This window comes from Mirounga angustirostris, unplaced genomic scaffold (genome assembly GCF_029215605.1).
Source record: "Mirounga angustirostris isolate CCGP_5_RB_7025 unplaced genomic scaffold, mMirAng1.0.hap1 SCAF_11, whole genome shotgun sequence".
NCBI lineage: Eukaryota > Metazoa > Chordata > Mammalia > Carnivora > Phocidae > Mirounga > Mirounga angustirostris.
The window spans coordinates 23,144,836-23,216,924 of NW_026991719.1; the positions used below are offsets into that span (position 1 = coordinate 23,144,836).

Consider the following 72,089-nt stretch of genomic DNA (forward strand, 5'->3'; position numbering starts at 1 on the left):
GTTTAGAGTATTGCTCCAAATATCCATGATTTAACTAAATTTTGGCTAGTTATTCTGTTTATTTTTTTTTAGGATTTTATTTATTTATTTGTCAGAGAGAGAGAGAGAGCACAAGCAGGGGGAGGGGCAGACAGAGGGAGAAGCAGGCTTCCCGAGGAACAGGGAGCCAAATGATGGAAATATGTCCACTGGATTAAATAATCTTTTTTTTTTTTAGATTTTATTTTTATTTATTTGACAGGGAGACAGCGAGAGAGGGAACACAAGCAGGAGGAGTGGGAGAGGGAGAAGCAGGCTTCCCACTCAGCAGGGAGCCCGATGTGGGGCTCGATCTCAGGACCCTAGGATCATGACCTGAGCTGAATGCAGACGCTTAACCGACTGAGCCACCCAGGCTTCCCTCTGTTTATGTTTCTGTATTGAGAAAAGGTGTTAAAATATCCTTCCATGAATCTAGAAGTATCTTTTCTTCCCTAATCCTCTCAACTTCTATTTTGATGCCCTGTAATTAGGCATATACATGTTAATAATTTTTATGTCTTCCTGATAAATTGACCATTTTATCTTTATAAAATGTCCTTTTTTAATTTCTAGAAAAAGCTGTGTCTCATATTTATCTAGTATAAATAGTACAGTTCCAGCCATCTTAGATTTACTCTTTGTATGATATATCTGTTCCTTTTTACTTATTTTTTTAAATTTTTTATTATTATGTTCAGTTAGCCAATATATAGTACATCATTAGTTTTTGATGTAGTGTTCTGGTTTCTCTTCATATCGAATAAATCTTTTGCCTCTTTATTTATTTTAAATCTGTTTCTTTATATTTAAGGTACATCTCTTACAGACAGTACATAGCTGGGTCTTGCTTTTTATCCGATCTAATAGTATGTGCTTTTATTTGGATTATTTAATCCAATGGACATATTTCCATCATTTGGCTTATCTCAGGGTTGGCATCTGTTCATTGCTTTTTCCTTTGAAACTGGGCCTAAGTTTCCTGGCTCTTTGTGTGTCAAATAATTGGATTGTATCATGGCCATTGTAAATATCAGATTGTGGACATTCTGGATTCTGTTATATTGCTCTAAAAAGTAGTGATGTGCTTTTTAATTTTAGTGGTAGTTAATTTGATTATACCCAAACTGAAAAGTGTCCTGACTAAAGGGTTAAGTGGCTTAGACTTCAATTTTATTCTTTTAGCCTCAGCTGGAACCTGTTTCCTGTTTGCCCTACACATGCATGCTTTACAGGTTTGGGATGAGTTTAAGCACAAAATTTAAGATTTCCCTTTTCTGGATCTCTCCTTTGCAGGGCTCCCAGCTTGCTATCCTACCAGAAAAACTTCAGATTTGCTGTAAGAGTTTTAGCTGCCCCTATGCTGCCATGACTGCTGTAAAAAAAAAACAGGGAATTCACTCTGCGCTGTTCACTTGGTCCAAGTTTTGATTCCCCTTTATAAATATGTTTGTATTTGTGAAGTCCCCAGAGCTCCAGGTATTTTGGCTTATTTGCTTGCTTTTGTCTAAAGTTCTTAGCTAGTATTTGAACTGGTATTCATATTAGGCCCTTACTCCTCCATACTGGAAGCAGAAACCCTTAGTGGAAGCTTTAAAATAGATAATCATCTGTTTCTAAAGAGGCAGACTGCATTTCCTTGGAATTTAGCAAAAGCATGAGCCTCAGCAAAGCAGATCCTTCAAAAATGTGCATAAAGAGTTCTGTCTTGGGCAAATTAACAGTAAGATGCCTATTTATGATCCAAGTAGATCCAAGTAATAGCTGAGGCAGTTAGACAGGTGTCTGGAATCTGAGGAAGAAGTCCTGAGTTAGAAATACAGTTTTGGGAATCACCAGTGTATAGAATATATGGTAATTCAACTAATGATACTGGATAAAATTATGAAGGCGATAATTATAATAGAAGTCTGAGGACTGAATCTTGGACTACTTCAGAATTCAGGAGCCATAAAAATAAGGAGGAACCAGGAAAAGTGACTGAGAGGAGAAAAACTGGTGTGTAAGGTATTAGAAGAATCAAATAAATGTTCCCCAAAAATTGGGTGAAAAATGTCAAATGCTGCATGAGTAAGATGGGGACTGAAAATTGGCCAGTGAAATTGGAATCACGTATGTTACTGATGACCTTAAAAAAAGCAGTTTTATAAAATGGTTGAAATAAACTCTTCACTGGATTCAAGTAAAAAATGGATAAGGAAAGGTGGGAAAGCTAGGATATATACAGGCTTTTTGAGGATATTTTCTATAAAGGGGAATAGAGAAACGGGACAGTCAATGAAGGAGGAAAGCAGCAAGTTAGGACAGATAATATAATCACTTTTAATGAGAAATATTACAAAATGTTTATTTGTTAATGGGAATAATCTAACCAAGAAAAAAAATATTGAGGATGTTGGACATCAGTTTGCAAACATTTTCTCTAAATAGCCAGATACTAAATATTTTATACTTTCTGGGCCATGTGGTCTTTGTCACAGCTACTAAGCTCGTCACTGTAGCACAAAAGCAGCCATAGATAACATGTAAGTGAACAGGCATAGCTGTATTCCAATAAAACTTTATTTACTAATAGATGAAAGGCAGAATTTGGATTGTGGGCCATAGTTTACTGGCCCCAGATGTAGAAAAAAAAGACAGAATAATATAAACAATTAAGTTCTTGAGTAGGCAAGCCTTGATAGGATCCAGTTCATAAGTATATAGATTATCATTTGATAAAAACAGAAAATTCATCCAATTTAATCAAATGTAAAGAGGAATATGGGTTCTGATGAAAACAGAATGGAAGATCATGGTTGTAAAAGCATGTAGAACTTTTCTGATTGCTTGTATTTTCCCATCTTAAGGTAATATTAGGTCATCCACCTGACCTTAATTATCCAATCCATCTCTGGATTGAACATCTTCAGCTTTACCTCCCTCAATTCCATACACTGCTACCAGTAACATAATCACTACTTTCTCCTTAAAAATGTCTTTTCTCTACCTATAAAGCTGTTAATCATGAGTATGGCTTTATCAAAATGATAAATGAATACATTTTTCTGTACATCTAATTCTAATTTCCTCTGTATTAGTTTCAATATTAGGCAGGGAATAAATAGTGGCAAACATGGCCACTGGCAAGTAGATCTGACTTATAACATTGTTAAAGGAAGTGCTTTTAAAAATTAATGCCTTTTTCCTTCTACCTCAAAAATAAGTTCAGAATGGAGTAAGTGGTTTGTCTTGTGGCATGGTGATCGAATACGCATATTTCTCACTTGGGTCCTGCGACCCATCTGTAATTTTTTAACTGATATTAATTGATTTTTTTTCAGTACGTGCTTCACACATTGCTAGTTCTGCAGTTTATAATTAATGTATATGCTAATTTTAATTGATTAAGAGAATTTACAGTTGTGTACTTTGATATTGACACTTACTTGTATTTCAATAAAATGACAGTTAATTGGCCATTTCTGGCCTGGAAACCTATTATGTGCCTGAGTAGTCAAGGGGAAACATTGATGGTGATCCAGTGATGGTATTTAATGCAATGAAAATGTGAAAACTACACTTTTCAGTTTGTTACCTCCTAGAAAGCAAATCCACTTTATATCAGGGGAAAGAGAAGAAAATGCAAAATAATGCCTTTCCATGGGTTCTCCTATAACCCCAATTCTACTTTTTATTGATTAAATACTTAAAAAGATAGATTGGTCTAAGAAATCAAGCTGTTAGAATTATTTTGAACCCTTAATTGTACCAAACCAGATTCTAAATATATACTAATCCATTGTTTTTTCTCCACTTGAGATTGTTCTAACAGTGTGCTTACCACTTCTTTTTCCTAGGTTTGTATAGCCTAAGAGGACAAAGAAGCCTGCTCAGCAATTCGTTTCCTAGCCATTTGTTTTCAACTCCAAAGAACTCTTCTCTATGTATGCTTAGTTTAGTAGAGAAATATTTATTTCTATTGTATAAAATGACTGTGTTTCGACATCACTAAGATTTAGAAAGCATTTGATTTTGGTAAAGGAGTACCTTTTTGACAGCCAACATCGTTACAGAAGGTGCTGTAAACTATGGAGATTGCAAAAGTAATAGCAGTGAGGATACAGATATTTGAGAAAATCATGTTTTCTGAGAGATTGAATATATTGACAAGTGATTTCCAACCTGCCCATCTCCCCTATTCCTCCAAATTTTGAAGTAATTGCAAATGTTGGTGCCCTGGATTCTATTGGGTTTGAGGCTGTATTACCTTAGTCTTACCGGTAAAAAGCCTTCAACTACTTTATAAAGCATGTTTAAAGTAGAAAAATATAGATAAAAAAACTTCAAAAGCATATATTTCTGGGTACAGACAGAATTTTCTGAAAATATCTCCTCACCAGCATGCTGAGGACTTAAAATGTTTTTATCATGGCACCAATATTTTTCCCCCTCCATAAGGTATGATGCTTCATATTTGCTAAGGAAAATAACATATGGGGGGAAATGGGAGTCCTAAGTAACTAATATCAGATCTGTTCTTGGTGAAATATGGAAAAAGTAATAAAACATCAGGGTACATTAACTCAAAGGTTTAAGAGTACAGATGGAGACTCACAAGCTTGGGAAAGTTACTTAATGTCTCTGGCTTCTCATGTCTGAAGCAGAGACATCAATAATACCCACTCCATCAGGTTATTACAAGGAGTTATGTTTTAGTATTTGTCAATAACTTAGAACACAGTGTCCGTTAAACAAAAAATAATAATGCGTGAGGGGAAGTTAGCGATACAGAAGGAAGTGGCAGAGGAAGAGAATTTGAGAGCATCACTGCCTCAAGCTATGTCATAAGAATAAAGAGAAGGAAACTCACAATTTATTTTTGTTCCCAGGTTGTTTGTGCCTCACTAAAGTGAGAATAACCAGACTTTCTAAGGTGTCTAATGCTAGATTAATTATATCCCTTTCTCCAGGATGGATACAAATATTTTTGCTTTTCTATCACAGAGCTTTTACTTTATTATTACTGAACATTTTTAAATCACATATTGCATAATCTTAAATGTTATGTTAAATGTGTTATGTTCCTTCTTTATTGGTATCAGATAAGCTGTAATGCCAATAACTCAGTTATTTCTTATCTTTATTAAGAAATCTGATCAGACTTGCACTGAAACAATTTATTTTATCCTGTTAGTAAGTTGCACTATTAGAGAGGTCCATTAACTCTTTCATGATGTTGTGGAATCAGTGGGGAAATCTCTAATTGCTACAGGCACAGGTGAGTGCCATAAGTACCAAATTATGCACGGCAGCAGCAATTTCCTAAAAGACCCATGATTTCTTAGTGGTTAAAAGCTTTAATATGCCTCCAGTGCCCAAGTCATTAAGAGAGAATGATTCAGGCACAGGGAGAATCTAACCAAAATGTGAAACTGTGAGGCCATTACAAATAATAGTATACCCAATATAAGTGCTTGAATAGTAGTGTCAGATGCAAACATTTTTCCCATTAATTCTGATGTCATGAAAGATACAAAGCAACTGAAAAGCACAAAGAGAAATCTTGTCATAAAAATGGGACAAGAATAATCAGAAATAAATCAAAAAATCTTTTCCTTATATATTAGCATCTTCCTCACATTTATAAAATCTTCACTTTGAAAGAATTTCAAATAACCATAGTCTCTATATTATTTACTTTCCACCCCTTACTATAAGCTCCTTTGGGAAATGTGTCATTCAGTTTTTAAAGTGGGGGAAACTGAGACTAGATGTATTTCTGTGGCTGTGGGACTTGCGATATCCAATTATGTTATTTTTCTTAGACTGCATTTATTCTTACAAAAAGGTAAATAATTTTTTATTTCCTTAAAACAACTATTTCTAAATATCCATGTTCTCCTTTTAGTGTCTATTGAAATGTGATTTTTTAAAATAGTTTCAGTCATAGCATACCAACCATGTATGATTCAAAATACATTTTCAATTCCATCCTTTTTGTGAGAGCATAATATTTCATTCAATTGAAATGTCATAACTTCATCATTTCTCTATTATGAAATATTCTATTTTTAGTCTCATAAATAATGCTGTAATTAACATCTTTTTCTCAAGCTTTACTGGGGAAATTTACATACAATAAAACCAATCTATATTAAGTGTACAGTTTGATAAATTTTGGCAATTGTATGTATTTGTGTAGCCATCTCCATGAACATGATATAGAACTTCTAAATCAACTCCCCAAATTCCCTAGTGACTCTGTATTAATTCCCCTCATCCTTTGTCCCAAGCAACCACAGCTTTGCTTTATGTCACCATAACTTAACCTTCTCTAAAATTTTATATAAACAGGATCATATATTATGTAGTCTTCTGTGTTTCACTTTCTAACTTAGCATCATGTTTTTGAGAGTCATCTATGTTATTGTGTATTTCAGTATTTTTTTCCTTTTTATTACTGAGTAGTATTCCATAATATGGGTATACCACAATTTGTTTACTCATTCACCAGTTATGGGACACTTGGGTTTTTCTTCCAATTTGGGGCTAATATAAATAATGCTACTTTGGAAATGTGTATATAACTCTGTGGTAGTTAATTTTATGTGTCACCTTGACTGGGCCATGGGGTGGCCAGATATTTGGTGAAACATTATCCTGGGTGTGTCTGTGAAGGTAGTTTTAGATGAGATTAACATTTGAATCAGTAGACTGAGTAAGGCAGTTTGGCCTCCCTAACGTGGGTAGCCCTCATGCAATCATTTGAAGGCCTAATATTACAAAAACCCTGACCCTTTTTCAAATAAGAGGGAACTCTGCCTGCTTGGCTGGAACATAGACTTTTTCCAGCCTTCAAATTCAGACTGAAACATCAGCTTTTCTTGGGTCTCAAGCCTGCCAACTTTCTTACTGAAACACACACCATCGGCTTTCCTGGGTCTCTAGCTTGCTGACTGAAGATCTGGGAGGTTTTCAGCCCCTATAATCATATGAGCCAATTCCTTATAATATCTTTATACACACGCACACCCCCTAATGGGTCAGTTTCTCTGGAGAACCCTGATTAATACAAAGCCTTTGTATGGACCTATTTTTAAATATTTTATTTATTTATTTGACAGAGAGAGACACAGCGAGAGAGGGAACACAAGCAGGGGGAGTGGGAGAGGGAGAAGCAGACTTCCTGCTGAGCAGGAAGCCCGATGTGGGGCTCGATCCCAGGACCCTGGGATCATGACCTGAGCCGAAGGCACACTCTTAACGACTGATGTTTAAGTGACAAAATGCTTTTTCAAAATGGCTGCACCATTTGCATCTCCACCAGCAATGTGTAAGAAATGCAGTTGCTTCATATCTTTGTCAAAACTTAGTATTTCAGGAATTTTTCTTAGGTTTTATCAATTCTAGTGTGTGTATGATTGTGGTTTTAATTTGAATTTCTCTGATGACTAGTGATGTTGAGCATCTTTTCATGTGATTATTGTCTATACATATACCTTCTTTGGTTAAATATCTCTTCAAATCTTTTGCCCAGCTAAAAAAATTGATTTGTTTTCTTAATATTGAGTTAAACTTGTTATTTATATTTTCTAGATACATGACCTTTGTCAAATGGAAGACTTGCAAATATCTTCTCCCATTTTGTGGCTGGCAATTTCATTTTCTTAACCATGTCTATCAAAGAACAAGAGTACATTTTGTCTTTTATTTTATTTTATGGATAATGTTTTTTTGTCCTGTTTTAGAAACTGTCAAAGCCAATATGACAAATATTTTATCCTAGGTTTTCTTCAAGCAGTTTTATATCTTCATCTAATAGTTAGGTCTATAATTCTCTTGATGCTAAATTTTGTGAGTTGATATAAATCAATATAAATTTAATTTAAAGAGTCAGTTATAATTTTTTTTACCATACAGATGACCAATCTACTGTTGTAGATTCTTTTTATTTTCATATAGTTGTTGTAATCAACCTATCAACTTGACTAGGATTTTATTGAATCTATAGATCAAACTCAGCAGATCAATTAAACTCAGCAATGAATGTTTTATAATTTTTTGGTATTCAGACCTTGCATATCTTTATTAAATATATTTCTAAATAGTTTACATTTTTACATGGTTTAAAATGGAGTTTAAATATTATTTCTTAAATATGCATTTCCATTTCATAGAAATAAAATTAAATTTTGTGTACTAGCCTTGTAAACTGCAACTTTGCTAAATGTATTCATTAATTAAAGGAACTTTTTTTTTAGTTTTCCACACATATAATCAGATCATCTGCAAATACAGTTTTACTTATTTATTTCCCAGCAAAAGTTATGCCTTTTATTTTTCATCCAATCATTTAGCTTCATGTTTTTGCACTGTCTGGGTCTTCCAGTATAATGATGAACATAATGGTGATAAATATTATAAAAAGTAATACTATTGAACAATTTGGACATGAGAGGAGAGGGAAAAGAAGGAGAATTTAAAAGCTAATTAATTTCACTGTTGCTCATAATGAGGTACCAACAGATAACATTTAAAGAAAAAAAAAAACTAAGGATATTATATAAATATATACATTTAATGGTAACCACTAGAACAAAGATTTTTTTTTTTAATTCCAAGTACTGAGAGGGACTGCAAAACACCAAACATATGTAAATATATACAAGAGGGTATACCTCATCTATTTTTTTTAAGTTGCAGATTGAATTAAAGAGCAAAAAATCAGTAAAAGAAACCATTAGCATCCTTAGTAAAGACAAAATAAAGATTAAAACACAAAATAAGAAGTAATATGGATAAATAATCAAAGTCACTAAGGGAATTTTAAAAGTCGTTTACAAACTAGGTAGTGCTATGCAAAAAAAAAAAAAAAATCTAAATGAGATAGATAATTATCTAGAAAAATAAAATCTACCAGAAGCATTACCAGAAGAGAAAGTGGAAAAGATAAATTTCCCTAAAGAACTAGAGAAATTTGTAAATGATATAATACCCCCTTTCTCTGCAAATACCACTAAGCTCAAATAGTTTAACATGAAATTCTACCAAATCCATAAAGAACATATCATTCCGATGGTAATTCACCTATTCAAGAGTACATAAAAGAAGGAATTCTTTTTTTTTTTTTAAGATTTTATTATTTATTTATTTATTTGACAGAGAGAGAGACAGCGAGAGCAGGAACACAAGCAGGGGGAGTGGGAGAGGGAGAAGCAGGCTTCCTGCCGAGCAGGGAGCCCGATGTGGGACTCGATCCCAGGACCCTGGGATCATGACCTGAGCCGAAGGCAGATGCTTAACGACTGGGCCACCCAGGCGCCCAAGAAGGAATTCTTTAAAATAATTTTCATAAAGTGTAAGTAATATTTTATCCATAAGTGGAAAAAAAGGACAAAAAATGAAAACTATGGAGTAAATTCTCACTTATTTCTCACTAATGCATCTCAATGATGCAACTCAATGCAAATCATATGATTGATTTCTAAAAATGTTGAAAGGGCATTTTGACTTGATTTAAACCTATTTCTTTTAAAACAAAACAAAAACACCTTGATAAAATAGGATTCAACAGATATTTCATTAAAACGAACACACAGATATAAATATATTATCTTTTTGCACCATCTGGGTCCTCCAGTATAATGTTGAATATATGAAACATTTTATATATATAATATTTTATTTAATTATGATACATTTCAGTTAAAATCAGGAAGAGAAGAAAATGCTCACCCCCACCACTGCTATTTAACATTATATAAGATGCTTCAGCCAGTGAAATTAACAAGAGAAAGAAATTAGAGGTATGACTATGTAAAATGAAAATATAAATGTATTTAAGATGACAGAAGGTAAGAAAGTGTTCCTGTAGTTCCAGGAGAATGATGTGAAAATCTATTAGAAACAATAAGTTATTGGGATATAAAATTAGTATTGAGAAATCAATAGATACATTCTGCACAAACAAAACCCATTTAATTTTAAAAAGATTCTGTTCTTTAAAGGAGCAACAAAAAAGAGAATATATCTAGAAATAAATCTGAAATGAAACCTGTAAGTTTTCTGAAGGACCTACATAGAGTTGAACAAATAGAAAACTACACTATGCTTTAGCTAGGGAGATTCAATAATAAAAAGATGTCTATTCCTCCTAAAGTAAATGTATATATTATAAAATCTATGAATAGCAAATTAATCCCTAGTATCAATAGTGTGGTTGTTGCTGTTATTTTTTTGTTCTCTAAAGTTAAGCAAATATGGTTGAAAGTTTATATGGGAAAAGAACCAGTCAAATGTAGACAGTAAAACATTGTTTTAAAAAAATCAACTAAGGGGAACTAGCCAGATAAAATTTAAAGTATATCATAAGATTTTAAGAGTTAAAATGATGTTATATTTGTATATAAATAGGGAAAAGAATGGAATAAGATGGAAAGTTCAAAAATAGACTGGAATAAATATGAAAATTAGTATATGATAAAGGTGGCATCTTTGTTAAATGTTGGTAAAACTGAATTTTTTAAAATAAATCTTGTTTGGACAACTAGGAGCCATTTAGGAGAAAAAAGATAATTTTTAGATCTCTCACAGTATACACCAGGGTTAATTCCAATTGGATTAAAGATTAAAAAAAAAAAAAGAAACCCCACAATATTTAGACGTAAATATGGGTGTAGTTTTAAAAGTCTGTGGTTGGGCAGTACTTGCTAAGAAAAGAGTCAAAATTCAGAGAGCTTAAATGAAAAGAGTAATAAATTTTACTAAATTAATTTTTAAATCACAAGCAAAGTAAAAGACAAATGAAAAACAGTGAAACATCTTTATAGTTTGTACCACAGACAAAAGACTAGCCTCCTCAAGATATGAAGAGCTTCTAGAAATAAAGAATAATACGATCACAAATTCAATAGAAAAATTAGCAAGGAATATGAACCTGCAATTCTCAGAAAGACAAATACAAATGGTCTTTTTTTTTTTTTTTTTAAGGGAGGTTGTGGGTAGGGACAGAGGGAGAGGAAGAGAGAGAATCTTAAGCAGGCTCCATGCCAAGCACGGAGCCCAAGATGGAACTTGATCTCACGACCCTGAGATCATGACCTGAGCTGAAATCAAGAGTCGGACGCTTAACTCAGTGAGCCACCATGGTGCCCCACAAATGGTCTTTAAAGACAGAAAATAATTTTCTGATTTTTCACTTATAATAAGAGAAATGGAAACACACTACAGAGATGACTTTTCTCACCTATCATGCTCTAAATTTTTTTTTAAAAGGCATAGTTGATTAGGCTGTGGGAAAACAGCATTCCCATATATTGCTGGTGAGAATGATAAATGGTATAATTCCTATTCAGGGAAATCTGCCATTATACACCAAAATACAAATACAATTATCCTTTGACCTATGATACCCACTTCTGTGTATTTGTCCTATAAAAATGCATTCTGCATGCATTCTAAATGATATATGAGTGAGGCTACTCATCAAGGCAGTGTAATAGTAAACAACTGGAAACAAACCATGTGTATATCAATAGAAAATTGATTAAATAACTCAGGCTACATCTACACAATAGAATATTATGAATTTGTGAAAAGAATGAGTATAGTCTTTATGTACCAAAATAGAGTGATCTCCAATAAAATTTTATTTTTCCCAATTAAATTTTAAAGTAAAAAAAGAGATGAAATACTATATATGCTACCAATTTTCTAAGAAATAAGGCCTGTGAATATATTTTCATATTTGTATATATTTACAGAAAATACTGAGGAGATAAGAAAAAATCTATTAAAAATATTTATCAGTATAGTGGAGTAGAATGGGTTGGAGAGTGGGATGGTAATAAGACATCTGAGCATGTATTTTATATTATTTTGATTTTTGAAACATGTACATGCATTACGTAGTCAAAAATTTTAAGTGGTAAAAAATAATCAATAGGTGTATATCCCTGCTCTCTACATTTGAAGTACATTTTAAATAATAGTTTACATGGATTTTTCTACTTGATTTTAAGTCATATGGTTACATGTGGAAAGAAGTTACTGATAAATTTGATATTAGAGGATTTACATATCTCCCAAATATAAGCAAGGGTGTTCTATTAATGATCGTGTCTACCTTTTTGTGAGGAACAATGTCCCTTGTATATCTTGCTGGGATAAACTATTGGGAAACTGAGTTTGTAACAGGTTGGAATATAGAAATTATTTAATTTTCTGCTAGGAAAAACAAGGAAAAAAAAGTTTTTACTCCAGCTGTAATTGCAGTATAAATGAGTAGGTTACCTGCCTACTAACTGCAAGAATGTATTAAGTTAATCAGGAAACAGACAAGCAGGTTATAAAAATTCATTTCGTCAGTTCATTTTTAAAAAACACAGAACATGTAAGCATGTTTAATTCTTCACAGCAAAAGAATGGATTCTGTAAATACAGAACTATACTCACATTTATTAACAACATGATAGATTGTTGCCTAATTTTAACTAAATACAGTTGATCTGCTTGCATATTCTAGATACATTTTCATTTTAAATTAACCCATCTCACATATACTATAAAATGGGAGAAAACAAGTAATGGTTTAGCCAAAAGGAACCATCTTAGAAATAAGCGCATATACTCTGTTTCTGAGAAAATGGAGTAACACCTTGTATATTTAAACATATTTAACACTAAGTAATTATTAAGGGAAACAAAATATTAATGTCATTATAGGATTCAGACCAAATACTGCATTCAGATTCCATGTTTGAAACTCCATATGTACAATGGAATATTACTCAGCCATCAGAAAGGATGAATACCCAACTTTTGCATCAACATGGATGGAACTGGAGGAGATTATGCTAAGTGAAATAAGTCAAGCAGAGAAAGTCAACTATCATATGGTTTCACTTATTTGTGGAACATAAGGAATAGCATGGAGGACATTAGGAGAAGGAAGGGAAAAATGAAGCGGGGGATAAGAGGGGGAGACAAACCATGAGAGACTATGGACTCTAGGAAACAAACTGAGGGTTTTAGAGGGGAGGGGGGTAGGGGGATGGGCTAGCCTGGTGATGGGTATTAAGGAGGGCACGTATCGTATGGAGCACTGGGTGTTATACACAAACAATGAATCATGGAACACTACATCAAACTAATGAAGTACTGTATGGTGACTAACATAATAAAAAAAAATCAAAAAAAGAAACTCCGTATTTTTATTATTTTATTTTTTTAAAGATTTTATTTATTTATTCATGAGAGATAGAGAGAGAGAGAGGCAGAGGGAGAAGCAGGCTCCCAAGGAGCAGGGAGCCCGATGCGGGACTCGATCCCAGGACCCTGGGATCATGACCTGAGCCGAAGGCAGACGCTTAACCATCTGAGCCACCCAGGCGCCCAAAACTCCATATTTTTAAAAATAAGAAACATGATAATAAGTTGTACCACATGCGAACTGAAGGACAGAAAGACTCCATCCATAAGGACAAACTGCATGGATCAAGTCAGAATCTTTAGCTGCATCTTTCAGTAGCCCTGTAAGATTTATCCTATGACAGTTAAATTTGTAATATGTAGGGAAATGCAATCAAATACTGATCTCATTTTTAAAGGACATGCAAACTGTCTAAGGGATGCATTCCCCTTCTAAAATACTTCAAAATGTTCTTTAATATTAAGATAAAGGCTCAGATCAGCAAACCTCAAATGAAGACTACACTGAGAGTAAATAGCAGCCAGGACTGAAAATTTTGTTTTTCTCCACCCAAAACTAGACCTGTCTGCAATAATTATAAATAATAAATTTGACCTGCTGAATGTAGATGCTGACATTTTAACAAGGTAATATATTTACATTTTAACTCTTTATTTTCAGATTTTATGTTTTATAAAGATCATACACTGCATTTTAAATGCCACTGAAAACACACAGACACACATATACACAGTGGTAGTGTTACAGATAGAATAATATAACTTGCAAATTAAAATTATCATAAATGAACTAAATTTAATGCTAAAATATAAATTTATAGGAATAATATGAAGTATGTTATGAAATTGCTCACAACAAAATGTTGTTAATCTTTTAAGTGTAAATATATAAGATAAAGTAAATATCTATAAATATTAATAAATAGAAATCAGAACTTCTGTTGAAAAATAAAATACTGTGAATATAAATGTCCTTTCTATTTATTTTCCATCTATAATGTAGCTACTTTTGAAAAGAATAAGAGGAATGATTTAGCACCCTATCTTAGTGTATTACCTAAATCAATATAGTGCTACCCTCTGCTTGTGTACTCGACTCAGTCTAACCAAAGCTTGGTAACTTACATATCACCACAGAGACCAAAGGCCACCCTCTATTACCATGTGCCAGTGGCCCTTAGGACATCCCTCTCTTCTACCACCCTCCATAATTAATTTTCTCAGGGGCAGCTAAGTGATATTCTCTCCTTATCAGTTCTCATAACCTCTTACTTTATTTTAATATGAATGAGACTTGGGGGATCAGTTCTTAACAACTCTCTTTTTCCAGACTAATTCACAGTCCTACTTAAGATCAAATATTATATAGCCCCTTCCTTTATGCTAATATCAATTATGCCAGTCATGAGACATATATCATCTCATGTATTTCTAAAAATGCATTTAGGTAGGCACAAATTTTAAATAAAATTAAAAATTTTAGGTATTATTTATACAAAACTCAACAAACCCCATGTGAACAGCATTAGTTATTCACAAAATGTGCACATATTCATAAAGCACACAGATCTAGAAATGATATGTTTCTATCACTCAGAGGCCCCATCATATTCCCTGCCTTTTCATAAAAGATTATGAGTATCCTGACTTTCAAAAAAAGATTATTTGCCTGTTTTGGAACATTTTACAAATGGAATCACATAGTATGTAGTCTTTTATATCTGGCTTCTAATTTGCTCAAAGTGTTATCTTTATCAGTGGTGTTTTGTGCGGTAGCAGTCCCTTTTTCTTTGTCATATAGCATGCCATTGTATGAATAGATGACTCATTTATCCAATATATGGGTTGTTTCCAAGTTTGGGATATTATGAATAATGCTTCTGTGAATTTTTTTTCCTATGTCTTTTAATGAACATATATGCCCCTTTCCATTGGGTATATACTCAAGAGTGGTATTGTTGGATCAGAGGATATGCATAATATCTGCAAATTTAGTAGATACTGCCAAATAATTTTCCAGAGTAATTCTATAAGCATATACCCTAATAAGAAATATATGAAGGCTCCATTTCTCCACATCTTTGCCAATTGGACATTTTTCAGTCTTTTCAATTGTATTCATTCTAGTGAACATATACGTTGTAGATTTAATTTGAATTCCCCTGGTTACTAATGAATTTGAGAATCTTTTCATAGGATTATAAACTACTTTTGTATTCTTCTTTAGAAAGGTTATTAAAAAATCTCTTGTCCCTTTTTCACTTGAATTTTCTCTTTTTTCATTAACTTACAGATCTTTGTGTATTGTGGATACATTACTTTGTCAGTTATATAGGTTTTAATATACTGGGTTCTTAGGTGTTAAATGGTGTCTTTTGATGAAGAGAATTTCCTACTTTCTAAAATAGCCCAACATGTCGATCTTTTCCTTTATAGTTGGAACAATCTTCCCCTTTCCCCAAGCACATGAAGATATTCTCCTATGACATATTTAGTGACAACTTTTTCATAATTTCAGCCCTTATGTGTGTGCTTATGCTTCTGGCCTTTCTGTTTTGTTTCACTGATCTATTTGTCTGTATCAACACCACACTGTCTTAATCATAATGTTGATATCTATGAGTATTAATCCTCCAACTTTGTTCTTCTTCAAAGTTGTTTTAGCTATACTTGAATTCTTTATAAACTTTAGAATCATTCATCAATTTCCACATTCCCCTTAGCCTCTACACACACACACACACACACACACACACACACACACAAACTTGCTGGGAATTTTATTTTGATTGTATTGATTTTGTACATCAAATTTGGGAAAATTGACATATTTTCAATAATAAAATTTCCAATCTATGAACATGTATGTCCTTTCATTTCACTTTTATCCCCCAGATGAATGCCTCTGAGGAACATTTAATGCAGTTTTCAGATGATCCCATGAATGGAGCAACCAGTCACTTGTAATAGTGGCCAGCTCAATAATACATTTTTTTAAACTTTTTTTTCCCCTCTCCTGTCTTTTCTGCCTGGATTCCTCTCTTCCTCACTGCTGCTTCCTGAGGTACAGTCCCTAATAAAGAACTCACACATAAGCCTTTTTTCCAAAGTCTGCTTTCTTGCCAAGAAATCTCACCATCCTGTGGTTCTAAATAGTCTGGCATCCTGCTACCTGCTTGGCCTCATCTCCACCTACTCTGCATTTTTTGCAGAATGGCTGCTGCAGCCATTCTGACTTCTTTGCTTCTTCAACCATTCCAAGCATCCTCTCTTCTCAGAAAAGTCATACTTGATGTCTATTTATATTCATTCATAGACTTCAAGGAGGAAAATAACTAAGTTACATGGAGATATGTATATATACACATATCTCCATGTAACTTAATTATATATATAAATATAGATAGATAACTTAATTATATATATATATAAATATAGATAGATAGGTAGATAGGTAGATAGATAGATAGATAGATAGATCTCCATTTAACCTAGTTATTTTCCTCCTTGAAGTCTATGTTCAATCAGTACATTCTCCATGTCTTCTTTTGTCCAGACTTTGCAAAAACCATAACCCCTATCCTAGCATTCCTATCCTCATCTCCTGCTTAATTTTTCTACTTAGCGCTATCACCTAGTATTAGTATATTAGGACATGGATTTTTGTCTTCCTCACTCTTTTATCTGTTGCATCTATAACACTTGCCTTTTAGTAGGCATTTGATAAATGTAAAGAGCATGCTTCCATTTATATAAAGAAGGTAGAGTAAGAAAATGTCTGAGTTAATAACTATTGAAAGAGTAATTTATTAACTTTAAATTAAAACATAAATTTTAAAATAGGTGGAATATATAAAGAGATATAAAGAGAGTTCTATAACACACTTCAGGTTTAGCAAGATGAAAATGAGGAGTCTTCAGTTCTCTAGGGTGAGAGAATAAAGAAAGGCGAATGGAAGGAAGCAGCTTTAGGGAGGTATAATTTATATGCAATACAAATCATCCATTTTAAATCTATGGTGTGATGAGTTTTAACAAATGTATTCAGTCATATAACTACCACAGAAACCATGATATAGATTATTTCCATCATCTTCCAAAATTTCCCTCATGCTACTTTGCTTTCAATCCTCTCCCATGACCCTGGCTCTAGGCAAGTGATGACTGATATTTTTAAATTATTTTTTTCAATCACTGTCCTAAACCTATTTTGCTGCTGTACTCCTAGCTGGGTATGAGATGAAAAATATTGAGTCCTAAGAAGTATATCCACGGGTACCCAAAACAGAGGACTCCATGGTTGGGCTAAGTAAAGGCTAAGCCTTCCTTGAAGATTCTCACTGGTGATTTTTATAGGGATTAGCTATAAGATTGTAAAATTAGTTGTCAAAAATGTCTCTATATGGCAGTGGTAAAACAAACATTAAGGAACTTATCAGATGATCCTTATTTGGATTTAGAAGTTGGACTGACCCTTCCTCCCCATTACACCTGCCAACATTTAGGTCTTTATAAGCCATATGTTTTCAGCAAATTGGACATGGGGGTTGGTTAGGGCAGGGAGGAAGATAATGGATGTCCTGTAATTTAGTCCTATGATATATGAAACTGCACACTTTATTTTTGAAAAAAACTTAGTTTGTTTAACTGTATTTGCAATTCAAGCTGTAGAACATGATCACAAGATGATACTCATATATTTAAAATAAATATGTCATGATGCTGGCGAATATTTGGGATGTAAACCTTTGTTTTTTGAGCCTAAATATATTTTATTCCATTGGCTTTAGCCTGACCTTCGATTTTAGCTCTCAATTTTACATCACTGGTTTTTAATATCATTATTCAAACCATTGATACAAGTGCTGAAATGTGTAAAATCAAGTACAGAGGCTTGAACCTTGTGACTACAAAATTTACTTTAGGCTGGCACTAATAATAATGACAACTAACCTTTACATAGTGCTCACTAGGTACCATGAAATGTTCTAAGTATTTCAAAAGTATTAATTTAGGAGGGCATGTGTTGTGATGTATATTGGGTGTTTTATGTAACTAATGAATCATTGAACACTACATCAAAAACTAACCATGCACTATACAGTGGCTAACTGAACATAATAAAAAATAAAGTATTAATTTATGTAATATTAATTAATGAATATCAATTGTATTAATTTTTTAATCACACAATTCTCTCTGAGATAGTTGCAATAATTAATCCCACTTTTCTTATAGGGTTGCAGAAGCACAGAAATGCCCAACAGCTTATCCAAGATTATAAAACTAGAAAAGGGCAGGACCAGGATTCAAACCCAGCCCCTGGATTCCATGTTTTTAAACACCATGTTTTGAGTGTATCTATTGTGGCAGTTTCGGATCTAATAGCACACATTACTGTATAGTCTTAACTTCTCCACCTCAGCTCAGAAGCATTTTAAAGGTACTGTGAAGTACCTTGCTGAGATTAATATACACATGCATCCCTATATTACTTTCTTATTGCTGCTGTAATAAATGATCACACATTTAGTGGCTTAAAACAACACGAGTTTATTATCTTACAGTTCTGCAAGTCAGAAGCCTAAAATGGGTAGGCAAGGGTTCATTTGTTCTGGAGGCCCTAGGACAGAATATATTTCTTTTCCTTTTTTAGCTTCTAGAGGCTGCCTACATCCCTTGCTTCATGGTCCTGCATTACTCCAACCTCTCCTTCCATCATCACGTCTTTTTCTCTGACTCTGACCCTCCTGCCTCTCTTTTATAAGGATCCTCAGGACCACATTGGGCCTATCTGGATAATCCAGGATAATCTCCCCATCTCAAAATCCTGAATTTAATCACATCCACAAATTCCCTTTTGTCATGTAAATTAGTAAATTCACAGGTTTTGGGGGAGGGGTATTATTCTGCCTACCACAATTCCCCTGTTCCTATGAAGAGGGAACTCATCACTCAGAACAGTCATGTTCCATGGTTATGCACTTATGACATTTGTGTTGAATAACAGTGCACTGTCTCCCCACAGTTCAAGGTTATTTAATAAGCCTTGAACAATCTCATCTTCAAATGATTTTTATTACTGTCCTTATACATAAATCATCAGCCTGATGAAAATGTGTCTGTTCTGTTCTAAAAGAAACAAGCTTTGTGTATTCTCAATCCTGAAGCTTTCTAACCTTTGCCAGGAGGACTCTTCCTCTTCCTCTTGCCAGTTGTTTAGTCTCTGCTCTTCAACTCTTGTTTCCCCAGCCGCCCAAACCTTTGGGACCCTTCTCTATTCTGGACCTCTTTGATTATAACTGTCTTTACAGCTCACTTGGTAATGAACACATGCTATTTGAGCGACTTCCCCTTGGAATGTAAGAGGCATAACTAAAATGAGTGACAATATGTACTAATTGCTTTAAACAAACTCACTAAATCTTTTGTTTCAAAAGAGCACTACCTTTCAAAGTAGTCACTGTGGAAAGTGATGTATTTATTCCAAAGAATATGATATTACACTATATTTGCAGTCTCATTTTTGACACTGACTTTAGGGGTTATTTAGAAGCCATATAAGAAAATCTCCTATGATGCTTCACAGCTTTAGCTTGTATTTGACTAAAATTGGCCACAGAAATCATGTACATTCTAGCCCTCTCATGTGTGTTTTTGAAAACTGAATGGAAGCAACCAACTACTACCACTCACCTCTTTCCCTGTAAAGAGGATTCACTTATTTTTTTTCTTGTTTTTGATGTAATGTTCAACAATTCATTAGTTGTGTATAAGTTATTTTTAAAGTACTTTATAACCCCAATGTCCATAGCAGGAATGTCCACAATAGCCGAATTGTGGAAGGAGCCAAGATGCCCTTCAACAGATGAATGGATAAAGAAGATGTGGTTCATATATACAGTGGAATATTACTCAGCCATCATAAAGGAGGAATACTCAACTTTTACATCAACATGGATGGGATTGGAGGAGATTATGTTAAGTGAAATAAGTCAAGCAGAGAAAGTCAATTATCATATGGTTTCACTCATATATGGAACATAAGGAATAGCACAGAGGACCACAGGGGAAGAGAGGGAAAACTGAATGGGAAGAAATCAGAGAGGGAGACAAACCATGAGAGATTCTGGACTCTGGGAAACAAACTGAGGGTTACAGAAGAGAGGGAGGTGGGAGGATGGGGTAACTGAGTGATGGGTATTAAGGAGAGCACGTGTGGTGATGAGCACTGGGTGTTATATGCAACTAATGAATCTTGAACACTACATCACAAGCTAATGATGTACTATATGTTGGCTAATTGAACATAATAAGAAAAATAAAAATAAATAAAGTACTTTATAACCACCATCTTCCCCAACCCACTGCAACAACATTCTCCAGTAAAAGCTGGACTAGAAAACATGGTTAATGTCAGAGGCTAAAGTGGGGACCACCTAATTCACCCCAAATCTAAATCTTGAAATTCAATATTCATGGAAAGTGGGTTGGTTGTGTGTGTGGGGGACAACAGAAAGAAGAAACAAACCATATAAACAGAGAGTTGATGTGAACTGCCCAGCAGTGAGTCTATGTACCCCAACAGTACATAGAAACTGATGCCAGGTCCAACAAATGTACAGATTCAGTGGTGAAAGACAACACCAACAAGAAGGATGGCCAGCACTTCTACAAAAAGCAGGCCCTGATCACTGTCCAAGCCTACTTACTGCATGTTGACAAGAAGCCCAAGAGTACTCACCATGTTTGAGCATTAAGGCAAAAGCATGGGCAAGAAAGCAAGAGGGTATGTCACACATGAGCAGTGACTCTGCCCAACAGTAAAATGTGGCCTGCCATCTATTTCAGAGACTTAAGTATACATTAGGAGGAAAGACTACTCCCAGTAATATATATTTAATAAAATACACCTTTGGTTACTTTTAAATCTAAAGTGCATAATTCTCTATCGTGGTGGATGGTAAAAATTCCATTAGATTATATCAGACTCTTTTCGTATTTTAGTTTTATAGCTTTATTTCACACATTATCATGAATATCTATCTTACATACTCTTAGAAATAATGTTCTGTTATTCAATTAAATTATATAAATATCTTTAGTGAGATGTATGAATATTCAGTTTTCTATGTTCATTATGTGCTTTATTAAATGCATAATCAATAATTGATGAAAATCAAAGATAATTTAGTTTTCAAAATTATATTTTTACTTTCCTGAATGGTACAATTTCTATAACTCACTGAATTATGCAACCGATAGAAATGTATGGTATATATCAAGAGCTCGAACTTACACAAACACAAATTGTTTTTAATTTGAAGCAAAGAAAATAATTAGAGTTGGGGGGCCATATCCAGCTTTTAAGACAGGTAGTAGTCATTCATTCTTTGGAGATATTGATACATTTTTGGCGTAAATGAAAGAAAGACAAATAGACTATAATGAAATGACTGCTATTTTCTATCTATGCAGATGCTTCTCTTTCTAACTTTAAAATTATTCACATCCTCCTGGGACAGGGCAATAATTATGCTGACAGAGTAGGTTGGAAACAAAATGTAAAGACAGAATAATACTAAATAGAAAAGTACTAGATAAAATAGCAACTCTGGCCAGATGGAAACATGAGCTGCAATAAAAGATATGAGAACTGAGTCCCTTTAGTGTTTAAAGTATTCTTTCTGTCTGTGGGGGCTATTCTCTTGAAAACATGAAGCCTGATTATTTTGTTACCTTCTGAACTCATTTTAAGTTGTTCACAACATATTCTTTGTATAATGTTTCTTTATTCTCAATCACATCATGTCTATGTAATGAATTTTGAATTACAAAAATGCATGCATGCTGATAAGCATACTTCTGAATGTGTCATCAACCCTAGTTGGGGCTTTGAAAGTAGGAGGATGTGACAGGAGAGTTGGTCAGTTTCTGTAAGTCAAAGGCTATGTCTCCTATTTTCTACCACACATTCATATTAAGAGTGGGGTCTGCAGATTCCTTTAGAGGTGTGGAAGTAATTCAACTTTCCACATTATGGATGGAATTTAGAAGTAGTGAATCTGAAAACAAGCCACTGTGCAACAGCCAAATTAATCGCACTTGGCTGGCGGTTAATTGGCATCCACTAAAAGAACCATAAATTTAGGACAGCAAAAATCTACAAATTCTAATTAATTATTTAAAGTACTAAGACAGGGACGCCTGGGTGGCTCAGTCGGTTAAGCGTCTGCCTTCAGCTCAGATCATGATCCCGGGGTCCTGGGATCGAGTCCCGCATCGGGCTCCCTGCTCCGCGGGGAGCCTGCCTCTCCCTCTGCCTCTGCCTCTCTCTCTCTCTATCTCTCATGAATAAATAAATAAAATCTTTAAAAAAAAAAAAAATAAATAAAAAAAAAAAAATAAATAAAGTACTAAGACATTAAAAATAAACACTAAAACATCAAAAGTATTAAAAACAAATACTAAAATATTTAAGCATTGATAACAAATATTAGAATATACTGTGATCTCAGCTTAGTTAGATAAGACACTATGTAACTTTAAAACTGCCTAAGGCCCTAGGAGAGGCTCAAATCCCACAAGCATCTGAAATTTATCATATTCAAAATGAAACCAGAGAGCACCCCTTCAAACCTCACCCCATTCTATCTCTCCTATTGACCCTGAATCACAGTCACATAAGGTAGATGACCAAAGTAATGGTGTTCCTTATCTTCTCTCACAGTCTTTGTCCAGTAAGTAGGTCAAAGCATTTTCAGTCAGTTGACAGTGAATTCAGTACATCTCTTGAATCTACTCTGTTTTGCCACTGCCATTAAGTTCAAGACTAGATCATCATTTATCTGCAATGTACTGATAACCATTTAGTTACTTCTTTCACTTATTTTCAACAAATCTTCACTGGGTGCCTATTCTGTATACTCTGCCAAAAGCTGTACTTATAAAGAATCAAAAGCAGTACCTACTTTCACGTAACTTACTCTTGAGTAGAGGAAACTAGACACTTAAAAAAAAATTAACACTGGTATTATGTATCTGTTTGCAAAACAGTCCTTCCAGAGAGAATGTGAGAAATTATTCAAATTTAGTTTCCAAACATTTAATCTTGCCTCCATCTAACTTATTTCCCACCCTGAGATTAATGATTAAAAAATGCAAATCCAATCCTTACTTAAATTATTTAAGTATCTATGCATCATCTACTAGATGGAATCTAACCTGTTCCCTGTAAGCCTTTATGAGAAAGTGGCAGTTGTCAAAGTGTGTTTGGGGACCCATGGTGGGGGGTGGTGTCTGTGAGACCCTTTTAGTAGGTCTGAATGGTCAAAATTATGTTCATAATACTCCTAAAACGTTATTTGCCTTTTTTGCCCTCATTCTCTCACAAATGTACAGTTGAGTTTTCCAAATACTGCATAACTTGTGATATTGCAACAGATTGCTTGAAGAAGCAGAAAGGAGAACCCAGATGTTTTCTATGAAACCAGACAATAAAAAAAATATGTGATATTGTAAAACAATGCCAATTGTCGCATTAAATTTGTTTTGCTTGGGAAAAATTGATTATCTTTTATAAAAATATATTATTTATGTTAGCATGTAATGAGTGTATTCTTGTTTTAGTTACTTAAATATTTCTGAGCTTTAATTTCTAATATGGCAAAATCAGTACATGTAAATCACATACATACAAGTATTTTGGGATTCTCAATAATTTTTTTTTTAATATTTTATTTATTTGACGAGAGACACAGCGAGAGTGGGAACACAAGCAGGGGGAGTGGGAGAGGGAGAAGCAGGCCCCCTGCCAAGCAGGGAGCCCGATGTGGGGCTCGATCCCGGGACGCTGGGATCATGACCTGAGCCGAAGGCAGATGTTTAACGACTGAGCCACCCAGGCGCCCCGGGATTCTCAATAATTTTTAAGAATGCAAAGAGGTCCTGAGGCCAAAAGGTTTGAGAAATGCTGCAATAAAGCATTCCAAGTTATAGGATGGCCTTGTCTCATACTGTTGTTCACACTTGGTGCTCCAATCATACCAAGACTTTCCATTTTCCAGAATCTATCATGCTGTCTCCTCCCTCCCATCACAGACCATGTATTAATCTTCAACTGCTTCCCATGGCTTCCCACCTTGCAGCATCCCACACAGAAAAGGGACTGAGGCAGAATGAGGATGACACAGGGGTGTGGGCATGCATACACAAGGGCCCAGAAGAAAATTCATGTTAGGTGGCAGTGCTGTTCTATTGCTCTTCCTTCAGTGTTATGCTCAAATATCTTTCCTGGAAGCCCATCGAAGTCCTAAGTCTACCTCAAAACGGCCTCTCCTGTCACTCTACTTTCAAGGGATCCTCTGTTAATAATTTCATTAGCATACATTTTGCTATCTTAATTATTTGTTTATAATGGAAATTGTTCCAGAATATAGAGATTTTTTTCCTTTTTTATTCCAAAGGGCATCTTGAGTTCTGGACTTCCTAAACATTTGAATAGGTATTTCTAAAATCTAGGAAGCACATACAAATATAAGTTTTGCCAATACCTTATAAAATCTTCACAGAAACATTTCTATTAATCTTAGTATTCACTTCACTTCATGATACTGGTTTACAAGTCTGTCCCTCAATGGGATGTTATTTCTATGAGCATAGAAAACAAGACAAGCCCATTACATGAGGGAGGTAATATAACATTTTAGAAATGATTCTCTCTTGAATCCCCAAACCCACTGAGGTAATCAGATAAAGTCTCCTCTTCAACTGACACTTTCAGAATTATATTGATTCTGCCATATTGCTGGTCTGTAAGAGTAGTTACAGCAATGTCCTGGGATATTCAAATGGCTCTGGAAGGTTTCTTCTAAAAAATATTTCTCCTAGAGTAGGAAGTCCTCTTAGATTTAGGAAATAGCTTCTGGGAAAATTAAGCTTACTAGTCAGCCACGTCTTAGAGTGAGTTAATCTTTTAATCAAATTGCTTTTACTTTAATAGCTTGGTACAGATTACAGTGCTCTGGGTTATCCTGTCCTCTTAAGCTTCATATATACTTAAAGGCTATAAGGCAGTGAAGCAAAAGTGAACTCTAGTCGACTCCACTGCGGCCTCCAATCTGCTCACCCTATCAAATTTGCCCTCTTCATCTTCCCAGTCTTGTCCTTAATTCCCTTTTTTAAAATAGTTAAATTCTGCAGTTCATTATAATAATTTCACTATGTAGAATCTAACCTCCTTTGCCCCCTCCCAACTTTCCATTATCCTCAACTAGCAAAAGAATTCAGAATTTAGTTTGAATCCAAGTATTTGTCTACTCTACTCCTGTTGAGTGTTTGAAATAGAGAAAAACAAATAACCATGCTGTCTCTTTTTTTCCTTTTATGGTATAAAACCACAAGTGAACCCTCTCTGTTTATAGGCAACAATTCTCCATTCCCCTGCTGGACATCCTCTTGTTTCTGAGTTGACTATTCAATACCTTCTTCTGCCTCGAAGATCCACACAGCTTTAATCTTCTTCATTCTTAGAAAGAAACCCTTCTTTCTTTATTCATTGGGAGAACAGAAGCAATTAGAAGAAAATATGTACATTCTTCCACCACCAAATCTAACAACCTACTTGCCTCTGTGCTACATATTTTGTCTCCCCTTCTGTTACAATTCCTCTACCTGTACATTAAATCCTATTCTTTCTCTCCTATTCAAGACTTTCCTCCTGAAAATTCTTCTATCTCCCCTGCATTAGCAGTTTTCACCCATACTACTAAATCACTGTTAGTAGTATATAACATTCTGTGATAACTAAGGTTTAAAAAAATTCCCTTGACTCATTCCCCATTGGAGCTCCAATTCTTTTCTCCGCCATGCAATAAAACCCCTATAAGAGCTATCTTTACCCACTGTCTTCACTTCTTCCTTCTACTCTCTCTCCTCAGACTTCCCTGGGCAAGCACTTGTTCTCACAAGTGCTATAAAACAGTTCTAACAAGTCACTTGTCACCACCCTGTTACCAAATCCAGTGGTCAGTTCTCAGCCCTAATCATAACTTCTCACAGTTGATCACTCCTCCCCTTGTGAAACAGTTTCTACACTTTCTTCATATTCTCATGTTTTTCTACTGGATAACTGGCCACTCCTTTGGCTCCATATAGTTAGATTCTCTTTTTCTTCCTAAAATAAATACAGTGCCCAACCCTCATATCTTTGCTCTTTTCACTGTCTACTCACTCCCCAGGTGATTTCCTTTATTCCCAATGACTAATGATTTCCAAATTTATTTCTATATTTATAATCTTTCCTATAAACTTCAGACATCTGTATCCAATTATCACTAAATTTTTCTTTTGTCTCAATGTTTAGTGCGTATTTTTATACTTGACATAAATAAAACAAAACTCTTGATTCTTCCATTCCCATCTCTCTAGCCCTTATTTCAGTAAATTTCACCACCATTCACTTACTGTTTCTTGTAAACACATGGGAGTTATCACTGATTCTTTTTTTAAAGATTTTATTTATTTATCAGAGAGAGAGAGAGAGCAAGCTCGAGCAGGAGGGAGGAGGCAAAGGGAGAGGGAGAAACACACTCCCCCCTGAGCAGGGAGCCGACCAACCAACCAGGGCTCCATCCTCAAACCCTGAGATCATGACCTGAGTCAAAGGCAGATGCTTAACCAACTGAGCCACCCAGCTGCCCCTAAATGAGATTATTTTCTTAATTTCCTTTTTAATAGTTAATTGTTAGTTACCCTGATAGCAAATCCAGACAAATACACTAGAAGAAAACTAGGCCAATATTCTTATTCTTAATGAAGATAGATGCAAATATCTTCTATAGAAAACTAGCAAACAAAATTTCATAGCACATTAAAAGGATCATACACCATGACCATCTGGGATTTATCCCTGGAGTGCAAGAATGATTCAACATAAAGAGATCAATGTGACATACCATATTAACAGAATGAAGAGTAAAAACCACATGATCATCATAATAGATGCAAAAAAAAAACCACTTGATAAAACTCAGTACCTTTTCATGATAAAAACTCTTAACAAACTAGGTATAGAAGAAATTGGCTTCAACATAATAAAGGCCATATATAAAAGGCTCACAGGTAACATCATACTCAATGGTGAAAAATTAAAAGATTTTCCTCTAATATCAGGAAAAAGACAAGGATGCATGCTTTAGACACTTCTATTCAGCATAGGACTGGAACGATTAGAGAAATTAAGGCAAGAAAAAAAGAAATAAAGGGCATCCAAATTGGATAGGAAGTAAAATTATCTGTTTGTAAATGACATGATCTAATATATGGAAAATTCTAAAGACTCCACACATACTTTCTCTGTCTCTTTCTGTCTCTGTCTCTCTCTCTCTCACACACACACATACATTGTTAAAATGAATACATTCAGTGAAGTTACAGGATACAAAATCCTACCTTCTCCACATGACTTGGTGGGAAGTATCAGTACGTGAGCAGAAGGAGAAGAATAAACTTGGAGAATTTGTTTCCCTGGCTCCCTCCTTATGGGTTCACTGAGGGAAGGCTAATGATAGCTCCTGTCAGGTCACACTCTCCACACCACCCTCTCTGTTTTAGGTTTTTGATAACTGCTCTCTCCCCTCCCCACCTTTAGGCCTAGGAGTATAATATCCTCCTGCTCATAATAGCCCTGAGGTCCTGATCTTTCCCTTGTGATTTCCCTACAGGCTTCTCCCACCTTTGTAAAAAGCCCACTTATTTAACTGCTTCAGATGGTCCAAATGATATGTGTTTCTTGCCAGTAGCCAGACTATTCTATCTCATACTCAGATTCGACTCATCAGTAAATGCTATAATTTCTACTTCCAATGTATATTCCAAAGCATATTCCAAAGCTAACTAATTTTCACCACCTGCACTATCCTCACCTTAGTTTAAGCCACCTTAATTTCTCACCTACATTATAGCAACTGTTGAATACTTCTGCTTTCCCCACTCCATTCTATTCTCACAGCAGCCAGTACCATATTTTTTTAAAAGATTTTATTTTTTTTATTTATTCATTTGAGAGAGCGAGAATGAGAGAGAGAGAGAGAGAGAGCACATGAGCGGGGGAGGGTCAGAGGGAGAAGCAGACTCCCCGCTGAGCAGGGAGCCCGACGCGGGACTCGATCCCGGGACTCCAGGATCACGACCTGAGCCGAAGGCAGTCGCCCAACCAACTGAGCCACCCAGGTGCCCGCCAGTACCGTATTTTTAAAAAGTAAGTAAGAGGGGGCGTCTGGGTGGCTCAGTCGGTTAAGCGTCTGCCTTCAGCTCAGGTCATGATCTCAGGGTCCTGAGATGGAGCTCCACATCAGGCTCCCTGCTCAGCGGGGAGTCTGCTTCTCCCTCTCCCTCTGCCTGTCACCCCCCGACCCCGCTTGTGTACTCTCTCTCTCTGAAATAAATAAAATCTTTAAAAATATATAAAAAGTAAGATAATGCCATTACCCTGCTCACAAGCATCTAAAGGCTTTCCAGTACACATAGAATGAAATAAACATTAAAATTCCTTATGATGTTCAAAAAGGTTCTTCAGTTGGCCTTTGATTCTTCCAGTCCCATTGCTGACACTCTCCCTAATGTGTACTTATATTGCTTCAGTCACAGTGGCCTCCTCAAAGTTCCGTGAACATTCATATTGTGATAGTATTTTATTTTTTATGCTACTATTTTAAACATTTGCACTCAAATGTCATTCTGTAGAGAATGTTGTTATCTTAGATATTTGCAATGCTCCATTTCTCTTTGCATTCAGCCCTCTACTTAAATGTCATCCTGTAAAAAGACTTTCCCTGAATGCACTATCTAAAATAACAGCATGCAGTCTGTATCTACTTACACACCTTTATTTCTCTCCATAATATTCATCACTGCCTCATATGATGTATTGACTTGTCTACTATCACTTTTTTCTGCTATATTATATACTCCATGAGTGAAGGAATTACCACTCTTATTCACCACCTGTAATATCAGGACCTAGAACATTACATTGTGCATTGAAGCTCTAATAAATTTTTGGTGAATGAATGGGAATGGAAATAAACCAAACAGATCAATTAAATTAAAAGAAAACTTAAATGAAAAGCCAATTTATAGTTAAAATTTGCTTAATGAGCGTGTAGAAAAAAGGTCAGATTAATACAATAGCATCAGGTTAAAATGACCTGATTTAACCTCTAACACTGGAACTGTTCCATTGCATATGCCAGGCAATAAATAACAAAAAGAATAATAACATACCTATATTCAGAGCAAGCCATAAATACTACCAAGAATTTTTGAAGCTCCCTCTCTACCAGATTTTAACTTCCACCCCTCCTGTAAAGGTAATAATTACCCTGAAGTTTGAGTCAATTATTTCCTTGCCTTTTAAAATAGTTTTACTAGTATGAAAACTATAAGGATCTGCATAAAAATGAAATTATTGACTATTCTTTCACTTGTGTTTCCATTGATCATTCTGTTTTTAAGATTCATCCATGTTAATGTATTTAATTCATTAATCCTCACTTTTGTACATTATTCCATTATAGGAATATATGCTGATTTATTTATGCATGTTACTCTTGATGGGCTTTCAGGTGGTTTTCAAGTTGTTGTGCTATTCTTTACAAATTGCTGTGAATATTCTTTTACGTGTCTTTCCATTACTACCACCTTGGAACCATTCTCTTTCTTTAGAAGACTTTATACTTCTATGTTTAATCAATTTTGCATTGATCTTGCAATTGCTCTGAGGGAAATCTTGTTTTCCTCATTCCGGCATTCTTAGTGGTTTACTGTAGCCCTTTGAAAATTTACTGACATACCTTAGATAATTCACTTGGAGAAGCTCTGAACTTAACACAGCAGTGCCAATTAACTGTCTCTGAAAAGCTGTTTTCTCTTCCTAAAAGGCCCCCAAGAAGCCTCTGAAATATTCTGGGAAATATTTAAAATATTTTGATAGTTCTATGACATCACAAAATAAATTTTTCTTTCATTAAATCGTGTTGATGTTCCCTAAGTATCCTGAATTGAATTAACCCCAAATAAATACATAGAATCTCTGGTGGAAAAAGAAAAAGGTTGTGCTTCTATCTCAAATTGGTGAAGCAATTACTGATTTCAATGTCTACTTTGAACTGACTAGTTGATTTCAGCCTTGATTACACTGAGGGACTAAATTACTCTTCTAAGAAAGTCTGCCAGATGTAACAAATAAAAATACAGGACACACAGTTAAATTTGCATTGCAGATAAAAAAAAATGAGTATTTTTTGGTAGCTGTATGTCCATTGCAATATTTGGGATCTACTCATACTAAAAAGTATTTTTAAATCTAAAATGCAGTTAACTAGGCAATGTGTCTTTTATTGACGACATTTCTACCAATTAGAGCTGTCAAAGTTTCCCTAAAGTTGTTTGATTTGCTGAAGATATTTTTTGTACGTCATAAACTCACTAGCTTTGGGGACCTTAGCAATCCTTCATTGTGTGTGCCTATTTCTTCATTTCATACTGTACATCATGTTCAAGCAAAGCAATGTACATCACGTTCAAGCAAAGCACTGAGAGTCTTATGATAACAGTTCTGCCTAAAGAGTATCACTTTTGCTGATAGTTCTCTGAGAATATTTTCCCAAAGTGTAACGTGTTCCCATTTTCAAAAGAACAGAACGTACAGCCACTGACAAGTGTAAGATAGTTGCGGGGGTGGGGCTGAGGGCCTGGAAGAGGCTGAGCAGTCCTGAGATACCGCGAGATGCTAGTCGGGACAAAGTCTTCTGAACCTCACCAGCTCCCATACTTCCAACTGCTTCAGCCGGCTAATCCCCCTTCCGGCTTTGGCTTACCGCGTTAGCGTCTTGCCGCTAGGCCTAGCCAGTTTTCCCTGGTCTGTCCCCAGCCGGGCCGGGCCTCCTCCCTTCCTCCAACTTGTGGGGCTTTTTCCCACTCCAGACAGGCTACAGCAAGCGTCATTTAAGATGTCTGACAACGGGAGCGGCTCAGATGGCCCACAAGACTTGGGAAGAAGCAGCCTGCCTAAGAGCCCTGAGGAGCAGTCTGAAGTGGATGCCAGGAGAGAGACATCTTCAGATACTGAACTGAGCTTGAATTTGACCAGAGATGGTGGCGTCCTCAGCCAGGCCAGCCCAGAAGGTCAAGGCACAGACGCAGAAAGTTCAGCCGAAAACACCAACTTTGAAAGCACGGAAGACTCGGACGGGTTCATCTGTGAGGAAAACCTATTCCCTTACCGCTCAGCAGAAGAGGAGGAGCTAGGAGCGGAAGAGGAGAGAGGAGCGGCCGCAGAACAGCCTCAGGTACGGTGCGATGAAGCTAACCGTGATCAGTATTTATCAGATGAGGATCGGGCCCTGGAGGACTGGGTGTCCTCCGAAACATCTACCCTGCCCCGCCCTCGCTGGCAAGTCCTTTCCGCTCTTCGAGAGCGGCAGCTGGGTTCCAGTGCCCGCTTTGTATATGAGGCCTGTGGGGCCAGAGTCTTTGTGCAGCGTTTCCACCTGCTCTATGAGCTTGAAGGCCATCATGGTTGCGTCAATACTGTGCACTTTAACCAGCGTGGCACCTGGCTGGCCAGTAGCAGTGATGACCTTAGAGTGATAGTGTGGGACTGGGCGCGTCGGCAGCCAGTACTGCAGTTTGCGAGTGGCCACAAAAATAATGTCTTCCAAGCCAAGTTCCTTCCCAATTGTGGTGATTCCACCATGGCCATGTGTGCCCGTGATGGGCAGGTACGCATAGCAGAGCTCTCTGCTCTACCACACTGTAAGAATACTAAGCGTGTGGCCCAGCACAGGGGAGCCTCCCATAAGTTGGCTCTGGAGCCAGACTCCCCTTTTAAGTTCCTAACTTCAGGTGAAGATGCAGTTGTTTTCGCCATTGACCTCAGACAAGGCCAGCCAGCTTCCAGAGTGGTGGTAACCAAAGAGAGGGAGAAGAAAGTGGGGCTGTATACAATCCATGTGAATCCTGCCAGTACTTACCAGTTTGCGGTGGGCGGAAGAGATCAGTTTGTAAGAATTTATGACCAAAGGAAAATTAATGAGAATGAGAATAATGGGGTACTCAAGAAATTCTGTCCTCATCACCTAGTCAACTGTGATTCCAAAGCAAACATCACCTGCCTTGTGTACAGCCACGATGGCACAGAGCTCCTGGCCAGTTATAATGATGAAGATATTTATCTCTTCAACTCCTCTGATGGAGATGGAGCCCAGTATGTTAAGAGATACAAGGGGCACAGAAATAATGCCACAATCAAAGGTGTCAATTTCTATGGCCCCAGAAGTGAGTTTGTGGTGAGCGGCAGTGATTGTGGGCACATCTTCCTCTGGGAAAAATCATCCCGCCAGATCGTTCAGTTCATGGAGGGAGACAAGGGAGGCACCATAAACTGTCTTGAGCCCCATCCTTACCTACCTGTGCTGGCGACCAGTGGCCTAGATCATGATGCCAAGATCTGGGCACCCACAGCTAAAGCAACCACTGAGCTGAGCGGGTTAAAGAATATGATTAAGAGAAACAAGCGAGAACGGGATGAAGATCGCATACACCACACTGACCTGTTTGACAGCCACATGCTTTGGTTCCTCATGCGTCACCTGACACAGAGAGGTCATCACCAGCACTGGGGAGCTCCTGGAGTTGGAGTCATGGATGCAGAGTCGGATGCTTCTTCCAGTACCTCCAGTTCATCTGAGGAGGAAGAGAACCAAGACCGTGTGCGGTGCTTTCCGTCCTGAAGGCCTCATGCCTGCTCCAGCTAGATGTCACCTCAGTAGGCTGGACTTTAACATTCAGTTTAACAATAAATTTGTTTTTGTTTTCTATCTATTTTCTACCATAAAAACCATCTTTTCCATCTCTTTACTCTCCCTTCTTTACATTCTTCCTCTCCCATACCTTTCCTCTCACTTGGTTTCTTTATTCCTCTCTCTTTACCCATTATATCTCTGTGTAAGAAAATATGTAAGGTTTTTTGTTTTTTATTTTTGCCTCTTTTCATTTGTTTTCTTATGGCTCAGCTCTTATAGCTGACTTCTACAAGTTATGGTGAAAAAAGTAATAGCCTTATTGAATCTATCTTCTCATTTCTGACACCCTGAAAGCTACGACCTTTTTTCTTTCATCTCTAGCAGTTTAAGGTTAATTTCTTCAGTTGACTTGAAAATTTCAGAAATGTGTTTATTCTTTAAAAGTAAAGTAAAATAAAGCAAACCATGGTCTTGTTCCTTTAATGCGGACACTTGGCCACACACACACACACCAAAGTAAAATAAAGCAAATCATGGTCTTGTTCCTTTAACGCAGACACTTGGCCATACACACACACACCCATGCGCATACACACACAGACTCTCTTTCACTCTCTCTCACAGAAAAGGAAAAGAGGAGAAAGGGTGCATAAATTCCTAACAAGATAATTCATGCTTCTGGAATAATTAGGGATTGTTGACACTTTCTCAATCCCTGTGTTAATATTGATTAATTTGAGCAGAGGCTGGTAAAAATTAAACTTCATCACATGACATTGTTTATTCTGCACTCTCAATTCTCTTAAAGTTTTATGGCAAGAGCTCCCACAGGATTGCCTTCCAGGAAGTCCTCTTGGGACCACCATCTCCTGTAAGATACCAGCCAGGAATATAAGAATGCCTAATATTTGAGAATATATATGTGAAATGACTTTAAGAATAACTTAATGTTGCAATAAAGAGTTGTTTATCCTTACAGATAACTGATACCATTGGAAGAAAATTTCCATTAGACATCCATGCATTGCTAAAAATTCTCTTCACTTGCTTATAAGAGGTTAAATAGCTTTTTTAAAATACCTTGTTTTAAGCCTTATTTAATGTAAATTTTGCATGCCGGATGTTCAATTAGTGTTCAATAAAAATAATACTCATTTTTGTTTTACATCTGTTACTTGTGTAAGTGAATGCAGAGGCCTTGCTTTACCCCCCAGACCCCTGCTTTCCTTTGATAATACTCCTTAAAATGGATATTATCTCTGGCCCCTTGAGAGCAAGTTGAGAAATTTACATAATGAAATTCGACTTTGGAATGGAAAATAACAACCAAATTTCCCGTTTACTGAGATTCAAAGTCAGGAACAACTGCCTGGGGGATCTGGGAGATTGGGGCAGCCCCTACCAAGGTTTGCTGTTAGGAAAGAACCTAAAGCCCCAAAAGAACCCAGTGAGTCTGAACTCTGTGGTTTAAAACAGGACATGAGAACAAAATTACAAACTAGCATCCCAAGTTTGGGGCAACCCTGCACAATTGGGTGAGATGTATCCTAGCAACATCAACAAAACATTAAAAAACACTTTTGGAATTTCTAGTGACACTGGGTGACAGAACAATGACAAGAGCAGATTATCCAGTTTTTTTTCTTTTTTTTTTTTTAATTTTATTTATTTATTTGACAGAGAGCAGCAGAGGGAGAGGGAGAAGCAGACCCCTCTGAGCAGGGAGCCCCATGTGGGACTTGATCCCGGGACCATGACCCAAGCCAAAGGCAGATGCTTAACCGACAGAGCCACCCAGGCGCCCCAGTTTTTTTTTTTTTTTTTTTTTCACCTGCTGTTTGGAAGCAGTTCTGAGTGTGGGGGTGGTACTGTGAACTGAAACTTTCTTCAGAGTTTCCTGCATGGTTGATTTTTTTTTTTTTTTGAGATTCATTTCATTTTATTTTAGATAAAGAGGGAACAGGCGCATGGACACATGAGCAGGGGGTGGGGGGAGGGGCAGATAGAATCTCAAGTAGACTCCCCACTAAGCATGGAGCTTGCTGTGGGGTTCAGTCCCATGACCCCTGAGATCGTGACCTGAGCTGAAACCAAGAATCTGATGTTCAACTGACTGAGCCACCCAGGCGCCCCAGTTCTGAGATTTCTTGTGCTACATGAGACATTTGAGAGATTTGGAAGGCAAAGGTAAAGTAGTAGCTATATATTTTTTTAAAGATATTTTTTTTTTTAAAGATTTTGTTTACTTATTTGACAGAGAGAGACACAGTGAGAGCAGGAACACAAACAGGGGGAGTGGGAGAGGGAGAAGCAGGCTTCCTGTGGAGGAGGGAGCCCGATGCAGGGCTCGATCCCAGGACCCTGGGATCATGACCTGAGCCAAAGGCAGATATGTAACTGATGGAGCCACCCAGGCGTCCCAGTAGCTATATTTTTTTAATGCTCAGAAAGTAGAGGAAGGGGTACATTGTCACTGATCTGCTGGCTAACTTTACTGTGAAGCAGCTGGGCCTACAGCTATACCAGCTTCCCCTCATATCTCTCAGCATCACCAGTTCCATAAAAAAGAGAGACTACTTCTGCAGGGCACTTACTCATCAAAGTTGGAGGTTTGGAGGTAGTGAAAGAGCAACATGGGTTCCAGTCTGTCCTCGTAAGTTCCACCTACTCCTCATGGATTCCTATCTATCCTTGTTTCCCCCTATTTTACACCCATCTCTTCTTTCTGAATGCTGTCTGACTTTAGGCTCCAGCACCTGAAGTAGACAAAAACCTTATGAAGACTGCTTAACCAGCTTTCACAATTACATAATATGAGGTCTCTATTATATAAGTCACTTGTTATCTGTGTATCACCCTCCCCCCAGTGTTTCTGTTTCACTGTTTGAACTGTGATGAGTGCAAATACCCCCACCTGTTTTGGACTGAGTAAGTCTCTAGATTACTTAAACAATTTGCCATTTGGAGGAGTAAAAGTCCTCCCAAAGAGAGAGGTTGGATTTGAATAAGATAGATGATAGATAGATAGATGATAGATAGATAGATAGATAGATGATAGATAGATAAAAGGGACTCAAATAATTAATTTGAAAAATAAAGTTATGATTATAGGTGAAAGCCAAGCAGGTAAAGTCCCAGAAAATGGAAGTAATTGTTACAGTTTTAATTTATGCAAACATTGGTCCTATTGATGTATAGAAGAGAGCAATACAATATCACTACCAGCCTTCCATGAGATGGCAGGCAAAGCTAACAATTCTATCAAATAAGCAGGCAAAACTGCACCTTTAAATTTAAATTTTCAACACCAATTATTTTCATTCCAATATGGAATTTCTACAGGACAGTTCTGTGTAAGCCCTCATGGCCTTTATGCAGTATTATAATTGTCTCCTAATTATGCACAGAATTTAACTGCATAAAATTGTGACAGATGCCAAACTATACTTTTAAAAAGACATCTTCTGGCAGCCATTCCTTAAAAAGACAGGTGTGGAAAAGAATAGACATGAAAAAAATATAATGGAGCCTTATTGCTAAAAGGCAGGCCAAAAAATTTGGGTGAATTTTGTTAGTCCAACAGCAACCTTCAGCAGTGCTCATTCTACCATGTTGTGAGCCAAAAGCATAATGCATAAAGTTACAATAGACTGGATCTTAGCCATCCTGTGATCAACTTCTATGAACTTCACTATCTTAATTTATTTCTACTTCAGTCTCTTCAACAGTAAATTGAGAGGTTTAGATTTCTATATTTAGTTTTCAGAGCCTTCTGGAGCACTTAATATATATTCCTTTACTGCATAGTGCAAGTTCAGAGATGGATGTATGACAGTTCAGTTTCACAAGGAGCTTAGTACAGTAATGCCGTGTTCTAGGGAGAACTAGAGGTTTTTGAATGTTTTCATTGGGAAGGGGGGTAGACAGTTTCCTATCCTGCTGCTTTATTCAAAGTATAATGTTTATTTTCCTTCCTAGCTTTGGCAGTTTCTTTATCTCTAACTCTGTTATATAAGCAACCACCTATGGAAATTAGACACACATATGCTATCAAGTATAGTCAAGTGTAATTTCTCAATTTTTCTTCAGGAAAAAAAGTATATTAAAATGAAGTACAGGAAACTTAAGTTCAGAGAAGTTAACCTTCCAAAGTCATTGAGTTAAGAAGATACGGAGTAGGGACTCAAATAGAATTTACAACTAAATTAATCCAACTTAATAATGGTGCATAGTGTCATTGTTTTGGTGCATGGTGATTTGGTTTGGTTGACAACAGAAATTGAGAACCCACATCTCAAGATTCTTTCATGACATTTAAGAGTCTCCTTTTATCTCTTAAGATGGCCATGGTCTCACTTTGGACTTTTGTCAGCTATATGGTAGTTGTATTGGCAACTCAAACCCCTGAAATTAAATTGTAGGTCACTGAGGAAAACAAAACAACAACAATGATGAACCAAAGAAAAACAAAAACTAAAATACAAAATAGAAAAATAGTACATGCAGGAGTAGGGATAGTACTTCTAGCCTCTGCTACACATTGATCAGGACGACATTAGCTAAAAAGGTTGTTGCTCATGAATCTCTGTCTAGAATCAAATTCAAATCACAGCCAAGTATGCATGATTGGTTCTTTTGATTATTCTTTAAAAAGCTGTAACAACCCAGATATTCTAGAAACTCTCTTCCTCAACTGACAGGTATGACCAACACTGTGAAGGACTGAGACTCATGATAGGTAACCATAAGATCTTCAATCAAATGAAAAAGCCTCTTTTCTACAGTGAGTTGCTCTCTAAGTATGAGACAGGATTTGGGCCTTAGGTGTTACGCTCTTAAGACTAATAAATGATAACTGATAGTCACCCTCATAAACATTTTTTTTAAAAGCTTGCATTATGAATTCTTGGTGAATAAAAGATACCTGTAATTTTTAAAAAAATGTCTTTAGAAATATGGAAATACACTTACTTTAACATCATCAGATAGCACCAAATATTTTTTGGGAAAGATTTTTTTTGCACATGCTTTCTCATAGTAGTTTCCTCTCCAAAAACATCTCTGTAGAATTTTAGGGTGATGGAACTACTCCGTATGGTACTGGACTGGTGGATATATGATTCAATGTATTTGTCAAAATTCATAGAATTGTACATCACAAAGAGTAAACTTTAACATATGCAAACTAAAAGAATTTCAACCAGAATGTCAGGAAATCTCAGAATGTAATACACACTATGACAAATGAATCTAACTCTATTACAAATTTATGACATAACCTCACTGAAGCAGGTGGGAGAAAAGAAGCTGGCTAAATAACTTTGTCAAAATTAAAGACAAAAAGAACCATACATAAAAACTGTACTCCAGCTGGCAAATTTGTTTCTCATGATGATTCAGATTAAGTAATAATTCTCAACCTACTTTACAGATATATCTCATGTTTAATAAGCAAGTACATGGATGGTGAGAACTAGGTTTCTTACTATCAGACAGGGCAATTATAGATAAGCAAGGAGGGAAGGCTAGATGAACTCTGTGGTACTGAATTCAAGTTGGGAGATACCAGTATGAATTCACAATTAGGTTACCATAATATATATACAGATGGATAAATGCTGAAATAATTACAGAAATGTATGTATACATGGGTTATTATACTGCTACATATTTCATAGCTCTCTCCACTGAAAGGCCTTGGGACCCTTGACAGCCCTGTAGTAAAGAGCACCACCAGCACCTGGCTCTTGATTTCTAAAACCATTTTACAATGAAAGGAACCAGAAATCCTTGGGGAAATGTCTGATTCCAATGCTAGGGCAGGGAATATACAAGATAACCCTGGAACATCCTGTAGTGCTGGACAGCAAGGAAGTGGGATGAGGGTATGTCAAAATTGCACAATAAATAATGGAGTTCCCAATGGCCAAAGCTAGAAGAGTTTGATTTAAAAAATAGTAATGTGGTATTACATTATGACCTAAAGTATAAGACAAATATTCATGAGTCCATCCTGATATAAAAAAATAAATAAATAATTTGGGGATAAGGGATAAATCTCCCTACAGAATAATTCCAAATAGCATAAATAGAGGTGGAGTTTGATTTCCCTCCCTCTTCTAAGTATCTTGCATCCAAAAGAACAGATTATAAAAAAAGAAAAAGGAGTAACTTTATAGTAAATAAATCCTACAAACACCACTTAAACAAGTGATGCTAGCTAATATCACCAGTGATAAAGTCACATCAATATCATATGCCTCCAATATGATACAGGAAGGGCATTCACCTCCATGGTTGTTCTTCCCCAGAACCCATAGCCTCAGTCTAGCCATGAGGAAAATATCAGACAACCCCAAATTAAGGAACATTCTACAAAATACTTGGCCAGTACTCTTAAAAAATTTCAAGGTCACAGGAAACAAGAAAAGGCTGAGAAACCAGAGAAGTCTAAGGAGACTTGGTGACTAAATGCATTGTGGTATCCTAGATAGGATCCTGTAACAGAAAAAGGATATTAGTGGACAAAGTTGGGAAAATCTGAATAAAGTCTGCAGTTTACTTAATAGTCATAAACCAATGTTGGTTTCTTAGATTTAACAAATAGACTAAGGTAAGACGTTAACATTAGGGGAAACTGAGTGAGGGGTATGTGGGAACTCTCTGTATTAACTTTGGAACTCTTTTTATCTATAAATCTAAAATTATTTCAAAATAATAAAAAAATTAAATATCAAAAAATCCATGGAAAATTATCTAACCTTAGTAGCCATAATAATTGTGGTAATGTTTATCATATCAGCAGAAATAATTCAGTTCCCTTAATTTTTGAAGTCTCTGCTTATTTTGTGATTCATGCTGATTAACTTTCATTACTTGTGACCTTTTGAAAATGTTCTTTCTTTCATCATTTCTCTATTTTTTTCAATGATATGCTTCTGGTAAGTTGCTACTAATAAAAGTGCAATAAAAAGTGTAAATTGAAATAAAGATGAAATTTTAAAGGACAACGTTTAGTAAATTCTTAAAAGAAAGAAATTTTCTTAAAGAGAGACATTTTACCAAACTCAGTTGTAAAGTACTTAGTATTTAGGAACTGCACAAAAATGCATGCATAGCTGAGTTCTTTAAACCACTGATAAATTAATAGGAAACTTATATCTTCAGTAAGTAAAATTTTATGGACATCTTTAGAACAGAGGTGGAATGGAAGCCAGATTTGCATTGGTTGAAGGTATACAGGAGGAGAGCAAGTAAGATAGTGAGTATAGGCAAGTCTTTCCAGAACTTTTGCTATGAAGAGGAAAAGAAAAATGGAGTGATAGCTGGAATAAGATGTATATTTAAAGGATCATTGTTACACTTTATTTTTAAGATGAAGGATAGTAGAAAAATTTATATTGACAATAAAACATGAGAAAGAAATGAATGATGTGGGAAATTGTGGATTTCAAGCCCTGGAGGAGATGTTACCTAGAAACAAGTGGAGGAATGCCCTTTCCTAGAATCAGACCATATGGTATGAATTCGGTCAAAAAAATTGACAGGTTTGGGGGTAGGAAGGGGTGGGGGAGTCTGATGTTATTGCTTTGACTCTCTGCCCTATAAAATATGAGGTAAGGGGGGAGTCTGATGTTATTGCTTTGACTCTCTGCCCTATAAAATATGAGGTAAGGCCATCAGTTTAGACTCCTGAGGAGGGAATTTTGTAGTTCTGAAAAGAGAGAAGACAACTGAACTTAATTTTCTGAGTAAGGAGGGAAATAAACTTCCTAGGGAAATATAATTTTTTCAAGGAATTTAGAATTTTTTTTTTAAAGATTTTATTTATTTATTTGACAGACAGAGACAGAGCGAGAGAGGGAATACAAGCAGGGGGAGTAGGAGAGGGAGAAGCAGGCTTCCCGCCGAGCAGGGAGCCCGATGCGGGGCTCGATCCCAGGACTCTGGGATCATGACCCGAGCCGAAGGCAGACGCTTAACGACTGAGCCAGCCACCCAGGCGCCCCGGAATTTAGAATTTTTGAATAAAAATGTAACTAAAGAAATTTTCCTTGGCCATCACATTAACGGCATTTATTTGAAATTCAAATGTAGCTTGGAAGTACATAAAAAATGATGTGTGGCAAAACCTTACTCCACTGAAGACAAAGGAGGTGCCTCCATCTCATTTAGATAACAGGCATTATCATGGCATCCATGATTTCTGTGCAATGTCAAACTGACTTGATTTAAGATCCAAACTGAAATTTGTACTTTCCATCAAAATGCTTATAAAACTTTTTCTTGATTATACCAACATATGTACATAGAGTGCTTACAACTTCAGTGCCACATAAATCTAGGCACTTCCTAGAGTTATCAAGTAAGAAGCCTTCTGCAGAATACCACAGCAGAGAGCCATGTTCTACTACCTTTTAATTTTTTAATTTTATTCATTTTTTAATTTTTTTAAAGATTTACTTATTTGAGAGAGAGAGTGCACATGCACTAGTTGGGGGGAGGACTGAGGGAGAGAGAGAGAAATCCTCAAGCAGTTTTCCTGCTGAGTGCAGAGCCTGACGTGGGGCTCGGCGGAAGGATGCTGAGATCATGACCTGAGCCAAAAATCAAGAGTTGTACACCTAACTGACTGAGTCACCCCAGCGCCCCTCTACTACCTTTTTAGAACCACAGTTTCTAAAACCTGGACTAAAACTTGAGAGACCTCTGCAATGAGTATTAGAAGTCCAGAAATGAGAAAACAACCATACCAACATAGTCAACACAATGTACAAAGAATAAAATCAGTGAAACAGTTCCCTCAATTTCTAAGTGAGTACAGACAGGTTTTAAAATACAGAATGGGTTCTAATGGGATTGTCATTAAAGGCTGAAATTGTCCATTGAAATCAGAAGCCACTTTAGGGCAATTGCTATATTACAGCGAAGACAATAAGCTATTTACTCTTAAGTGAGTGCAGGAGTCACATAGAAGCTTTTTGTAAATGGTCACTTTGATAAACTCTCATATTAGTTCTAATTATTAATGAGATGCTCTCAGATTGTCTATATGTGCTATCATATCATCAACAATCAGTCTTCAATGTATTTTGCACTACTTTTACTTTTTATTTCTCCTTCACTGCTTCTGGCATTTGCTGGGATCTCCTAAGCAAAGCTGAATGAATAGGGATATTGGGGCACATCTGTGTTTGTTCCATTAACGAAAATGTTTCTAATCTGTACTCATAGGATTTCTTTCATTCTTGGCATATATTTGTGCCTCAACTCTTTTTTCTTATTTATGTTTGCCAATTTTTAATATATTTTACCAATCTTTTCACCATGTCATGTTTTGGTTTTAGTGTAGGTGAGATTACTGGTATTTGTTTGAATGGTTTATCTTCTACCTAATTAATTTCTGCACTTATACATACTTTATTTCAATTTATTTGGGTTTTTGTTTTTCTTTTTTTTCTTCTTAAAGAGAAAATTTTGTTCCTTATTTTCATTTCGATTTTTCATATCAAATCCACTTAACTCTATAAAATTTCTTCTGAGTATGATTTAAAACACTTCCCATAGGTTTTTAAAAAGACTTTATTTATGTATTTATTTCAGAGAGAGAGAGTGTGCAAGCAGGGGTAGGGAGAGGGACAAGCAAACTCCATGCTGAGCCCGGAGTCTAACCTGGGACTCGATCTTATGACCCTGAGATCATGACCTGAGCTGAAATCAAGAGTTGGATGCTGAACCTACTGAGCCACCCTAGCCCCGCCGTAGGTTTTCATAAATAGTGTCCTCATTCTTTCCTAAATAGCATGTGATGTTAGCTATGATTTTCTCATTAAAACAAAACTAAAAGCTAAACTAAACAAAAACTACTACTTTTAGTTATTTTATTATGATGATTAAGAAGTAATACATTTTCATGATCAAATATCCAAACAATGGAGAACAGTATAAAGTAAAATGAATTCCCCGCGTCTTCATACTCTGTTATTGGAGGTAAGTATTATTAACAATTTCTTCAATCTTTTTGCAAAACACACTTTATGCATATAAGAGCACATGTATCTTCTTTTACACAAAAGGGGTCTAAATTAGTTATCCATCACTGTGAAACACATTAGCCCAAAATTTAGTGGCTTAAAACAGCTAACTTATTTTTATTTCACATCTTCTGTGCATTAGGAATCTGCACTTGACTTAACTGGATCACCTAACTCAGAGTATCCCACAAGGCTTCAATTAAGGTGTCAGCCAGGACTGCAGTCATCTCAAAGCTCAAGTGGGACAGGAACAATGCTTCTGAGGCCACTCATGTGTCTCTTCGCTGGCCTTTAGTCCTTGCTAGCTATTGGTCGGAGACAACAATTTCTTGTCAAGTGGGCCTTTCCACAGGGCAGCTTACAACAAGGTAGCTGACTTCCCTCAGAGAAAACAAGTGAGTGCAGAAGGGTGCAAAAAAGATACTACAGTCTTGTAACCTGATCTCTGTTACCTCTGCTACATTCTATTCACCAAAGTGAATCACTAAACCCAACCCACTTTCAGGGTTTTTTTATTTATTTGAAAGAGAGAGAGAGCACGAGATGGGGGAGGGTCAGAGGGAGAAGCAGATTCCCCACTGAGTAGGGAGCCAGATGCGGGACTTGATCCTGGAGCCGAAGGCAGTCGCTTAAACAACTGAGCCACCTAGGTGCCCCCAACCCACTTTCAAAGGATAATACCAGGAAGAGGGAATCATTGAAGGCAGTTTTAGACACTGCTTACCTCAGGATCATATTATGCCTTTATTCCCTCAAAAATATTTTTTACACCCTTTCATGTTTTTACTTATCTAATGCTTTTCAATCACTGCCAGCATGATGGGGGGGAAACCATTAAACAAGCAAACAATCAAAAAATAAATACATAAATAAAGAAACAAACACATAAGTGAGAACTCAATTTAGTAAATATATTTAAGTATGACTACTAAACGTATGTGAAAAGTTTATGGTTATTAGCAGACCCCTCAATGTTGTAAACTCATTCATATGTGGCCAAGTATTAAAATGGACTAGCAAGATTCTCTTGAGGATGGAATCCAGGATCACAGAGAAAAATAGATAAGAGAGGGGCGCCTGGGTGACTCAGTCGTTAAGCATCTGCCTTTGGCTCAGGTCATGATCCCAGGGTCCTGGGATCCAGCCCCGCATCGGGCTCCTTGCTCAGCAGGGAGCCTGCTTCTCCCTCTCCCACTCCCCCTGCTTGTGTTCCTGCTCTCGCTATCTCTCTCTGTCAAATAAATAAATAAAATCTTTAAAAAAATAGATAAGAGAATTCCTCCTGGGAAAGCAGAAGGGTCTAAATGGAAAGTCAGTGGTCAGAAGTGTAGAACAGACTTAGAAGGCATTGGTCTTCCTTTTTACACAAAATATTGGAAATCATAATGGGGCAAATTCTCCTGTTCTCTAATTCCCTAGCTCAAGCTGGGAGATGAGGACTTAGACGAGGGAGAATATAGGTTCAAAAGGCAGCTTCTACTGTACTGCATCAAACAATCACCTTATTGGTTTTTCCAGGGCTTTTCCCTGGTCCCTATCAACTCTTTGCAGTCATGGAGCACCACTGGATTAGTTTCAATCATTTGTAGTATTCTTCCTTGTACATATGATCTAGGTCACCTTATGCCTTCCAGTATTCCTTTACTGACTTTGTTCCAACATGGGCACTCCATATATTTTCCAACAGAATTGTAGATTTTCTGGGTAATTTTTGTACATTATTTTCTTATCCATAATATTTTCAAAGTGACCAATAGATCCATATTATAACATTTCTCTAGTTTGCTATACCATCATTGCAAATCCTTTCCTCCATAGAATAACTAGCATGAGAGGCTAAAGACTTCTTATCTTTCATGGAGTAACCATTCATATTTTTATCTCTTTCTGGGGTTTTTAGAAGTTTCATGATTAGCAATGCTATCACTTTAAATAGTGAAATTCTACATACTTCTAGCCACTGCCCTTCTCCAAGAGCTCATCAAGATACTTTGAAATCCCACCATCCCTTCATCAAAATAGCCCAAGATATACAAATGATACACTTGATTTAGGTTTTTTAATTTTATGAATAACTTTTTCCTATTATGATTTCTTAATGAAGAAAATATTTATAAACCTAAGGTATGTTATGGTAAAAAATAGGCATAACCCTTCCTTACTATTGTTAAGTAGGGAACTGCAGTAGGAGCTGGAAAGAGAAAATAGGTTAGCATTTGCTCTATATAGATCATTTGGCTTCAGTGTGCCCAATAACAGATTAGATTTACTAATTATGAGATAACTAAATGAGAATCTTCACTTGGTGTTTTGTCAGTTTGGAGTCTCTTTTTACTGATTATAGCATCATGGTCAAAAGAACAAGCTATAATTATTTTTTAACTTTTATTTATTTATTTTAGAGAGAGAGTATGCATGCATGAGTGGGGGAAGGGGCAGAGGGAGAGAATCTTCAAGCAAACTCCCTGGTGAGTGCGGAACCCAAAGTGGGGCTCATTTCCATGACCCATGAGATCACGAGCCATGAGATCATGACCTGAGACGAAACCAAGGATTGGACATTTAACTGACTGAGCCACCCAGATGCCCCAAGCTAAAGCTATTTTTAGAAAAGACAACTATGTGAGGATATTTAATATGTAAAAAATGAAACATAAAATTACCTCTTAAGTATAAAATGAGAGGAGTGAACCAAGTGGAAGCAGGTCAAAAAAGTGAGATAGGAATCACTACAATTCACTTGTGATACACTTGTATCACTACAAACAAGAAACATGTCAGAAAGAGTATTGAATTTGTTTGGGGCTCTAAAAAATTACTTGAAGTGGCCGAGGCTGGGCATCCCATGTTTAGAAAGTTCTGGGGAACTTTGATTTCCTAGATTAGTTACAATGAGCGAGCTGCTGAGTTTGTGGCAGTTCACCCTGAGGCATCATCCTTATTTAAAGACCTTAAGAAGATGTTTGAAAAAAGAAGAGGATAATGCAGAAGAATAGAAATTCTTAGAGAGTTACAGTGTTCAGATGTTAGGAAACCTGCTGAGTCTTATAGCCTTCGGCAAGGTTGCATCCTCTGTTTTTGAGGCTGATAGAAGTTCCCTGAAGAACTTCAGAAGGTCATGTGGAAAAGGTTGTTGGTGTCTATAAATAATGGCCTTTTGGAATAAACGTCCATACATACTTTCATTACACAGGACAAAAGACATCTCAGGTCATGCTGTACTCCAAAATTTCTTACTTGGTTTCTTGGCAAAATATTGAAGATACTAAACTTAATTGCCTTCAGAAGTATCATTCACAAAAAGTCATTCTTTTAAAAATATATCAAAATATTTATAAGATTGATAAAAACTTATTTTAAGGAAATCTTCATCCCCTCATAAAATTATTATTTCTTTGAGTGATTTTATGATAAATAAAAAAAATCACTATCTCATTTCAAGTACCTCTTCTGGCCTAATTATGGGTAGCTGCTTTTCTCATATAATTAATAAAAATGAGATTTCAGATTTATTAGATCATGCATTCTAAAAAACTTCCTAGGAAAATTAGAAGCCATTCTAATAATGACTATACTGAATATCGGCAGAAATCTGTTCCTGCTCTTAATTATTAAACTAGGTCATAAACAAGCCAATTTGTGGTAGATACATAGAAAAATATAAACTATAGCTAAGGGTTTTAACTATTACAAAAACTTTTAATTGTGGAAACAAAATATCTGCTAAGTCTATGGAAAGGAAGTGCTATTACCCTCTCCCCTTGATTCACTGTCCAGTTGGTGCCCAAGAATGATAGCTAAGCATGATCTTAACTTTAATACAAGTTTCCACTCCAAACAGGCTTCAGCGAAATTGTTATTTTAGAATAAATTTACAGAAATAGCATCTTTAGGCACAATGATACATAAAAGATAAGGTTTTTGTTGTCCCTAAGTTGCCCTTCATGCATTTGTTTCAGTTTTGACTCCCATCCACAATTAAACCTAATACTATAAACAAGAAAACCTATTTTGAAACTTTTCTTACAATAGTTACTCTTTTTATTCTTTTGTTTCTGATACTTTCATAATAGCCAAAATATATTATTTCAATGGATTTTAAACAATGAAGAGTCTATACTATGAAGTGAGAAAAATGAGGATTGCTCTTCTCTTTCAGTCATCCTATATATGCTCTTTTGGAGTTATTAATGATTCCCAGAAAGACACAGAGAGAAAAAGACAGATGGTAGGGAGGGAAAGGAGGGACTGAGAGAAGAGGGAGGGAAGGAAGGAAGGAAGGAAGGAAGGAAGGAAGGAAGGAAGGAAGGAAGGAAGGAAGGAAGGAAGGAAAGTAGGTAGGTAGGTAGGTTATAACTCTAAAAAGAACTTCATCCCAGTATCTTGCATAGCCAAAGAATATTTTTTCCCCAGGGCCATAACCATAATGTGCAAATGGTACCTTTGATTTTCTAAACAAATCTGTTTACTGACATAGCACACCAGTTTGTTCTTATGCAAGGAACTGTAGTCCATAGAATCCATGCTCTCCCATATATTTAACTACGAGATTTAGGCAAGAAAGTACTGAACATACCTTGTCTGAGATAGAAGTGAATGTCATATCATAGGATATTCTCAGAGATGAATTCATCAAATAACATCCTCTGTCTTTCTCTACAAAGACTTTTCCAGATGGCACCTTTACCCACAGTCTCAAAATAAGAGAAGCTATCTGAGCTATTTTAGTTATTGATTGCAATTAGATGTTGGTAAGAGAAACCCAAAATATCAGGGGCTTAAACAAAATGCAAGTTTGTTTCCTCTTACTTACAAGTCCAAAGATGAGCAGTTCATGGACATTATAAAGGTTACATGATGTCCTTAATATCCCAGGGGACTCCTACCTACTTTTATGCCTTGCCATTTATATCATGGTGGAGAGATTCTCTATGAAACTTTAATAAGCAATTGTGTTCCAGGCATGAAGGGCAAAGCAGGGGAAGCAAGAAGAGAAAACATCTATGTCGAGAATCAAAATCTTTCCAGAAGTGCCTAGCCAACATCTTACATCTCATTACCTCCCCAAATGTAAGTGACCTTGGTAATTTATGTATTTTAGCTGATCCTAGGTCACATGTAACCTACAGAGTTTCTATTAGTAAGGAGAAAGGAAAGAGAAGAACAGATATTGGGTAGATTTCCTGCTACAAGAGTGCCAAGAGTGTTTCATAAAGCAAGGAATTGTGACACCAAAATGGAAGTTGATTCGAGTCAGTTAAGACGCCAGTTGTGTGGAGGAAGTCAAGCTGCTATAGAGAGAATGATTCACTTCAGAAGAGAGCTACAAGCCATGAGTGAACAGCTGAGGAGAGAATGTGGCAAGAACACGGCAAATAAAAAAATGTTGAAGGATGCATTCAGTTTACTTGCTTATTCAGATCCTTGGAACAGCCCAGTTGGAAATCAGCTTGACCCAATTCAGAGAGAACCTGTGTGCTCAACTCTTAGCAGTGCAACATTAGAAACCCACAATCTGCCAAAGCAACCTCCACTTGCCCTAGCAATGGGACAGGCCACACAATGTCTAGGACTGATGGCTCGATCAGGAATCGGATCCTGGGCATTTGCCACAGTTGAAGACTGCCTACATTAGCTATGCATTTAAGGAGCTCACACATATACTGTGGTGTATAGTCAACATGGAAGTTGATAATTTATATATTTTAGCTGATCCTATGGTCACATGTAACCTACAGAGTTTCTATTAGTAAGGAGAAAGGAAAGGAAAGAACAGATATTGGGTAGATTTCCTGCTACAAGAGTGCCGAGAGTGTTTCATAAAGCAAGGAATTCCCAACAGTGCCAAGGACAGCTGAAAAATCAAGTAAGTTAAAAGTGAAGGAATATCCATTAACTTTAAGAACCATAAAGTTATTAGTGACCATGGCAAGGAAAGGTTCAATGATTGATGCAGAAGTCAAAAGGAGTGAGGTAAGGCTAGCACTAAGAGGTGGACAAGTAAAGACAAGCGTTCTTAAGTAAAAACAGATTTTAAAAAAGAATAATTTTATAGACTGCACATATGCTCAAGGGAATTTTGGAGGGTGATGAGAATGTTTCTGGATTGTGGTGCTGGTTGCACACATTCATAAATTCACTAAAAATATCACTGAATTGACACAACCTATGCATTTTATGATACGTAAATTATATTTCAATAAAACCTAAAAATAAAACTAATGATAAAAACCTTCATAGAAATTTGGCTGTGAAGGAAACAAGAAAGATGTGGCATTTTTCCCCAAACCAAACTCTTGGTTTCATTGTTTTTAAAGATTTATTTACTTGAGAGAGAGAGAGAGAGAGCGTGCGCGCAAGCACTTGAGGGGTGGGGGGTGGGAGGGGAGGTGCAGACGGGGAGGGAGAGGGACAACCCAACTCCACACTGAGCGCGGAGCCCACTCAGGGTTGGATCTCACAGCCCTGAGATCATAACCTGAGCTGAAATCAAGAGTGGGACACTTAACCTACTGAGTTACCCAGGTGCCCCAATTTGGTTTCATTTTTATTTTGTTTTTGGGTGGGAGGTGGGGGACAGGCAGTTTTTATCAAAATCTAAGTTACTTTGAAGAAATGAGAATTTTGTTTCTTTTTGTCAGAGAATAAAAAAAGGAAATACAAAACATTATAGAGCAAAAACTTATAAAGGTATGTGATGTAAGCTTTGAAAAACCTTTCTCTACTTGGTCTGCCGTCACTATTTCCCAAAGGTCAATGATCTTATCAGCCTGGTGTTTTATCTTTTTAAAGTTATATGTATATAAAACATATACAAAGGTGGGTCCAGGTTAAGTGGAGCCTAAAGTCTATATAATACAATGGCTTTATTAAGAAAAACAATACAAAATTATATATTTATAATTAGGTTCAAAAGTGTTTATATATTTTTTTAATATTTAAATTCCAATTAGTTATTATACAATGTAATATTAGTTTCAGGTGTACAATATAGTGATTCAACATTTCCATACAACACCCGATGCTCATCACAAGTGCACTCCTTAATCTCCATCACCTATTTAACTCATTCCCCCACCCACCTCCCCTCTGGTAACCATGTTTGTTCTCTATAGTTAAGAATCTGTATTTTTCAGTCATAAAAAAGAATGAAATCTTGCCATTTGCAATGATATTGATGGAGCTACAGAATATTATGCTAAGCGAAATAAGTCACTCAGAGAAAGACAAATACCATATGACTTCACTCATATATGGAATTTAAGAAACAAAACAAATGAGCAAAGGAAAAAAACAAGAGACAAAAGTGTATATATTTTTTTAATGAAAAGAGAAATCACAAGGGATTTCTGGAGCCTTAACAATTCAGATTCATTTCTTTTGAGGTCACTTTAGACAGTTTTGTAGAAATGCTTATAGAGAAATGCTTTCTGTACAAACTAGTTCCCAGAATGTACTACAACTCCAAGCACTCCTACAAACTTAGGGACTTGTGCAAGAGAGAGACCCTGAAGCTTAAGCTTCATAACTCTCAGAAAATCTGCCACTGAGTATATATAGTGTGGGTAGCCCGTGTATAGAGCTTAGTTGTGCAAAAAATACAATTCTTTTTATTTTCTCATTTCTACTTTATTTTTTGAAGATCTCTGTTCTACTGGAGTAGTGGAAAGTTGTTCTCAGTCAGGTGGGGTTTTATCCTTTTTCTTAGAGATTTGGTCAAAGTTCCTGGAGACTTAAAGGTACAAGGGAATGAGAACAGACACTTCTTGGTGAGGCCATTGAAGAACCAGGGTGTCTACACCCATTGTATAGTCATTTTTTATCCTTGGTTCTTTCTTTCCCAGGGCTTGGCCCCCCTCTCTGGGATACATACTCCAATACTTAGGCTCTTATCTAGGAGGTTATCTCCAAAACAGCTCATACAAGTTGTTTATAACCAACATATGTACCTGATATGTCCACAGCAGACCAGTACTGGTCATTCTCTATTTTGAATACCACTCTATTATTTTCTCCCCACCTCCCAAACTTGTCATATATTCTGGGTAGAGACAGTTTTAAAAATGAAGAAATGCTTCTCATTTTGATAAGTTTTTCCCCATTTTCATCAATGGTCAACATGTTCTTTATCTAAAGACTTTAGATTTTAGGTGTCTATATCCAGAAGAAACTTGAAGTCTCTTTTCTTTCTCATTCCTCCCCTGAAGCTATGAACTTAGGATTTGAGTGGGGTGGGTTGGGGCACAGAGTGGGAGTGGTATGAAAAGTAGTGGATGCCTACCAGGAAAATAATTAGTTAAAATTTAATAAATAATCTAATCATATGTTTTCCAACATATAAAAGATGTCATCAATTATATTATTACATTAAATATATGCAATTTAGTTTTAAAATTTTTACCACTTGATTACATACTTTAATCTATGAAATATCTTATTGATTTCTTTTTCCTTATCATAATTAAAGTTTGAGTATTAGCTGACTTCACATGGAGAATATAAAAATTCTGCTGCATCACTTTTGGACCCCAACAGTGAATGCATTATATTACTCTTTTGATACACATTGAAAACCTGTTATATGAAAAACAATGTTCCAGGTGATGGGAGTAAAGTCTCTATCTTAATGAAGCTTTGACTTCACTGGGAAGAAGGATAATAAAGTATACACATTTGTAATGTCAGGTAATACAGTTTTGTTTTTGTAAAACAAAACAAAACAAAACAAAACCAACAAGGGAGGTGAAGGCTTAGAGAATGAAGATGGTAGTCAGGGAAGGTCTTTTACAGGAGCTCTGAAAAAATTAAGACGGAGCCCTGTGATTATCTGGAAGAAGTTTCCTGACAAGAAGAACAAGTAATGGAGGCACTGTGGGAAAGGCAGAGACCCTGGGAAGAGGGAGAGCAGGCTAGAGTGATGGGAGATGGAGAAAAGTTTCAGAGCCAGATCCTGCAGTCAGGCACAAGTGCTACAGGCCTGGTAAGAGCTTTGGATTTTATTCTCAGTAAGTGTGATGTGCTTCTGAGAGTTCTTCTTTTTTGCTCTTCTTGCTTAGCTTTGTTTCTTAACCAGAGTGTCATGTTTTTCATAAACAGTGCACAATGTCACTACTTTTAGGACTGACAACTTAATTTCAAGGCATACATACTGAAGTATAACCAGGTCTCATTTGCATTCTAAATTTAATAAAAATAGGATGAACTATAAATAAAGTGTATAATTTTATTTTTAAGACAGCAGTTTATAGCACATGAATTTGGTAACAAACATGTATTTAGCTTAGAATATGCTGCACTCTATATCAAGCAAATAGGCAATTTCCCCTCCCTTTAATCACATTGCCTGACAGGTGACAGACATATTCTATAAAAAAATGTAATGAAAAACCTTTAGTAAAGAAAACATCTTTTTCTTAAAAAAGAAATTTTTGAGTCAGTGTAGTTAGTGCTGGTATCAGAAAAATATTTGTGAAGATTTTTCAAATGGAAATTGCACACTTAACCATGTAAGGGTTTCCAAGCTAAATGACTCAACTGGAGAGACAATCAGAATACCAGATAATTTTTTTTGCATGATTAAGTTGTATTGTTCAAAAAATGATAACTATGTCACAACTTATTCCTTGAACTGGGCACTGTACATTACTTTTACATAATCTATATTAAGTATCCCAATAAATCCCTTGGCCTGTATCCCAAGGAAATAATCGGAAATAGGAAGATTTAGGTTCAAAGATATTTATCCTAGTATGATAAAAGAAAATTTGACAAAAATCTCAATTCCCAGCAATAAGGCGATAATGAATAGATTGTGCTATTTTGTATCATGAAGTATTACCATGATAATGAATGTTCAATATTCAATATTCTAAGTATAAAATAAAGGAATGAAATCTCTGTGGTTGGGGCACCTGGGTGGCTCAGTCGTTAAGCGTCTGCCTTCGACTCAGGTCCTGATCCCAGGGTCCTGGGATCGAGCCCCACATCGGGCTCCCTGCTCTGCGGGAAGCCTGCTTCTCCCTCTCCCACTCCCCCTGCTTGTGTTCCCTCTCTCGCGCTCTCTCTCTCTGTCAAATAAATAAATAAAATCTTAAAAAAAAAAAAAGAAAAAGAAATCTCTGTGGTTTTTGTGTTCCCGTTCAGGTATATCAAGTTGTCACATTTGATTCTTCAAGAAGTTCATCTTTTAATTTAACAATTCCACCATTTCCCTTTTCCAATGTTACCATTATTAATTTAATTTCAGAAATACAAACACTATTCATTTATTTGCTTGAGGTCTTTGGGATACTTCCTGGATTACTTTTGTCTACATGTACTTCATTTAATTTTAAAACTTAGAAAGCTGAATAAGCAGTCACAAGGACTTCCTGTCCCTGTTAAAGCAAAATGTTCTATTAGTCCCGTGTTTCCCTCAACATTTATGGATATATGATTATCCATATATATATCTAAAGAACTTGTCCAGGCCACATATTTCTGAGTTTACTTCCTTCTGATTAAACAATAGAATATGCTTTCAATAGCTCATTTTTTAACAGAAAAGATCTCATTTGTTATCAGTTTTATTTGATCTTACCTAATTTTTCCATTTTTTTTCAGTTGTCCAGCAAGATTATATTGAAGATGTGAGTGCCATGCCAGTCTCTGGAAGTATTGTTCTACTTTATCACTTCAGTTCAACCTTATTTTATCTTCCTCTCTGTATTAAGATTAAAATTGCCAAATATCAGTTTCTGAAATTACCACTACTTAACCATTGATAAATTTATAATTTAATAATTTATAATTATAAACTTATCATTGTATTTATTGCATAAACAAAAGTTACATATTTTCTTGGATGTTTACATGTTATTGATGGCAGAATGTATGATTTTAAGAAAAACAAATGGGGGGGTGGAGCAAGATGGCGGAGGAGTAGACCTGGATTTCGTCTCCTCTCAGGAATTCAGCCAGATAGGGATCAAACCATTCTGAACACCTACAAACTCAACAGGAGATCGAAGAAAAGAAGAGCAACAACTCTCTCATCAGAAAAGCGACCACTTTCTGGAAGGTACGACGTGCGGAGAAGTGAATCCGAGGCGATATTCGGGAGGATAGACGGCGGGGGAGGGGCCTCCGTCGGCCGCTTCTGGCAAGTGATAGAGCCGCGGAGCACAAAATCGGAACTTTTAAAAGTCTGCTCCGCCGAGGGACGTCACTCTGGTGGCTAAGCAGGGGGTGGAACCCCCCGGGACAGTGTGGTCTCAGGACCCTCGGGGTCACAGAAAGACTGGGGGTGCTTGAGTGTGGCAGAGCTCCCAGGTAACGAGCAGGGAAGCCGGCTGCAGAGGCGGAGCCCAGGCGCGGGCTCTCAGCTCGGGGTCGCCATAAACCGGGATCCGCAGCACAGTCGGGCCCCTGCTCCTCCAGCAGGGACCCAACAAGCGGCAGATCCGGGGAGACTCACCTTCCTCCCCCGGGAGGAGCCGCGCGGGAGTGCACCGCAGGGATCTGCTGGGTTTGGAGACTCCACCCGGGGTCGGGTGCCGGAGAGAGAAACGCGCGGTCACGGGCCGGGTGAGCACGGACTGCAGCCGGAGACCGGGGAGACGGGAGTGACTGACGGCTTTTCTCTGGGGGCTCACTGAGGAGCGGGGCCCCGAGTTCTCGGCTCCTCTGGGTGGAGATTGGAGGCCACCATTTTCACTCTCCGCCTCCAAAGCTGTACGGAAAGCTCGCAGGGAACAAAAGCTCCGGAGAGCAAACCCGAGCAGATTACTTACCCGGGAGGGGGCAAGGGCGGGGCAATTCCGCCTCCGGCAAAGACCTTTGGAAACCATGGCAACAGGTCCCTCCCCAGAAGATCAGCGAGAACAGCCAGCCAAGACCAAGTCTACCGATCAATGAGAACAGCAGAACTCCAGCGCTAGGGGAATACTGCACATAGAATTCATGGCTTTTTTACCATGATTCTTTAGTCTTTCAAAGTTAATTTTTTTAACTGTCTTTTTTTCTTTTTGAATTTTTCTTTTTCCCTTTTTCAACCAACATCTTATCAATCCCTTTTTTAAAAAAACATTTTTATTTTTCATTTTTAGAGTCATATTCTATCCCTTCATAGTAGTTACCCGTATTTTTGGCATATATATATAAGTTGTTCTCTCTTAAAAATTTTGAGATAGTTTCTTCTAACAGATTAAAATATACCCTAAATCTCTAGTATATGGTTTTTGCTACTCCCCTGCCTGATCACATTCTCTCCCTTTTTTTTTCTTTTTTCTCTTTTTTTAAATCCTCTCCTTTCTTTTTTCAAACAACTTCTTATCAATTCCTTTTATAAAATTTTTTATATTTTCCATCTTTACAGTCATATTCCATCCCTTCATCATATCAACCCTTATTTTTGTACATATATAAGTTTTTCTTTCTTTAAAATTTTGGGAGGCACTTTCTTCTAAAAGACCAAAATACACCCCAAATCTAGAGTGTGGCACTGATCTATATACCAGCCTGATCATATTTGATCACATTCTGGTTTTTTGTTGTAGTTTTGTTTTCTTTGTTTTTGTTTCTTTTTATCTTTATCTGTTTCTTTTTCTTCTTTTTTCTTTTTCTTTTTTTCTCTTTCCGTTTCTTTTTCCACTGCTTCAGGTCTTTTCTGATTTGTTTAGAGTATATTTTCTGGGGACGTGGTTACTCTGCTAGCATTTTGTTCTCTCATTAATCTATTCTCTGCACAAAATGACAAGACGGAAAAAAATCACCTCAACAAAAAGAACAAGAGGTAGTACTGACTGCCAGGGACCTACTCAATACGGACATTAGTACAATGTCAGATCTAGAGTTCAGAATCATCACTTTAAAGATACTAGCTGGGCTTGAAAAAAATATGGAAGTTATTAGAGAAACCCTTTCTGGAGAAGTAAAAGAGCTAAAATCTAACCAAGTAGAAATCAAAAAGGCTATTAATGAGCTGCAGTCAAAAATGGGGGTGCTAACTGCTAGGATAAATGAGGCAGAAGAGAGAATCAGTAATATAGAAGACCAAATGATGGAAAATAAAGAAGCTGAGAAAAAGAGAGATAAACAACTACTGGATCACGAGGGCAGAATTTGAGAGATAAGCGATACCATAAGACAAAACAACATTAGAATAATTGGGATCCCAGAAGAAGAAGAAAGAGAGAGAGGGCCAGAAGGTATAATGAAGCAAATTATAGCAGAGAACTTTCCTAATTTGGGGAAGGAAACAGGCATCAAAATCCAGGAAGCACAGAGAACCCCTCTCAAAATCAATAAAAATAGGTCAACACCCCGATATCTAATAGTAAAACTTAAGAGTCTCATAGACAAAGAGAAAATCCTGAAAGCAGCTCGGGAGAAGAGATATGTAACCTACAATGATAGAAACATTAGATTGGCAACAGACCTATCCACAGAGACCTGGCAGGCCAGAAAGGACTGGCAGGATAGATTCAGAGCACTAAATGAGAAAAACATGCAGCCAAGAATACTCTATCCAGCTAGGCTGTCATTGAAAATTGAAGGAGAGATAAAAAGCTTCCAGGACAAACAAAAACTAAAGGAATTTGCAAACACAAAACCAGCCCTACAAGAAATTTTGAAAGGGGTCCTCTAAGCAAAGAGAGACCCTAAAAGCAACATAGACCAGAAAGGAACACAGACAATATACAGTAACAGTCACATTACAGGTAATACAATGGCACTAAATTCTTATCTTTCAATAGTTACCCTGAATGTAAATGGGCTAAATGCCCCAATCAAAAGACACAGGCTATCAGACTGGATTAAAAAACAAGACCCATCGATATGCTGTCTGCAAGAGACTCATTTTAGACCCAAAGACACCCCCAGATTGAAAGTGAGGGGGTGGAAAACCATTTACCATGCTAACGGACACCAAAAGAAAGCTGGGGTGGCAATCCTTATATCAGACAAATTAGATTTTAAACCAAAGACTGTAATAAGAGATGAGGAAGGACATTATATCCTACTTAAAGGGTCTATCCAACAAGAAGATCTAACAAATGTAAATATCTATGCCCCTAACATGGGAGCAGCCAATTATATAAGGCAATTAATAACAAAAGCAAAGAAACACATCGACAACAATACAATAATAGTGGGGGACTTTAACACCCCCGTCACTGAAATGGACAGATCGTCTAAGCAAAAAATCAACAAGGAACTAAAGACTTTAAATGACACACTGGACCAAATGGACTTCACAGACCTATTCAGAACATTCCATCCCAAAGCAACGGAATACACATTCTTCTCTAGTCCCCATGGAACATTTTCTAGAATAGATCACATCCTAGGGCATAAATCAGGTCTCAACCGGTACCAAAAGATTGGGATCATTCCCTGCCTATTTTCAGACCACAATGCTTTGAAACTAGAACTCAGTCACAAGAGGAAAGTCGGAAAGAACTCAAATACATGGAGGCTAAAGAGCATCCTACTGAAGAATGAATGGGTCAACCAGGAAATTAAAGAAGTATTAAAAAAATACACGGAAACCAATGAAAATGAAAACACAACTATTCAAAATCTTTGGGATGCAGCAAAGGCAGTCCTAAGAGGAAAGTCTATAGCAATACAAGCCTTTCTCAAGAAACAAGAAAGGTCTCAAGTACACAACCTAACCCTACACCTAAAAGAGCTGGAGAAAGAACAGCAAATAAAGCCTAAACCCAGCAGGAGAAGAGAAATCATAAAGATCAGAGCAGAAATCAATGAAATAGAAACTAAAAGAACAGTAGAACAGATCAACGAAACTAGGAGCTGGTTCTTTGAAAGAATTAACAAGATTGATAAACCCCTGGCCAGACTTATCAAAAAGAAAAGAGAAATGACCCAAATCAACAAAATCATGAATGAAAGAGGAGAGATCACAACCAACACCAAAGAAATACAAACAATTATAAGAACATATTATGAGCAACCCTATGCCAGCAAATTAGATAACCTGGAAGAAATGGATACATTCCTAGAGATGTATCAACTACCAAAACTGAACCAGGAAGAAACAGAAAACCTGAACAGACCTATAACCACTAAGGAAATGGAAGCAGTCATCAAAAATCTCCCAACAAACAAAAGCCCAGGGCCAGATGGCTTCCCAGGGGAATTCTACCAAGCATTTCAAGAAGAATTAATACCTATTCTTCTGAAACTGTTCCAAAAAATAGAAATGGAAGGAAAACTTCCAAACTCATTTTATGAGGCCAGCATTACCTTGATCCCAAAACCAGACAAAGACCCCATCAAAAAGGAGAATTACAGACCAATATCCCTGATGAACATGGATGCAAAAATTCTCACCAAAATACTAGCCAATAGGATCCAACAGTACATTAAAAGGATTATTCACTATGACCAAGTGGGATTTATCCCTGGGCTGCAAGGTTGGTTCAACATCCGCAAATCAATCAATGTGATACAATACATTAACAAAAGAAAGAACAAGAATCATATGATCCTCTCAATAGATGCAGAAAAAGCTTTTGACAAAGTACAGCATCCTTTCTTGATCAAAACTCTTCAGAGTATAGGCATAGAGGGTACATACCTCAATATCATAAAAGCCATCTACGAAAAACCCACAGCAAATATCATTCTCAATGGGGAAAAACTGAGAGCTTTCCCCCTAAGGTCAGGAACACGGCAGGGATGTCCACTATCACCACTGCTATTCAACATAGTATTGGAAGTCGTAGCCACAGCAATCAGACAACAAAAAGAAATAAAAGGCATCCAAATTGGCAAAGAAGAAGTCAAACTCTCACTCTTTGCAGATGATATGATACTTTATGTGGAAAACCCCAAAGACTCCACCCCAAAACTGCTAGAACTCAAACAGGAATTCAGTAAAGTGGCAGGATATAAAATCAATGCACAGAAATCAGTGGCATTCCTATACACCAACAACAAGACAGAAGAAAGAGAAATTAAGGAGTCGATCCCATTTGCAATTGCACCCAAAACCATAAGATACCTAGGAATAAATCTAACCAAAGAGACAAAGGATCTGTACTCAGAAAATTATAAAATACTCATGAAAGAAATTGAGGAAGACACAAAGAAATGGAAAAACATTCCATGCTCATGGATTGGAAGAACAAATATTGTGAAGATGTCAATGCTACCTAGAGCAATCTACACATTCAATGCAATCCCCATCAAAATACCATTCACTCTTTTCAAAGAGATGGAACAAATAATCCTAAAATTTGTATGGAACCAGAAAATACCCCGCATAGCCAGAGGAATGTTGAAAAAGAAAAGCAAAGCTGGCGGCATCACAATTCCGGACTTCCAGCGCTATTACAAAGCTTTCATCATCAAGACAGCATAGTACTGGCACAAAAACAGACACATAGATCAATGGAACAGAATAGAGAGCCCAGAAATGGACCCTCAACTCTATGGTCAACTCATCTTCGACAAAGCAGGAAAGAATGTGCAATGGAACCAAGACAGTCTCTTCAACAAATGGTGTTGGGAAAATTGGATAGCCACATGCAGAAGAATGAAACTGGACCATTTCCTTACACCACACACAAAAATAGACTCCAAACGGTTGAAAGACCTCAATGTGAGACAGGAGTCCATCAAAATCCTAAAGGAGAACACAGGCAGCAACCTCTTTGACCTCAGCCGAAGCAACTTCTTCCTAGAAACATCGCCAAAGGCAAGGGAAGCAAGGGCAAAAATGAACTATTGGGACTTCATCAAGATAAAAAGCTTTTGCAAAGCAAAGGAAACAGTCAACAAAACCAAAAGACAACCGACAGAATGGGAGAAGATATTTGCAAATGACATATCAGATAAAGGGCTAGTATCCAAAATCTATAAAGAACTCCTCAAACTCAACACCCAAAGAACAAAGAATCCAATCAAGAAATGGGCAGAAGACATGAACAGACATTTTTCCAAAGAAGACATCCAAATGGCCAACAGACACATGAAAAAGTGCTCAATATCGCTCAGCATCAGGGAAATCCAAATCAAAACCTCAATGAGATACCACCTCACACCAGTCAGAATGGCTAAAATTAACAAGTCAGGAAACGACAGATGTTGGCGAGGATGCGGAGAAAGGGGAACCCTCCTCCACTGTTGGTGGGAATGCAAGCTGGTGCAGCCACTCTGGAAAACAGTATGGAGGTTCCTCAAAAAGTTGAAAATAGAGCTACCATGTGATCCAGCAATTGCACTACTGGGTATTTACCCCAAAGATACAAAAGTAGGGTTCCGAAAGGGTATGTGCACCCCGATGTTTATAGCAGCAATGTCCACAATAGCCAAAGTGTGGAAAGAGCCATGATGTCCATCAACAGATGAATGGATAAAGAAGGTCTGGTATATATATACAATGGAATATTTGCAGCCATCAAAAGGAATGAGATCTTGCCATTTGCAACGACGTGGATGGAACTGGAGGGTATTATGTTGAGCGAAATAAGTCATTCAGAGAAAGACATGTATCATATGATCTCACTGATATGAGGAATTCTTAATCACAGGAAACAAACTGAGGGTTGCTGGAGTGGGGGGTGGGGTGAGAGGGATGGGGTGGCTGGGTCAGAGACATTGGGGAGGGTATGTGCTATGGTGAGCGCTGTGAATTGTGTAAGACTGTTGAATCTCAGATCTGTACCTCTGAAACAAATAATGCAATATATGTTAAGAAAAAAAAAAGAAGGTAGCAGGAGGGGAAGAATGAAGCGGGGCAAATCGGAGGGGTAGACGAACCACGAGAGACGATGGACTCTGAAAAACAAACTGAGGGTTCTAGAGGGGAGGGGGGTGGGAGGATGGGTTAGCCTGGTGGTGGGTATTGAGGAGGGCACATTCTGCATGGAGCACTGGGTGTTATGCACAAACAATGAATCATGGAACACTACATCTAAAACTAATGATGTAATGTATGGGGATTAACATAAGAATAAAAAAAATAAATAAAAACAAAAAAAAAGAAAAATGATAAATTTTAAGTTTTCTTTCTCTGAAATGAATAGTAAACTGAAAATTCAATACCTGTGTAAACTGTAAATGTGTTTTTGTTAAATTTGCCTACATCAATGTCATATGTTCTGGCTTTAAATCTTGGAATGGTAAAATTAAAAGACTACAGGTTATAATATTTAGTAGCATTACCTATGAGAAATGTGCTAAGAAATGAAATAGCAATGAGGCAAATCAACATAACTACTTCTTTTTCATGGTTTGGGCAGTACTTCCCAGAAAGGACTATAAAGTACATATGAGACCTCAGCTCCAAAGTCAGCTATAATTAGACATCTGCACCAGAGAAAAGTCAGAGAGATTCTTCATGGCAGAATATTTGCTATGTAATGTATAATTCTGATTTTCCAGCAACTGCCTAAATGACAATGAAAGGTAATATGTGTTGTAGTGGTTAATAGAACAGGCTTTGGAGCCAGCCTTCTTCAGTTCAAATCCTGGACCTGCTATTCGCTAGCTGTTTGACCCCTCTGCCTCAGTTTCTCTTCTGTAAAATGGGAATGACAATAATATTATTCACTTCATAGCGTTTTCTCAGTGTTAAATGAGTTACTAATGTGTACAAAGCCCTGGGAGCTATTATAAAGTGTTCTTTAAATATATGCTATTATTATTTTGATCCCTCTTATTGTTACCCATTCATTTTTCTCATATTTCAGAAGTATTACCTATGGCTCATGGTGTTCTGGTGAAAATTTCAGAAAACAAATCAAACAAATAGAAAGGAAAACACAACAAAATAAACTCCTATAACCAGACTTTGGAAGATTTTACTGACATTTGAAAATCATTCTTATGATCTAGTTCCAAAGCATCTAACCAAAAGGCTAGTTTCTGTTTTGTTTGGAAATCTTAGTTTTATGTAAATCTGCTCAAAATAAAGATGAAAGAATATACATTTGGTTAGGCTACAAAAACACTAAAATGTTTAGTCTCCTTTTCCATTCATCATCTAGAAGTAAATTATGTCATAATATATCTTTATTCAATGTTCTTGAATTTTCTCCAGTCTTTTTACATAATCTAAATACAAAGAACCAGGGATTATTTTAATACAGGCATAATTACAACTGACAAATGATCTTATTTTGTGTTTTTAAAAGTTCTTGGGACCATAAATGTAAAATAATTTCTTATTTTATCAGTGGATATGCCAAACCAACAAGAATGATTTGTTTAGTGAGCTTTATTCAAAAAATACTTCCTAAAAATGTTTAATGTAACTTTCATCTGACACGATGGGAAGGGAACATTTGTCACATCAACTGGCTTTTTAAACTCTATATTGTATGTATCCCCATGGAGTCTTTATTCTAGTGTCCAGCGTTTCCTGAAATTTAGTATATATACTGAAAAATAATTTATTAAAATTGAGTAAAATCAGATATTATAACAACTTTAGTTACTTTTTTAAATATATTTGTTCACTGTAATTATAAAACTAATACAAAGTCATAGTAAAATTTTTGAACATTGCAGGCACTATTTGGAAAAAAATAACCCTAAACTAAAAATCACCTTACACAGAGAGCAACTTATTGGTAGTAAATTTATTTCTAGATTGTTGATCTATCTGTTGGTCTCTCTCTATATTCATATGGCTATCTCATCTTGGGTTCCTACCAGACATATAGCCATTTCTTCCTGGTTTTCTAGAATTACACATTATTCCATGAATATTTCTGTGCTACTTTTATTTTCAGAACACTTGATTATAAGGCTTCCATGATAATTATTCATTTAGATTTTACTGGGATTCCACCCTTTTGTGCCTTTTTCCTTGACTATCTCCTTCTTTTACTTTCTTAGGTGGTAGGCAAGCTATTCCAGGTCATGCCTCTCTTTTTTGAACTTGGATGAAACAGTACATTGTGAAGAGCAGAATCCAGCTTCCAGAGTGGTCACCAAATTAGCAGCAGATTAGCTACCCTGAGGTTGACTTTGGCCAATAGGAAATAAGAAACTGAAGAGAGCAGGGCATATAAATACCCCTCTTTTCTTTCTTATGTGGATTACTCCCAGGACTGGCTACCCTTTAAGAGAGGTCTCATATGCTAACTGAACATGCCTTCAGAGCTATCTGATCTGTCTCTTTGTGGCTTAGTTGAACCAGTAGCAAATTTGGCAATGTATTGCTTGACATTGCTTTGTATTTTAACCCATTTCCTTTATTTCCTTACCCCCACTGCACTGGGCTGACACCTCCCAAGTGAAATTTAGGCAAATTAATCCTTCTTTCAGGTTCCATTTTCTTAAGAAAATGAATTTTTATTAATTTATTTAAACATTTTCATTTCTTGGAGAAGCTATTTCCATTGTTTTCCTATTATAAATATTTAGCATAATACCATAATGGCCATTTTGTGCATGTCTTTGACTGCATTTCTTTCTATTTCACAGGACGGATGAGAAATGCCCTTGTTAAGGCTCTTAAAATATTCATTGTAAGTGGATTTTTCAGAAAGGTTATGCTTATATATATATACATATATATGCACATATACACATATATGCATATGCACTATATATGTATATATCTCCCCACAAAAAGTGAAAAGAATTCTCATTGTCAAAAATGTATTTATAACTTTAAAGTTTGCCAATCCAATGATCTTAAGTGGCATTTAAAAAATATGTAGGCATTACTGAGGTTGAATATTTTTTCATATATTTACTGGTCATCCATATTCTTTTATAAATTGTCAGTTTGTGTTCCAATTATTTATATGAAAGTAAATTTCTGTTGCTTTATAAGTATTCTTTGATAATGACAGCATACTTTACTGATATCAACAAAAATATATTTTATATGTTTATATTTGCTCTTTTTATGACATTTAAAAAAATAATTACATTAACAATACGCACCATTCTGTCACCTACCATGTGTCCATGTATAGAAAACTCTTCCTCATATAAAAAAACAGAAATGTTCACATATATTTCATGAAAAATAGCTCTCTATTTATTACTTTTCTAAGTATCCTGACAATTTTCACTTAATAATACTTCCTTTCCCTACAACTTTTCTAGACTCTGTTGGGAAATTCTCTTTTATCATAGTCCATTTTTTCATCATCAGACTGGTATCATACAACTTTATTAAGGTAGTTTTAGATACATCTAAGTTCAAACCTTATCAAATTATGTTTTGTTATGAGGATAATAAATGTACATGTTAAAGAAAATATTACTGAAGACACTAAAATTAAAAAGTGAAAGTGTCTTCCTTTCTTTCTCTCACACACACACACATACACAATTTAGAGTCATCCACAGTTAATGGTTTTTGAATTTAGTTTTTATGGTAATTACCATTATTACTTCAAAAATAGTTTTATGTACCAAATATAAAATGTGTAGTTTCTATTCTTTCTTCTCTAGGGAAGTAGAGGATGTATGACATTTACATTACTTCCTTCCTGTCTTCACAGTATTCTTTTTAGTTCTGGTGGTTTCATTTATTTGTGTTTTTTTAATTTAAATGAGGTACATGAATTTGCATTTCTTATTATCTCACCTCTAAAAAATAATTCCATTTTTATTTTTTTAAAGATTTATTTATTTATTTTAGGGGGAGGGGCAGAGGGAAAGAGAATCCTGACGCAGACTCCCCACTGAGTGCAGAGCCTGACTAGGGGCTCAATCCTAGGATCCCGGGATCATGACCTGAGTTGAAATCAAGAGTAGGCCACATAACCAATTGAGACACCCAGGTGCTCCTTCTTGTTTTTAAAAGAGGAAATTAAGGGGCGCCTGGGTGGCTCAGATGGTTAAGCGTCTGCCTTCGGCTCAGGTCATGATCTCAGGGTCCTGGGATCGAGTCCCGCATCGGGCTCCCTGCTCCTTGGGAGCCTGCTTCTCCCTCTGCCTTTCTCTCTCGCTCTGTCTCTCATGAATAAAAAAAAAAAAAAAAAGAGGAAATTAAAATTAATATGTTTCCTCCTTTACACCTCTCTTTTCCTTACTTCTCAATTTCTGTTCATCATATATTTTTGAAGTGGCATTTATAACATTTACGTCATTTCTCTATCTATAATTTTTTAAAAATTAAAGCATGAAAATTAATAAACAGCACTTTCCATTCAACTATCCAAATGTATATCATACAATTAAGTAGTACAACTGATCAGTCTTTGAATCATTATTTTCTGCAAAAAGGAAAAAAATACTGTGCACATATAATAGGTTTTCCTTAAATTTATTTTTAATTTTTTTTAATTTTCTAGGTCATACTCTGATGTCAGTGTTTTCTATATTATGCATTGCCATCTTTCTTGGATGTCTTGCTTATTTTGCTGAAATGTCTTTTGGGCAACTTTTTCATAGGTATTAGATTTCTCTGTCCTTAATTAAGTGTCTGAAAATATATTTATTTGACATTCATGGCTGAAGAATGATATGACTGGGTACAGAATTCTAGTTACAAAATATTTATTTTTCATAAAAATTTAAAGATACTGCTTAATTTTTTGGAACAGCTTATGTTTTTGATGAAAAGTTACCTCCCCACACTTCTCCTTTCTTTGCAAGTAAAATTTCTTTTCCTGTATGAAATCTGTAGGATTTTTATTTCCAGTGTTGATGATGAAATTTGGTAAGTGTAGTCTTATTCAATTTATTCTGCTGGGCAGTGAATGGACCCTTTAAATCTGAGCATTTACATCTTTCCATAATTCAGGGACTCTTTTTTCCGTTGATTAGTTCTTCCTTTCTATGGGGTTACCTGAATCTACACACCATGTCTCATACTTTCCCTTGACTTTGTCTCAATTATTCTGAGAGATTTCTAGATCCGTAATTCAAGCGTAGGTTATGTACTTTTGTAATTTAGTCAGTCCACTGAATTTTATACTTCCAAGAATGTATTTTACATCTCAGATCTTTTTTTAAAAAGATTTTATTTATTTATTTGAGAGAGAGAGAGAGAGAGCACGCACAAGCAGGGGAAGGGGCAGAGGGAGAGGGAGAAGCAAACTCTCTGCTGAGCAGGAAGCCCAATGGGGGGTGGGGGTGGGGTGGGGGTGGGCTCTATCCCAGGACCCTGGGATCATGACCTGAGCCGAAGGCAGACACTTAACCGACTGAGCCACCCAGGCACCCTTACATCTCAGATCTTTTTTGTTTTCATGGCCAATTATTCTTGTGTCATGGAAGCAATATTCATCTCAGTTGTGCCTCAGGATGTGAATTAGATTTAATTTATTTTCTTTTATTTTTCCTCTGCATTTTTTGATCCCTTAATTCTGTTACTCTGTTCTTCTTTGTCCATCTCCTTCACACTTTGTGTTTTCCTCAAGTGCACTGTCATATATGTTGATTTATTTATATTTATAAATGAAGTAATGCATTAATTGGCATTGGTACATAGCATGCTGGGTTCCACAATGGTGGTAGTTGTGTTTCTCCAATAGAACTTTTCCATAATTAAGGTTGACCACTGATTCTGTGTAAGTAAACAAGTTTTACTCTGTGGTAGTTATTGACCTTTGTATGGATGGTGAGCAGGCAAACAGGCATACCCAAGGTCTTCATAATCGCTAAACCAAAGAGTTTTACTCTGAGAATGAAAATCTCTAGCATATTTCTTTTTTGTCCAACACTTCCCTTTTCATAATCCCTTGAGTCTTGTCTCAACTTCACTTTAGCTTCCTTGCCAAGTCACAATACACTTACTAGTAACCTTGTTCCAGAACAGACTATTTTATCTAGAAAATTTTCGTGGACTTCATTCTGAAGGCAAAATTCAATACAGCCAGCTATTCTATTTATGAGCTGTAGGCAGAAGAACACAAACATTCCGGTTTTATCAATAGTTTCTTAAAATAATTATCTTGAGGAATGACCCACAGCTCAGTCTGGTTTTGATAGTTGTTGACTCTTAGTTTAGTCTTCCCAGGGTTTCTTTGAGAAGATATACTTACTTGTGGTGTTAGCTTCACTTTTGGCACCTCTGAATTTGCTATTAGTCTAAACTCATTGGCTTTCTACCTACCAATAATCATCTTATCTAAAAATACAAAGTTGTCTTAATTGACAATTCTATTATAGTTTATATATAATATATATAATAAATAATAAATATATTATACATATAATGCATAAAAAGGAGATAATTTATTATGAGGAATTGGCTCCCATGATTATGGAGGTTGAGAATTCCCATTATCTGCCATCTGCAAGCTAGCAGAAATCCAAATGGTGGTGCAATTCAGTCAGAGTCTTGAGGCCTGAAAACCAAGGGAGCAGATGGTATAAATTCCAATCCAAGGCCCAGAGAAGATGAGATGAGATGTCCCAGCTCATGCAGTGAGGTAAGATTGGGCGGGGGGGGGGGGGGGGGGGGGGAGGCAGTTAAAAAAGCCAAATTCCTACTTCTGCTTTTTGTTCTAATCAGGCCTTCAACTGACTAGATGATGCCCACACACATTGGACAGGACAACTACTTTACTGAGTCCACCAATTTAAATGCAAATCTCATTCAGAAACACTCTCATAGACATACCCAGAAATTATAATTAATGTGGTCAGACAACTTGACACTTAAATTTAACCATCACAAACCTGATATGAGTCTCTATTTACTCAAGTCATTAGGTCTCAACGTAAAGTTGTATAGAATTTTTCATGAAATTCACATTCATTTTTTATAGTTACACCAGAGTACTACTAATTTTTTGTTATTGTTATGGATGGGGTATATTTTTCATTATATTTCTATGTTATTATGATGATGTAGAATTTTTCATAATATTTATTTATTTTTCGCTCTCAGCAATAAAATGCATTTTAAGTTGTGATAATTTTTTTCAGATAATTTTCTGAATTTTTATGTACACAATAATATATTTTGCAAATAATGGTAATTTTCTCTACCACTTTCCAATAGTTACATGTCATTTTGTTTTCCACATTATTCCATAGGCTAGGACTAGCACAGCAATACCAAAAAGCAAGGTAGGAACATCACCTTTGTATGATTTCAGAATTAGAGATGTCAATTCAGTATTTGATAATATAGATAATACAAAGGTATTCATTATTGTGTTAAGCAAGGATCTTTATATTTTCCATCCATTCATTTTTAATTAGAGTTAATATTTCCTTTTATCAATGCCTTTTTGGTATATTGTTCTATTTTTATTTATTTATTTATTTATTTATTTTTAAGATTTTATTTATTTGACAGAGAGAAACACAGTGAGAGAGGGAACACAAGCAGGGGGAGTGAGAGAGGGAGAAGCAGGCTTCCCATGGAGCAGGGAGCCCAATGCGGGGCTCGATCCCAGGACCCTGGGATCATGACCTGAGCCAAAGGCAGACGCTTATCGACTGAGCCACCCAGGCGCCCCCATTGTTCCATTTTTATATTTTTAAATCTCCCATTACCTCAAACCCTGTAAGTATTGAAAGATTGTCATCTGCAGTCTGATGATTTTCTAACCTTTTACAAATTTGAGAATATAATGCTATGTTAGAAGAGAACAACATCAAACTACTCTTTAGAATATATTGATCTGTTTATTGGCCAGTATGCTCTAAGGGCCATTTCCTACTTTCCTCTTGCTATATTCTGTCTCAGGGGACTCAGTCCCACAACTACAAAGCCCATGCTCCCTTACCAATTAGCATCTGACTGATGCTGTCAGATCAATTCTATCAATGGGAGCAACTAGCAGTATATGTGAAGGTGAGTGGAGAGTGGAAACCAGATTCTAGGCTATTTCTTCCACCTCTCTGCTTCAGATTGCCTTTTTGATGTGGTTCCATATCCTTGTGGTTGTAACTGCCAGAAGTGTTCCTCCTTCCTAAGTTCCAGTTCCTCCCAGGAGGCCCTTACTCTTGTTTCTTTGTACCACTGCTTCCTATCCTTGCCCCTCTAGTACTAGGTTAACAGTGGCTTCCTCCTGTGCTAATAGCCAGATTGCCTCATGGTCCCCTGTTCACCCTTTCAGTTCTTCTAATGCTTTTTGGTCATGATATTCCCAATATTAAATTCCCTCTATTGAACTCTATAGCTTAAATTCTCTCTGCCTGGTTTCTGACTGATGTATACTTTTAAATTAAAATTGTTATTTAATAATCAGATGAACAGGTGATGGGGCAAAAATCATCTAAAAGTCATAATTATAAGAAAAAATTAAAATATAAGTTGAAAATAGAGACATCAACATTTCCTTCCACTCTTCTTTATATCTAATTCCAGCATCCAACTAAAAAGGCATTTTAATATCTAGTAAATGAAATAACATTATAAAAAGGGAGATTCGCCAGCTCATATATATTGATTTGTGTACCTTAATTCTCAGTCTAAATCTATAAAGTGGTTTGCCTCATATGTACCAGAAAAATCATTTAGCCTAATTCTATTTATGTTTGATAAATAATATATAATCAGTGGTACCAGAAGAACATTTTATGAGGCCATGAGTATTAGAAAAGCTTTCCTAATTTAAAAGTGTGTTTTCGGGGCACCTGGGTGGCTCAGTCATTAAGTGTCTGCCTTTGGCTCAGGTCATGATCCCAGGGTCCTGGGATAGGGAGCCTGCTTCTCCCTCTCCCTCTACCTCTACTTGCTGTTCTGCCTGCTTGTGCTCTCTCTGTGTGTGTCAAATAAATAAATAAAATCTTTAAAAAAATAAAAGTATATTTTCATCAAAAGTCCTCAGGATACATGAGTAAACACAGAAGTATCATAAAATAAAAAAGTAACTCTCAACCATATTTTTTGTAGTTTTAATATATGATCTTATATTTTTAACATACTTTTCTTAGATTAGTCATGTTAACTTTTTAAAAAGCCCATTTTCATATTTTATGGGGAAGGCAGAATGAAATTGACAAATGCAAGTATATCTTAAAATTGGATTCATTTGCTAATACTTTTTTTTTAAAGATTTTATTTATTCATTTGAGACACAGAGATACAGAGAGAGAGAGCATGAGCAGGGAGAGAGGCAGAGGGAGAAGGAGAAGCAGGCTCCCTGCTGAACCAGGAGCCCGATGTGGGGCTCGATCCCAGGACCCTGGAATCATGACCTGAGCCGAAGGCAGATGCTTAACCATCTGAGCCACCCAGGCGCCCCTGCTAATACTTTTAGATGGAGAATGGAAAGAAATTAATATGTGAGAATATATGGATAGCTGAATTATCAGCATTGATCTAAGTGAATTTATTACTTTTATTTTCTGTTTCAGCACATAATTATAAATAATTTGGTTTTATATCCCTTTATTTATTGAACTAGACTTGTTTTGCATCTGCGCTTTCCTTCAAAATTGGCCTTTATTTAAATAATCAAAAGACTTCTGCTAATACATCCAACTCATATAGAACTTAATCTCATTAAATTAATTAAAATTATTCTAACAACATAATTCATAAACCTTTGAGTAGAGGTAATGCCATAAGTTAGTTTACTTTGGAAAACTACCTTTATTTGAAAGTCCAATTTTGAGAGAATTTGGATTTATTATATTATGTATTATAATAATAAACTCAATATCAGGAATTATAATTATCAGTAAATTTTTAAATAGGGTCAGCATGTAAGTTTTCATAAGGCATGGAAGGAAATAAAATCTGAAATATTCAGAAGTGTATTTGAAAGTCACTTTGAAGATTGTAAGATTGCCACAAAAAAGAAACAACTCCTGCATCTCCTTAATGCAGTCTTTTCTTTGATGAGTTTTCAAAAAAGATATATTTGATTACTTTCACCCCCTTCACCTCTTTTTTCCATATCTGTTCATGCCATTTCTGCCCAAGACTTTTATTTGAATCATTTAAGGATTCTATTTAAAAATGAGGCATGTGGTAGTGAAGAAAACCTAGGAATGATGCATTCTCCCCTGGGAAATAGAATGGAGAGGAAACATGGAATTGGACGTGGAATTGGCTTATAGGCACATCCTTTGCTGGGATGAGGGGAAAGACACACCAACTTCTCAAAGCTATGCTGTTGTCCATCAGTCCTTTTATCCTCAGGACTCTGAAGACTTAATGTCATTGTCTCTAACAGCTAACTCACCACACTGTTACAAAACTATCTCTTTATTGGACAGATATTACCATGGGACTTTGGTATCCCTGAGAACATGGACAGCATGTTCTATATCTCCAGTAGATAGGATGGTGCCTGCCACATGACATATATTTAATAAAACTTGTTAAGTAAAGTGATTAAGTGCCCAGCTAAGAAGTGTAGCACGGTGTAGGATTTCCAATATGTCACTACTTTTTTTTGAGTTGTTTCTAGAATGGTTTCTAGTATGATTTCCTAGAGACACACATAGATAACCATCCACTTCACCAGCAGCTAAGTGTGTTTAACTTTTTGCTTAGCCTTTATATTAAGTTATATATTTTAATATTGATTTAAAAGGACCTGGAAATAATCTTTTCACAGCCAGAAACAAATAGAATTTAATGGCTATCAGAAACTTACAAAAAGCTTTCTTACATATTATTGAATATATAATCCTTGTTAAGCCTGCACCAATTTCTGTATTTTCTAGATAAAGTTTCATATATAATCTTTGCCCTGGGAAATTTATAGGCAAAGGAAGCCTAAGTAGAAATGGGACACACATTTTTGTCAACACTTAATGTGTCAATATTATAAGATGATGACCAAGAAAGCCCTATAAAGTTTAATGAAATGGTAGATTGCATAATCTAGGACCTGCATCCCAATACATATAACTAAAAAATTTGGAGAAGAATAAACATATAATCAGAAAACTAACAACATAATGAGGAAATAGAAAGCCAGTATTTTGGAGAAGGCAGAAATTCATAGGTGAAAGCAGTACTTGCAATGCTATATGCTACCCTTTGCAGGTGGCTAGGAGGCCAACAATGGCTGTGCTAGGCTTAAAGGCTAAGTGATCAAAAGATGAATTCCAGGGCACCTGGGTGGCTCAGTTGGTTAAGCAACTGCCTTCGGCTCAGGTCATGATCCTGGAGTCCCGGGGTCGAGTCCCGCATTGGGCTCCC

At 36.3% G+C, this 72,089-nt stretch overlaps 1 protein-coding gene across 1 annotated transcript; it reads left to right on the top strand.

Annotated features, from left to right (window-relative positions):
* The first annotated feature begins 31,220 nt into the window (after nt 1-31,220).
* Nucleotides 31,221-33,002, top strand: LOC123843507 (DDB1- and CUL4-associated factor 8-like). Its single transcript, XM_045872976.2, has one exon. It carries the CDS (start codon nt 31,221-31,223, stop codon nt 33,000-33,002), a length of 1,782 nt encoding a protein of 593 aa, XP_045728932.1.
* Nucleotides 33,003-72,089: the final 39,087 nt, after the last annotated feature.

Excerpts from the sequence above, each read along its gene's own strand:
- LOC123843507 (XM_045872976.2), top strand. The coding sequence starts at position 31,221 with ATGTCTGACAACGGGAGCGGCTCAGATGGCCCACAAGACTTGGGAAGA.